This window comes from Barbus barbus, assembly GCF_936440315.1.
Source record: "Barbus barbus genome assembly, chromosome: 15".
In the NCBI taxonomy this organism is placed as follows: domain Eukaryota; kingdom Metazoa; phylum Chordata; class Actinopteri; order Cypriniformes; family Cyprinidae; genus Barbus; species Barbus barbus.
This window is the reverse complement of record NC_136743.1, coordinates 27088127-27149074: the sequence shown is the minus strand read 5'-3', so window position 1 is coordinate 27149074 and position 60948 is coordinate 27088127. Positions and strand designations below refer to the sequence as shown.

General features: G+C 38.1%; 3 protein-coding genes across 4 annotated transcripts in view; 2 read left to right on the top strand and 1 right to left on the bottom strand.

Annotated features, from left to right (window-relative positions):
- Positions 1-6098: 6098 nt before the first annotated feature.
- Positions 6099-31534, bottom strand: LOC306881423 (F-box-like/WD repeat-containing protein TBL1XR1). 2 transcript variants are annotated; one of them, XM_079435522.1, is made up of 17 exons: positions 31288-31518; positions 22138-22202; positions 19329-19429; positions 16865-17010; positions 16548-16758; positions 14306-14362; positions 13349-13481; positions 12612-12753; positions 12406-12469; positions 12228-12325; positions 12077-12137; positions 11566-11687; positions 10967-11041; positions 10728-10855; positions 10395-10560; positions 10094-10195; positions 6099-8325 (listed from the first exon to the last, which is right to left on the bottom strand). In XM_079435522.1, exons 3-17 carry the CDS (start codon positions 19384-19386, stop codon positions 8299-8301), a joined length of 1590 nt encoding a protein of 529 aa, XP_079291648.1. In that variant the 5' UTR covers positions 19387-19429; positions 22138-22202; positions 31288-31518; the 3' UTR covers positions 6099-8298. The 2 variants fall into 2 exon arrangements, with proteins under 2 accessions (XP_079291648.1, XP_079291649.1); XM_079435523.1 differs by lacking the exon at positions 14306-14362 and having other exon boundaries at positions 31288-31534.
- Positions 31535-42253: 10719 nt separating this feature from the next.
- Positions 42254-45052, top strand: LOC306881295 (calcium-activated potassium channel subunit beta-2-like; the record flags this gene model as incomplete). Its single annotated transcript, XM_079435309.1, has 4 exons — positions 42254-42300; positions 42453-42623; positions 43341-43536; positions 44768-45052. The coding sequence occupies 4 exons, from the start codon at positions 42254-42256 to the stop codon at positions 45050-45052; spliced, it is 699 nt and encodes a 232-aa protein (XP_079291435.1).
- Positions 45053-58697: 13645 nt separating this feature from the next.
- Positions 58698-60948, top strand: part of LOC306881270 (major facilitator superfamily domain-containing protein 8-like) — a gene marked incomplete at both ends in the record, with an annotated part of 15031 nt that continues 12780 nt past the window's right edge. Inside the window, 3 exons of the mRNA XM_079435281.1 lie at positions 58698-58773; positions 58968-59153; positions 59270-59332. Of these exons, the coding sequence (XP_079291407.1) occupies positions 58698-58773; positions 58968-59153; positions 59270-59332 (325 nt within the window). The remainder of the gene's footprint in view (positions 58774-58967; positions 59154-59269; positions 59333-60948) is intronic.

Below are 60948 nucleotides of genomic sequence, written 5' to 3'. Positions count from 1 at the left end.
ACACCTGGATGTCCTGTGTGTAAATCCTCCAACACTCTTTGTCTCAGATTAGATGGAACGATAACTCGCTGTCCCCACATCAGACAGTCCTGCATCAGTGAGAGTTCCTCCTTTCTTGTGAGGTATGGCCTCAGTGCATTTTCTGAATCTTTTGTAGATGGAAATGATCCCGTGGATACCATCTCTTTCACCCTACAGAGGATCGGATCTGCTCTGGTTCCTTTACTGATGTCGCTGCTACACACTGGAAGTGCATCCATTTTATTTATGAGGTAAGTGTCCACTGCATCTTTCTTGTCTCTGTGTTGTACCGGCAGTGGCAATCTCGATAACACGTCCGCATTCCCATGGTCATTAGCACTTCTATATTGAATGGTGTAGGTGTGTGCAGCTAGCAGAAGAGCCCACCTCTGAAGTCTTGCAGCAGCCATGGATGGAGTTGCTTTGTTCGGATGGAGTATGGTAGTAAGCGGACGATGGTCTGTTAATAATGTGAAGTGACGTCCATATAGGTAAGTATGAAACTTCCTTACTCCAAAGATGATTCCTAGCGCTTCACGTTCTAGCTGCGCATAGTTTTGCTCAGGTTTACTCAAAGTTCGTGACGCGAAGGCTATGGGCCTTTCCCGCCCATCCGGCATCATGTGAGAAAGTACGGCTCCCACCCCGTATGGTGAAGCATCACAGGCCAAACGAACAGGGAGTCTTGAATCATAATGTGTGAGTATACTGGGTGTTAACAGCTGAGTTTTAGCATCTTGGAACGCTTTCTCACACTCTGGCGACCGCATCCATTTTACTTCCTTGTGTAACATTGCATTCAGGCGGTGAAGAACTGTGGCCATATTTGGCACAAATCTTGCATAATAATTAACCAGTCCCAAAAAAGATCGTAGTTGGTTAACATTAACAGGAGCTGGTGCTTCGGCGATGGCGCGCAGTTTGTCTGGAGACTTGTGAAGTCCTGATGCATCGATCACATGTCCCAAATACTCTACTGAAGTTTTGAAAAACTCGCTCTTCTCTCTTTTTACACGAAGTCCGCATTTCTCCAGCCGACTTAACACCGCTTTCAAGTTAGCTAAGTGATGAGCATTATCTTTTCCTGTGATCAGGATATCATCCAAAAAACAGTGTACGCCCGGTAGCCCTTGTAGCACTTGTTCCATGACTCGTTGGAATATCGATGGAGCTGAAGTGATACCGAAGGGTAATCTGTTATACACAAACATCCCCTTGTGGGTCGTGATGGTGAGATATTTACGTGACTCTTCATGCACAGGAATCTGTAGGTAGGCATGTGAAAGGTCTAGTTTGCTAAATCTTTGTCCTCCAGCCAGTGACGCGAACAGATCTTCAATCCGGGGTAATGGATAATGTTCTGCACACAGAGCTGGATTCACGGTTATTTTGAAATCACCACAGATCCTAACACTGCCACCCTTTTTTATTACAGGTACGATCGGGGTTGCCCACTCACTGAATCGCACAGGTGAAATGATTCCTTCCTTCAGTAAGCGATCAATTTCTTCTTCCACCTTGGGTCTGATGGCGTACGGTACCACCCGAGCTTGGAAGAATCTTGGTTGGGTTCCCGGTTTCAGACTCAAGGTCGCTGTATACTCATTGAATGTCCCTAAGTCTTCTTTGAATACTTTGGCATACCCTTTTAGAAGACTTTCCAATGTTCCTTCATTAACTTGATGCACTGCTCTTACAGTTTTTATCTCACGCCAATCTAGACGAATTCTGCGAAGCCATTCTCGTCCCAACAGAGGAGCTGCATTTCCTGAAACAACATACAAAGGTAAACGTACATTTTGTCTGTTTAGCTTGACACGCACTTTGATGACGCCTTCTGATGGAATGACCTCGCCTGTATACGTCTTGAGAACAACGTTCGTCTGGCGTAATCGAACATGACTCAGTTTATCCCTGTACAGTTCACTTGAGATAATAGAGACCGCCGATCCAGTATCCACTTCCATATCGACTGGCAATCCTTCAATTTTTGGTTGCACTTTTATTACCGATGACACTAAATCAGTTTCACTTTTCATTTTGTTCACCTGTGGAGAATTGTGCGGTGTTGCTGTTACTTTGTGTAAAGTCAATTCGGTATCCGTGTCCGAATCTGTCTCTTCCTCACTCTTTTCCATATTAGCATCCACTCTGTGAACTGGTCTTTTCTTTTTCTGTTCCTTCCATTTTGCACTTTTTCCCATCACTGTAGTTTTAGGTGTTTTCTCCTCTGTCTTATTACCTTTACACATTCGTGCAATGTGGCCTTTCTTCCCACACTTGTGGCACACTTGATCTTTGTAAAAGCACTCATTTTGAATATGGTTGAGCTTTCCACATCTATAACATTTTTCTTTTGACGACTCTGACGACAGAGACATGGCATTTACCTTCAATGAGTTGCTCAAGTGCTGTGATTCTCTAGATACCGCCTCCATTGACATCGCTATATCCACAGCCTTTTTATACGTGAGCTCCGATTCAGTTAATAGCTTCCTTTGAACTGATTCGCTACTCAGCCCACACACGAATCTGTCTCGCAGTGCGTCATTTAGATTGCCACCAAACTCACAGTGCTCCGCCAGTTTCTTTAACACCGCCACATATTGTGCGACACTTTCCCCTTCTGCTTGGTTTCGTTTGTGAAATTTGAACCTCTCTGCAATCACAATGGGCCTGGGGGTAAAATGTGCTTGAAGCGTGTCCACAATCTCCTCATATTTCATCGTCCCGGGCTTAACTGGTGCAATTAGACTACGCAACAGTCCATACGTCGATGCTCCCATTACACTGAGGAACACTGACACTCTTTTATCTTCACTAATGTCATTTGCCTCCACAAAGTGTTCAAAACGTTCAACATACGTAGGCCATTGTTCTCTTGCCTCGTCGAATGTCTCGATCTGTCCGATGATCGTAGTAGCCATCCTTTTGCTCGGCCGATGACTCGAAATTTGTAGTGGGAACTTTATTCTCGTCGCCAATTTATGTTATGTATGCCTCAATATGCTATAATAACATATATTATTCTATTTGTGTTTCAGAATACACACGAGGAAGACCGGAGATCTGACTGCACTGTTTCAACTGCTTTTATTCGGCACCCCGCAACAATAACAACCAAAGCACGGGGGTGCCCCCAAGTGGCCCTCAGGTATTGTACAACTCAAATACATTACAGAAAGTGTGATGTGTAATGATCTTGATGAATTCTTTAATTCTATGTTTCAGTTTTTAGGTGCTTTATTGGCACAAGTAATATTTGTACATTCGTATTGCCAGAGCATTTCAGTATTGTTGCAAACAGCGATGTCTTAGCTAATGACATTTAGCCCATAGATCAACCAGAACTGAACGTTTAGGGGTTTGACACGTGTCTGGATGTCTTTCATCCCCCCAAAAACAAAGCACCATCCCCGTTAACAAACGTATTAAAACATTATATCGGACATGGACTACATCACGGTAGGAAACAGATTGAAGAGAAGCTTTGGGCTCTGGTGTCTAGACACCAATCCACCAAAGGTGTTGACCTAAAACACAAACATGGAAGCCAGATGCCCCAGACAACCTCCTTATTCAGAGGTGGTTGTAGACGGGACGGTAGGTACAAATTGGTGACTACGCATTAACATATACAGTATAGATCAAACAAACATTGATCTTCTTAAGGTGTCAATACACACCCTTTGCTTAGCCATTTTTCCACAATCAGGAAGAACCCAACAACTCCAAAAAAAATGCAAACAAAGTCGGCCATTAGTCATTTTTTCTCTTCTCATATATGACTATAACTCCAAAACAAAATGAGATATTTTCACCAAATTTGACACATATGTATGGGCACACACTGGACATGTAAAAAATTTGGTGGCATTGTGCCACTTGGTAGCGCTATAATTGAACAAAACATGAATTGCCATTGAATACAATAGAGTATTATTTTAGAAAATGCTATATTCTACGAATTGGTGTACCAATTACGAAACTTCGTATGTACCATCGAGACCATGACCTGAAAGTACTCAAAAAGTTTTGAGGCAGTGCCACCTTGTGGTCAAACGTTTTGATGAAATTTCATATGCTAATAGCTTTCTGTGAATTTTGCCTATTATAATGAGACTGGTATTAATAGATTCCTTGGGTCATGCTGAGAACAGTGATATGTTGCCGCGGCTGTGTCCAAATTCAGGGTCTGCATCCTTCGGAGTACTCATTTGAAGGATGTTACGTCACAGTGCCGCGACGAAGGCTGTCCAAATTCGTAGGATCCTTCAAATGCGGCCCACAAATACGTCCTCCTTTTCCCCGAATTGGAAGGATGGGTGTGGTGGATCCTTTCCCGTCCTACCTATCCCATAATTCTTTTCGGCAGAGCGTAATGGCGGACGAAGCGAGCGGTAGCGGAGTGGGAGAGGAGTTTCTCTGACAAAACAAGCTAAAGTTTATGCTTCGGGTCAATGAATTTGTAGGAGAAATTAGTAGAATACTTAAAAACAAATAAAAATAGGCTATAATGGCTTACCTGGATGTGACTGTCTTGTAGTCTGATATAAAAAACTCTCCGACAACGAGCAAAGAAAGTATTTAATTTATTTAATTGCTTTATTTCTTCCAAAATAATTAAAATGAGGAGAATAACTCTTTGTTTGTCCATTTTCCCGCTTCTTGCTTGGCGCTGTCACGGTTGCTAGGCGACAGGATATGAGCAACGGGTAAGGGAGGGAACTGAAAGAAGGGTAGGCTGTCCAAATTCACAAACACCGACTTCCGGGTTTTGCGGACGTCGGAGGATCACTCCTCCTTCAACCGGGTAGGAAGGATCCTAAGGAGGATGCAGACCCTGAATTTGGACACAGCCGTAGTCAGCCAAATTTCCTGTCCGCCATTTTGATTTTCTTTAAAATTTTTCAAACTCACCAAAATCGAATCATATCTTCAGACCATGCTGACAAAAAGTTATGGATTTTGTGTTGTCTGAACTTTGCATGTGCCATTGTCAACTCACACAGAACACACCACATCGATTTGATAACAGCGCCACCTATTGGTCAAACATGATAAGCCAATAAATCATATTCCTAAAGGTTGTTTTTATGATTTTTCAGCCGTTTTGACTAAAATCATCCTAAAATGGCTTCAGTTACTAATTTCTGCAGTTGGTCTGATGCTTGCTTCTGTAGTGCTTCGCCCCGTAATTGCTGCTTGCAGCTATATTTATTATTATTATTATTTATGCAGTGCCTGGTTTTTGTGGAGTGTTATGAGCGGGCTGTAAAACAAAGAATGCTGGTAACCACTGAAAAACTTTTATAGTATGAAAAACTAAAAATACTATGGATGTCAGTGAAGACCAGACTGATGAAAATATGACCGAATTAAAATTTTTGGCCGATCTAGCTCTTTATTACCCAACAAACATTTTTGTTTGTTTGTTTTTGCAATAACAAAAAAAAACCCCTACCAAATACAAAAAAAATATTTCCATTCCTGGCCCAGCTACTCCAAGACTGCAGTAAATTTACAAAGTATAAATAGTTCACTAAATAATACATTGAAAACTTTTTTTTTTTGGAGGCTGCCATTGCTTGTGTTGTTTTGTGTGGTCGAGCACAGTCTACCATAAGAAAGATAATTGTATCAGTTTAGGTTTATTTTAGTATATATTACTCTGTATAACATTTATAACATACAAGCACATTATGCTTTTTGGTGATTTTTTTTTTTAGGATTTTGAAGGTGAAAAAAATGATATGACACAAAATGAGGATTGAGCACTATTTCTGCAAGACTAATCAAATTAGCAGATGCGTGACTGATCATGCGACTTTATACAGACAGTCAGATGTTCTTGTTTTCGAGGGAATCATTCTGGAAAACATGATCGTCAGATATAAACACAAACTTGATTTCAGTTGGCTCCAGTGCTGCTGTAATTAAAACCAGAGAGACAAATCAAATGCTACATTCTGGCATTCACACACTATACAACATACATGGTAGAATCTAAATGCCATACTCTTGATGCCACAGGAGGCAGCGTTTCTGCATTCATAGAAATTCATAAGCACAGAGAACACTATCAAAATATATTTTATTCTGGACTTTTCATTTGATCTGACTCAAATCACAACAGTCAAATCAACATCGCAGTGAGTGATTTCTGCAAGAGAGTGAGCAAAACAGGAAAAAGAACTAAAAACAAAGAAAGAGAGGAAACAACTAGATTAAAGATTACCTAAAGTGAGACAAAAATCACTGAACAAGTATTTACATGGTCCAGGATGTTTTGATATGCCCATGTACGTGCTTTTGCTTAGAGCTAAAAACAACATCAGAATTACAAAAGTACAAAATTTCAAAGGGCCGTGGACACAGCAAGCAGAGTGCTAGGCTTCGACGACCAAGAGAAGCAAACGCTTGCACGCACACTGTAAAAAGTATATCTCTTTAAAATTAAAACATTATAAAATACCATTCCACTGTCATAGACAATATAATAAATAGCGTATTTTCGTACAATCTACTTGTTGATTATTTTAGAGCAAGCTTCAAAATACTCATCTTTAAAAATAAAAATTAAAAAGGAAAGAAAAACCAGGACATTTTGATACTTTTAGGAGGGGATACAGATTATACTTGATCCGTGGGAAGAAAAAGGCATTTGTTAGCATTTTGGACTACACACATATATATATATAAAAACTGTTACATAGGTTTAAACCAGCTGCCTCACCCTCTAATAATCATCATCAGAAGATCTGGTTCATTCAAGTAAATGTTTAATATCACTCAAGTAATTTCAGTCCAAAGGATAAAAAAATGTTTTAAGTGCTCATTGGATTTCATGGGAGTACGTGCTGTAAAGTGCTGAGAGGCGACATGAGTGTGCTGGCTAAAAGTTGCTTCTCTGAACTATGACTGTCTAATGGTATTTTATAAAGACACGTGACAGCATCTAGTGAACTCTAAATCAATGTGCCGTCACCTGAAGAAACCAGGCTGCGAGAAATCCCAAACATCAATGTTTACGTTAAAATCTGTCCATTATAACAGTAGCATGTAATGGTAGAAATACCTGTGGTCACATTTACATTTTTCCACGTCAGTTTCTGTTCACACCATACCATCACTGCGCAATGACGTCGTTTTACAAACGAAAATAGTAAGCAAGATGGGCGAAAACGACACCACCTCAGCCTCCACTTCCCAACTGCCTGACTGGAACTGAATAAAAATCGCACCTACCCATAATTCTGTCACTCATGTGAAGCCATACAGACTACAGCCGTTACAGTGACACACACACACACACCAATTCACTGCAGCACTGAAAGAGTAATGACCAGACTGGATCAGTCAGAGCTCGGACCTCTATAGAAAAGCAGGAAATGACAGCACGACGCAACACTAAAGAAAGAACATCAAGAGGAACTAATCTCTGTAATAAACATTTTTAAGTGAGCTGTCATGTTAAATACTAATGTAAGAGGGCAATCATGAACTCCCCCAAAAACAGGAATGAATAACCTGATAGCTATGTTTTCTCTAACAGCGAGAGTGAATATGCCGTTGTGTTTTTAGGGTGGGCCTATTGAATTTTTTAAACGTACAGGCTTCACCTATGAGTTTCACTCATTCATGCAAGTTTGGTATAGTCTTGCCACAAAGTTGCATAGGTTGTATAAAAGAACACAGGGCATTCATTTTCGAAAATATAGTTGAGTAATTTAATAGGATTTCTGTACTCTTATAGCTCTGTATTAAAAAAAAGATAAAAAAAAAATCCTTGAGCATTTTTGGAGAACAGTTCCAAAAGTCACAGAGCCACTAAACATACAGTGCCAATACTCTGAATTGTCAATATCACACGGCCACGAGTTGGCCATATTCAACAGCTCTGCTCTTTAGCTCATGCAGTTACACCTAAACCGTCACTGAAGCGCTGACGTGTGCAATATGCGCACGACAGCGGCGTGGACCTCGGCCCTCTGGGTTTGGAATGATGAACACAGGAACTAATGAGGTGTGTGTGCATATGCGGTGTATTTCTCTTGTGTCCAGTGTGTCTGTGTATAACAGTTCTCTGTCACGCTGATCTTGTGTGTGTCGTAAGCATCACGGGTCCGTGTTGCGATGGATCTGAGGGACCGCTGGTCTGGGCTGCGGTCTGGCGCCTCACACGTGAACTACAGCAGTGGATGATGGGCCAGGGACAGTCGGTAAATTTGGCTATGCACACATTCATAGTCGGTCCATGGCTTCCCAACGGCATTGTCATTTCCTTAGGTCTAATACACAAACCTGAGAAAGGGAAGAAAAGTTATTATGACTTGGGGGCACTTTGTGTGATTATTATGGAAACTTGTTTCCACCATGGGATTAAAAAAAAGGTAATAAAACTCAGACTTTATTCAATTATTTTTTTGTTTTGTTTATGGCACAGAATAAAAAAAAAATTTAACTGACTTTTTCTCTCACAATAATTACCCCCCCCCCCCCCCACGCAATTGCGAGTATGATTTGTGAGAAAATTTGCAGCAATTGTTTTTTAATAGACATTTTTCCTGAAGTCACGCCTGACTCTTAACCGCAAGGATGCTTTCCATTTCCGGTCTCCGGTGTTTCTAGTCAAATTAGTGTATATTCTGAACTGAAAATCTAATGTTAAACCCATTAAAATGTAAAAAAAAAAAGAAAGAAAAAAAGCACATGGCTCCATCAGTTTACAGTGTCGTTACAGTGAGGAGTTTGCCTCACTCCTCAAAGTTTAATGAGTGAGTAGATGATATTTTGATGGAAACCCGCGGGGAGTTCTTTTGTAGGGTCCCATGATTTCCGTGATGTGGAAAACGCAGACAGAATCGAGGAATCCAGTCATAAAAACGGAATTTACAGTTTAACGTGGAATGTCACAGAATTTGACAAGCATTTGTAAACATTAAACCGCAAAATACCATTTAAATATGAATTCTAAGTGTCTCTGTGTTGATAAATGGCGCAGATGTCCGGTTTTGTTTACTACTCGTACTGATGCGAGCATGACACTCGTGGAGATATTAGCGTCTGGCGTCTCACTAATGAGGACATAAATACATGAACAACATCTCCAGAACTGCTCTGAGAGTCACTTCGTGAGCATTTTACGGTTTCATTTGAATCTCTCATCATATATACACACAGAAACGTAAAGGTATTCACAGCAACTCGTCAAAATAAAAGTTCGGTTTAACATTGTGGCAGAAATACATTTGTTATACATAATAAATACATATTGTTCAATGTACGTAATATTAGTACTACTATTAAAATTATTAAAACTTTATTTTTAAGGTATAGCCATACAATATTTCTTCAGTGTTTTAATTGTAATAGTAAATCCCCTTTGCCAAAAATAAAATGTTTAATTTTCATCTTCGTAGATTATAATGGAACTTTGTGAGATCGCGATTAACTAAGGAGAGTGACAGATTTAATGATTATTAATGGAGTTTGTAAATGTGATATTGAAAACAGTTCAACAAACAAGAAGTTAATATTTAGTGACTTACATTGTCTGACTATAACAGTGTTGCCTGATTTCATTGACAAAAATAGTTTGAAACAGTCACAGCTGAGCTGCGCATCTCCATTCAAACATAGCGGTGTCTCATTTATGAATACAATTTTATTTAACCATTAAAAAGGAGTCCAGAAAAATTAAAATGGAAAATAATGGAATTTGGGAAAAAATAAAAAGGGCCCTACTTTTGTGCTTCCCATTACAAGTATGGAAAGATGGCTGGTACATGTTGCGTTCTCAAATGCAAGTGAAAGTGACCCAAACACAGAAAAAAAATGCAGAGATGTAGTTTGGGTGGAGCAGCATTTACTGCGAACTAAGACGTACTGACAACACCGGTGAATAATGAACCGCTCACATGTAAGAAGGCTCTGAATCACGATTTTGGTTTTATTTTAAATAATCATGCAGCCCCACTTAAAACTATAATGGCTTACAGACAGATTCAGTTCATGCTGTATCTACATCATAGCCAAAGGACATTTAAGTGACTTTGCAACACAAACTCACCGATCCATCTGATGCACTTGCGCCCACTTTGTCTCCAGTGGAGTTCCAGCATACTTCAAAAATCCCCCCCGTCCCTCTATAGCTGTTGACTAAAGCACCACTCTGTAGGGAGGAAAATGAAACTCAAGTTAAAAACACCAATCATAATGACAGATCAGTACGTTAGCCAGGCCAGTTAATGATCAGCAGATGAAAACTGTATCGATGATTAATGCAAGTCTGTTCCTCCTAAGCATATTTATCAAAACACTTGATAGACTTGTCTTATGTCTAAACATCTAAATTAGGGTATGACTGGTACCTGTGTGTTCCAGATATGCACACACTTGTCGAAGGAACCACTGGCTAGGTGCCGCCCATCTGGGCTGAATGCCACGCTGTAGACGGGCTCCTGGTGTTTGGTCAGTGTGTGGATGCAGGCGCCATGCTCCGCGTCCCACAGACGCACCGTTGAATCGAACGACGCACTTTAGGCAGAAAATAAGAAATAAAAACCCCAGCTACTCAATGTGTATAATATATAAAAGTTCTAAACTGAAAACAGACACAGATTTGAAATTTAGCCAATCAATCAAAATTATATTTAAAAAGGACAGGCTTTCCAAATGAAGAGTGATGGTGGCTGGTTGTGTACCTGGCCAGCATGAGGTTGGCATTGGGGTTGTTGGTTCCAGGGCCAGTTGGGCTCCATTTGATTGTGTAGATCTCCTTACTGTGGGCTTGCAGGTCATGAACACAAGTGTCCTGTTTCATGCTCCAAAGCTAACGTTCAATACAAATCACAATACCATTATAACACTCACTCCCACTTAATGCAAACACATTAGTAAAAAGCTAAAATCATCAAAAGAGAGATGGCTGGTTGTATCTCACCTTTAGGGTCATGTCATCAGAGCAGGAAGCCAAGAGATTTCCTGTTGGATCCCATTTGATTGCATTGACTTCATTCTGAGAATAAAGGAAATCTTCAGTGATGTAATCAGTTAGGATGCTTAACCCTAAAATGTTGCATCTATCATATTTGGTGCATATTTGCTTATCCATGCTCCTCGAGAAAAAGGACTTCTAATTTCCAAAATATCTAAAAAAAAAAAAAAAAACCTTTAAAAATGTCGTCTGCATGCAGCACCTGCCAAATGCAGAAATTTGGATTTGTTTACTAAATATTTCATACATGAGATAAACTAAAAACAATATTGAAAATGTCTATTAAAAATGATACAGCAGGTATTTGAGGTACACGCATTTCAATCATCACTGTAACGTATTGTCAACAATAATAAAGATGTAAAAAAATATTTGATTAAAAAAGTAATATTTCTGACTTCATATGGAAGGCTTTACAGGGTCAAAATATAAATTTTTAGGGTTTCAGGGACACCAAACAGTCAATGTGAAAAAAAAGGAAATATTGATGAAGATTTAACAAAAGAATATATGCAATAGAAGAATATCTAATGTAAGTGGCTTACTGTGTGGCCCTGGAATGTTTTGACTGGTCTGTCCTGGCCCAGTTTACACACATGAATGCACATGTCCGTGCTGCAGGAGGCAAACGTGTTGTTGCTCTGCCAGTCCACGTCCAGAGCCGGAGCTGCAGGCGGAAAATGCAAATTATGTCATTCATGACCATTCTTTTGAAACTAGCTAATGTACAACTGGTACATCTGGGTGACTGACAAGGAAAATTTTCTAAATTGAAACCAAAAGTAGATTTCTATCTATAATAAAGAACCCTTCTCAGTGCGGGGTTAAAAAAGAATGGCACAGCTAATCGCTTTACTGAAATACTCTCTTTGAAGATCCTGCAGTTCACATCACAAAAAATACAGCTGACAATACCTGTCATGCATATGCTTATTAATGTCCATTAATTAGTGCATTTAACAGAGTTTTCCCTCAGTTTTCAACTGGATTAGCATGAATGTCAAGGTCAGTTTTAGATAAATGAATGTCCTCCTTGTGGTGATTTTTGTTACTCACCTGAATGGAATGGAAACTGCTGTTTGGCCTCGCCTGTGTGTGCGTCCCAAATAATGGTGGTCTGAAAGGTGCAGATTCACATTAGCATCTCAACCTCTCCACATCATCTTATTTTGACAGTAAATGATAATCACATAAGATTGTACTGTACCTTATCAACACCAGCGCTGAGGATAAAATTTCCTTTCTTGTTCCACTTTAAAGCAAATATGGGACCTTTGTGCTGCCCCAGTGTACTGGCAAGATTACCTGCCCGTTATGGGACACTTATTAGATAAACAGGATTTTGTAATTGATGAAGTAATGATCTGTGAGTATATAAAGCTCACCATCTTTAGTCCATATCCTGGCAAAGCCATCATAGGATCCTGTGGCGAGAAGTGTACCTTCACTCTGTCCAAAACAAGAAATAGAAAAATATGAATTTGAGTCATTTGTTCTTTGTATGAAGTGTGTGGAAAAAAAAAAAGAGGCTCAGATGCAAAAGTTGCAAGCAGGGTTCCTGTGGTTTATAAGCGCTAGTCCCATCACTCACATTCCAGTCCAGTGAGGTGACGTCTTTGTTACTGGGTACATCCTGCCCCCCCTCCCGAATGCAGTGCCGCAGCACCAGCTGAGTGGGTCCTCCTGCACTGCTCTCACTCAGGTTCCATATCCGTGCGGTTGAGTCTCCAGAGCTGATGGCAACAACAAAACATAGAGATGAACTCCCATTCAAAAAGTACAGGACATTAAGCTAAGATGTGCAAAACAATAACTGGACTTCTGTCATGTCAACTCTCAGGAAGATTAGTACGTTAATATGCAAGGCAATGTTGATGTGTTTGGTCTTAGTGGAATAGATCTGCTACACTGCTGCTGCTGCTGAGCAAATACAGAGACTTGCAACTGCCAATACTTGCACAGACATGCTGTACAGGGCATGTAAGAAATGCTGCTTCACATATAACATATGAAATAACCCTTAAATATAACATACACGAATTACCCTGTAGCAGATCTATACAGGTGGAGCTGGGGATGGAGGAGGGTTTCTGAAGCACATTGCAACTTCTACAGTAAGCTCTAGCCAAGTATTTGAATGTTGTACAGCAAGCTCATTGGCTACTGATGCGAAAGAAATCAGTCAGCTGCGCCATGTGAATAATATTGTCATTATATCAGATTGAGATAGAAACTATCATCCTGCGACCATCTAGAGTTTCATGACAGAGCTTTTTATTAAAATTCACAGTTTGAGAAAATAAACTGTGGCTTTGGCTTAATACCGACCCAGACGCCAGCAGATCACTGACAGGGTTCCAAGCACAGATGAAGACCTCAGACTCGTGACCCCGCAGCACCATGGCTTTACTGGCTGGGATCTCCACAGCCCTGTCCACCTCCATCATGTCTGAGTGGTGGTCTGTCAAAAGAAGAGGCATTATTAGGGGAGGGAGGGAACAAAACAACAACAACAGTAGATTCTACAATGGATCACAATTCTCTCTTCTATGATTTTTAATGTATATGTGAGATGGCACTTGTGTACACTAGAGACTGTTGTACTCTGCTTGCTGCCAATTATGCCCAAAAACACAGAAAACCATCAAGTAAATAAACTTATTTTCATGGTTGAAACCAAATACAAGAAAATCATGGGCTTTATTGCACAGTATATACACTCACCTAAAGGATTATTAGGAACACCTGTTCAATTTCTCATTAATGCAATTATCTAATCAACCAATCACATGGCAGTTGCTTCAATGCATTTAGGGGTGTGGTCCTTGTCAAGACAATCTCCTGAACTCCAAACTGAATGTCAGAATGGGAAAGAAAGGTGATTTAAGCAATTTTGAGCGTGGCATGGTTGTTGGTGCCAGACGGGCCGGTCTGAGTATTTCACAATCTGCTCAGTTACTGGGATTTTCACGCACAACTATTTCTAGGGTTTACAAAGAATGGTGTGAAAAGGGAAAAACATTCAGTATGCGGCAGTCCTGTGGGCGAAAATGCCTTGTTGATGCTAGAGGTCAGAGGAGAATGGGCCGACTGATTCAAGCTGATAGAAGAGCAACTTTGACTGAAATAACCACTCGTTACAACCGAGGTATGCAGCAAAGCATTTGTGAAGCCACAACACGCACAACCTTGAGGAGGATGGGCTACAACAGCAGAAGACCCCACCGGGTACCACTCATGTCCACTACAAATAGGAAAAAGAGGCTACAATTTGCACGAGCTCACCAAAATTTGATGGTTGAAGACTGGAAAAATGTTGCCTGGTCTGATGAGTCTCGATTTCTGTTGAGACATTCAGATGGTAGAGTCAGAATTTGGCGTAAACAGAATGAGAACATGGATCCATCATGCCTTGTTACCACTGTGCAGGCTGGTGATGGTGGTGTAATGGTGTGGGGGATGTTTTCTTGGCACACTTTAGGCCCCTTAGTGCCAATTGTGCATCGTTTAAATGCCACGGCCTACCTGAGCATTGTTTCTGACCACGTCCATCCCTTTATGACCACCATGTACCCATCCTCTGATGGCTACTTCCAGCAGGATAATGCACCATGTCACAAAGCTCGAATCATTTCAAATTGGTTTCTTGAACATGACAATGAGTTCACTGTACTAAAATGGCCCCCACAGTCACCAGATCTCAACCCAACAGAGCATCTTTGGGATGTGGTGGAACGGGAGCTTCGTGCCCTGGATGTGCATCCCACAAATCTCCATCAACTGCAAGATGCTATCCTATCAATATGGGCCAACATTTCTAAAGAATGCTTTCAGCACCTTGTTGAATCAATGCCACGTAGAATTAAGGCAGTTCTGAAGGCGAAAGGGGGTCAAACACAGTATTAGTATGGTGTTCCTAATAATCCTTTAGGTGAGTGTACATTGTGAGAAACTTTGCTTTAGTGTGCGAGGTTTCAGTGTTTTTCTTTCCAAATGCTATACGAAGGAATCTTTTATTCTGCTTGGAATGCAGTTATAATTTGATACACTAAGCTTATTCACTGACAGACATCTGCTTTCAAATACTCAAGGGCACTTTATATCTTCGTTCTGAAGTGAGTTTGCAGCATTAGGTTGTGCATGACTTCATATAAGCAGTTATGTGATTGTGATTTTAATGTAAACAGTCAGTTATGTCTTATGTCAGTTAGGACAGGATAAAACATTGATATGTTAAAACAGATTTGTGCATTAGTGTGAATACAGCCTATTAGCATTGCAGCTGTCTATGACGTTAGCAGTAATAGTCAGACAGCAATAATGCTGAGAAATAAAAATTGTGCTTGTCTGGAAAAATAAATAAATATATATATATATGTATGTATATGTATATGTATGTATATATATATATATATATATATATATATATATATATATATATATATATATAAAAAATATATTCTTAAAACACTCTCAGACACTGAAAACACATTTTGTTTATTGCTTGCAATGCGTTTCTTTGTTCCCTTTTATTTATACTTGCTTTGACGTTTTGAATCTTTATTTAGTTTAGTTAATAATTCTCAACATGTTTTGATTTAATATTCATTTGCAATTATATTAAAAAGCAATTTGAATTAAAAACAATTTAATAAAACAGCACAAATAAATGTGATATTTCAAGTCTGTGACCTTATTAATAAATAATAATAAAAAAAGTTAATTAAGAATTATTTTAGAAATGGATCATGAGAATTGGAATGTGATTGTGAGGTGCTTTAAGATTCCCACCCCCATATATTCTTCATCCTAAAGACAACCAATGTGCTTCATTTATATATGTAACTGAACAGCCATGATGTTCTTTAAAGCCATGATGTGTTTAAATTAAAAGAATTTAAACAAATCTAAAATAAGTTTGAGTTAGGCTACTAAAAAAAAAAAAAAAAAAAAAAAAAAAAAGCTAAACAGAATTGAAAAATTTTGAAAATAGCAATAGCAATAACTAAAACAAAAATAAAAACTCAAAATCTAGCAAATACAAGCTAATCCAAAATATTAATAAATCCTGTAATAGTATAGTCCTAATCTCTAAAAAAAAACACTGGTTATGGTTAGAAAGGTCTACTCAGAACAAACTGAAGGTATATCAGCAAAAACCAGAGAGATGTTATTTAAGCGGGTCACATGCTGTATGTGTCCAATAAATTTTATTAATGCCACAAATATGCAAACAACATTAAACTGGGGTTTACAAATGTACCGTATGGAAACTTGCAACCTGACAATCCAGGATTAATTCCTAACCCAGGGTAAAGACTGAAAAAAATAACTCAGGATTCACTTAAACCCAGGGTTGAGAATGACCAGGGGTTAATGGCTAATGATTAATAGCTGATAGGTAAATGCTGACAATTTTGTTGTGATTTTTGGTAAAGTCACAGGTTCAACCGTGTTATGGAATAAATAGTATTCCTTATTGACAATTCCAACAGTTTTGACAAAATAATGTAGGGTGTGAGCTTACTAGACAGCGTATGAGATCCGTTCTCCTCTCCATTAGCAGTGTTCTCTCCGTTCTTGGCAGCGGCGGTTGCTGTGGTGCTGGAGGCGGCGACAGCTTGCTGCTGAGCCAGCTTATCCTTATACACCTGCTGCCTCGTTTGCACCACGTCTGGCATCACTGCATCAATCAACGACAGCGACTCGATCGGTCGTCCATCAAACAGAGTACCGTCCTGTGACACATTAAGGTTGAGCACATTTTTTCAGATTGAGCGCTTCTTCCATACGTAATGGGCAAATTGAGAAATATCCATATCTGATAGCGGTACCAGCGCTGACCTCATTGATGCTGACTTCAGCCTCCACATACTGCAGGCCTTTCTGGATGATGGAGATGAGGGCAGCAGGGGGCACCAGAGCTCCGTTGATGTTGGACTGGCTGATGTGGCTCTCTATGCCAAAGGTGAAGGCTGAGTGGGAGAAGCCTGAAGGGGAAAGGAAGACAGCTCCTGTTACCATTTAGGAAGAAGTATTTGTGAATAGTGAGGTCAAAAGTATTGGCACTCTGGTTCCAAGTCAATAAAGAAACTGTAAAAACTTTACATAATCGGTAACGGTCTTCCTGACCCAATTTTGTCAACTAAATGACTAAATGTCTATTGTTAGCCACTGGCTAATAAATTGTTAAGATTTCACTTGCCAGTGTTTGGTTTAAAGTTTAAGACTAGGTTTAGCACATTTAATTTTCACTTGCCTACACCTGAACACTGACTGGCTGAAAGTTTCACTCTCTGTCATTACAGTGCACTCACTATTCCTATTGATTAGGGCTGTGACAGTCGCCATCACAACCACGTCACTAGGGTGGTCAGTTGCCACCGAAGGTAGTCCACGTGACGTCACACACTTTATACAAGTGTATACAAGTGTAATAATAGTAACAGTTGCAAATTGTTTTAAGACTATAAATCTATGCTAATTCACAAATTACCTCAAACGCTATACACAGCGTTTCCTTTAGATTGGCAGGTTTGAGCGCAGGAAAATAGTTTATTCTGTATTCAGCAAATTTATTTCGTGTTGAGCGATGGCCCATGTTGGGAAACCAAATACTACATCGCCGATCTGGAATCATTTCCATTCATGTCACCCATCCGCGTTTGTACAAGTTCTTCAAGTTCACGTGATCGCAAACGCCCGGCTGGTCAGGTTTGTATTGGTGAGGCTTTCTCCGAATTGGCCAAACACGAACGAGACAGCGGTAAATGGAAGATGCTAACAAGAAATGTGGCAACATACACCGCGATTCCTATTCCACAGAGAGGGCGTGCAGACAAGTTAACGCACCTGCTTGCTTGGTGAACGGTGAACCGTGTCTAAACCGAACTTGAACTTCGTGTCAGTCAGTACGTCATAAATAGAACGAGGCAGTTTACTGTGAGGGATTTGTCATGTCGTATCGTGCCGCATCCTGTGTAGACAGCATCACTGATTATAATGGGTTCTATAGCATTTTGTCGTGTCTCAACGCGCCGCTCGCGTGTATTTAACTTTCTTATTTAAGGCTACTTTCCTATTTAACTGTATTATTTCTTTGATATTTATTTTAGTGTTTTGCAGGCTGCGTGTTCACTGATGGAAGTGCTAAAATAAACACACACATTTGTTAATAGATGATCGAGCCTCATTTATTTATTTATATAATCACAACACCACGCCACTGGCGGTAGTTGGTCCATTACCACCTGCCACTGTCACAACCCTACCATTGATATCAATAGATGTGCAGCGTTTGTTTTTTTGACAATCTGTAAACTCTAGTTTGAAGGCATTAAAAGGGTTCAGTTACTGAAATAGTTCACTAACTAAAGTGAACTATATAGTGAAATATCACTGGTATTAGTTCTGACAACTTTAAAAGAACAGCATATTATAAAAAATAAAATAAAAATCTAATTTTTACATTCCATGAACAAAAAGTGCGTGATGTTTGCCCAAAACACACTGTCAAGATATGGATAATTGCCAAGGAGTTTCTATGCAGTTGCTATTGTCCTGAGTGATTTGTAGTGTGTAATGTGGGTTCTAGGGTGTTCTGGGTGGTTCATTAGTTGGTCGAACCACTAATTATGCTGCGTTCAAGTCCTCCTGGGACGTTCGTACTTACGAGTTGACAAGTCGTTATTACGATGTCAGGTGCGTTCAAGTCACTTTGGTTGGAACAAGATGGCGATTTAACTTTTCTACATAAAATTCTAAGATTTTTTTTAAAACTCTACATTTGCAAAATGATGAATGAAGGATGTGCATCATTGTGTTTTTTATTTTTTCTGCTTTTATTTAATTTATGAAGGCGATATAAACTGAATAATTATATATGCTATTATAATTATACAATAATATAATATTTTGTATATGTAACTTATATAGTTTTATTGTAAATTACAAAAAAATATATTTTTTTATTCATTTAAACAATTTTACCGACACTGCATATTTTTCGTCTTTGGCTGCGTCCATTGCATCCGACACGTTTTTTCACTGACACGCCCCCAACTTGGAGCTTAAAGAAAATTTTGAGTTTCCCACTCATAATAACGACTTTGTGGTGGCGTTCATGTGCGTTCAACTCGTAAATACGATGTATCCGACATGACTTGAACGCACCATTAGTTCCTAGGAAATAAACACGACAGAGGGCAAAAACCTGCCACTGCATGCAATATGAAACAGGGTACACACAGAGTATGTGCCGTTAGCTGAAATGAAGAAGCTAGTGTGCAGATAATGATCAGATACACACCTGACTCCTGCAGGTATCTGTAGACCAGGAAATTGACCTCATCACTGCTTATGCTCATTTTGGATCCTGGGTGAACCAAGAGGTCAAGGCGAGAGTGGAGCCTGGAAAACAAAGGCACGTTGTGTTACTGTGCTTCACCATCAGCATAGAGCAGGGCTGTCCAAAATCGGTCCAGGAGAGTTTAGCTCCAACTTGCCTCAACACACCTGCATGGAAGCTTCTAGTATGCCTAGTAAGAGCTTGATTAGCTGCTTCAGGTGTGTTGAATTAGGGTTGGAGCTAAACTCTGCAGGACACCGGCCCTCCAGGACCGAGTTTGGACAGCCCTGGCATAGAGCATCGACACTACTGGACAGACTTTATATAGTACACACCAACTTGCAAAATTTAGGGTCAGCTAGATTTTCGTAAAGAGATGTATACTTTCATAAAACAAGGACATGAATGTATAATGTTTCAAGATTATTTCAAATAAATGTTTTTTTCTTTACTTTCTACTCAAAGAATCCTAACACACAATACTCAGCCCACCCCCCCCCCCCCATTTCATTTAAATTGTATAATATTATTTCATATTATTACCAAACTTTACACCAGCTGATAGCTCATACAATTCTAAAACTAAAACCAACTGTTTTATTTATTACCTGTCATTTATTAACAAGTCATGCACATTACTTATGTTATGCTTTCTTTATGATTTTGGGATTTTAACTTTGCCTGCTGCTTTAACTTTTTTTCTGTGTGTTAAGGTGAAAAAAATATAAAAAAGTTGAAGGTTTTATATTTTGTAACTTCCTGACATAAATAGGTTTTAAGTATTTGACAGACAGACAGACAGACAGACAGACAGACAGACAGATAGATAGATAGATAGATAGATAGATAGAAATAAGTAGTAAATCTGACTGGCTTGTACAATTTTTTTTTTTAATAATTCCAGACAAGGTGGCGAGATGTAGTAAACTTGCTCTCAGTACACAAACAACGCAAACCTTTTAACCAGAACTGAACCTGACCTCCTCGACTGAACTTTCTCATGGAAGCCCATTAGAGCCCTGGGGACATTTTCCAGCCATTTGCTCACCACCGGAAAGAACTGTTAGGAAGCTACACAGTAGGGACGGATATTGCGATGGGAAGAACTGTATGTGTTAAACAAGAGGAAATACTCCAGATGCACTCGTACAGACTCTTGTTTGGTCTTTAAGCCTCTTTCACAGTATAATAAGCCTTCACGTAAAAAAGCAACCCATCATATTACATGACTCCCTGTTGTTTATGATGTGTCAACAGCCCGAAAGTGCAACGGTTTCCATATTGACAATCAAATAAAATGTGCGTGCACAACATAACATTCTTAAGCAGTGCAAGGTCAGTCTGGCTAAATGTCTTAACATTAAAATCTTTTATCAGACAGTCATAGTAAATCACAGACCAGAACATTTGTTTTCTGAAGAAAAAAAAACACTGATTATTCAGATTGCAAAACGGTCTTTTTTTCTAAATACCCATTCATCTCAACAGCAGTTACTCAGCTGGCACAAGTCCCACACAAATACAAAATTTTATTTTGTCAAAGACCTTTTCAAACTACTTTTTATGCAAAGAAGGATATTTAAGACTTCCTATGACTTTGCAAGGTGTGAAATTTGAGACATTTACATGATTTTTAAGGATCCCTGTTAGGGGTGTCGTGATATACCGGTATTGACGGTAACCCTGATATTCAAAGCAACAATTATCGATATCGTGTTAATTTACCACATGTAAATACTCCAGTGCCAGTACATGGTTGACCTCTAGGTGGCAGTATTGCACCGTAACGCTGACACCTGTCAAACAAGAAGATGCGGCGCTCACAGCTACTCCAAGTATGTGTTCATATATTTAAGTAAAGGGTGATTATTTTAATAAGTACCACGTTTTATTTTTGTATTTGCAATCAATACGGCCTGTGCGTAGTAACACTTTATTTCTTTGTGCAAATCTATTAACAGTTACACGATTAAAACTGATCTTGAAAAACTGAGCGACCACGTTGCTACATTAAACTCTGTAAAATGTGAAGCTGGTCGCAGTGCCATGCACTTAATGCCTCATCTGCGGTCGTTCTAGACGCACATTAATACTCAATTAGCAGCGCTCTTACTGCAAGACTTCAGTGGCGCTGATGCAACTATAGGTTAAAGAGCTTAAAATACAGGCACGCAAGTTAAAAGGTTAAAGTATCAGTTGTTAATATGGCAACACTTTGGTTAACAGTTAACATTGGTTAATTACATTAGTTAACATGAAATAAGAATGAACAATACTTCCACAGCATTTATTAATCTTAGTTCATGTTAATTTCAGCATTAACTAATGCATTATTAAAATCACAAGTTGTGTTTGTAAACATTAATGCATTAACATGAACAATGAACGACTGTATTTTTATTAACATTAACAAAGATTAATAAATTGTGTAATAAATGTATTGGTAGTTAATACATTAATGTTAACAAATGCCATCATATTGTAAAGTGTTGCCATTAATATTTATTCATCATACTGTTGAACTTGACAGTATTTTCTCTCTTGTTATTTCATAGGAGCTCCAAAGAAGACAGAGAAAGCCAGTCTTGTGCCTTGCGTTTATCAGGATCCTTATGTTCGTTGGGTGAAAAAGAACCCCCCCCCCCAAGGTTTCTATAGAGATCGCGTTATATCGATATTGTGAATTGTTATGGCCACAATAACCGTGATATGAAAAATCTAATATCATGACAGCCCTAATCCCTGTTAATAAAGTATGACACTTGCTTACCATGATACCAAGTGTGGATTAGATGCTCATACTCATGCTATCCATGGAAGCAAAGTCAAATCAGCCTGTCAATAAAAGAATATGTATTAGATACAATCAGATTTACAGTCAGTCTTTTATTTTTTTCTCTTTCATTAAGAAGAGGCAACAGTTTAACAGAATGCAAGTGAAAATGTTTGTTAACATCATCCATTAACTCAGCAAGTACATTAATTCAGCTAACAATTGTCATTTAACATCAGAATCATTTAGCTTTAAACAAATGGCAAATCATCTACACACATCACAGTTTAGAGGAAATCCTCCAGCTTTTTCATATTTCTGGAAACTGATTTTTATTTTTAATTAATAAAATGGTGTTTGCATAAAATCGTAGACAACTACAACATTCGTGGCCATTCACTGTGCGTCTTTTCAAAAGAAACTAATTTAGGCTAACTCCTCTATTCCCACATTTCAAGCACAAGCAGAAAGTACTCATCACAAAATGTAATAATCATAAAATTACATAAAGATTACATAAGTGTTACGTTCACAGGTGTGGTCTGTGTAAAGTATCTGATACACTGGCAGGTTGTGACCTATTCCGCTTTAGCTGTACTGCGGCTCTGGATCTGGATCCGATCACACAGCAGTCAAACCGCTAATGCTGAGATAGTGAGATCAACCTAAAACAAGCCTCTGAAACTATTAGAATGATATTTGCACTGCACTAGTGGTTGAATGATATGGGCTTTAAATGGCTGACCAATGCATGACACAAAACTAATAAGATGTGCATAAAATTTCCTCAAAACCCATCAAAAGTATTTGAAGGGAAGGCCACAGGCCAGGCTGCTGGAAGATTCTGGAACTGACTCTTGATGAAATGATAGGGCACAGTATTTACGCCAATCACAATAATGATCCTGTTTTTCCCCTGCCATTCAGTAGAATGTATGTAATAGGCTACTACTACTAAAAATTTTTAAATCTTATTTTTTTAGGAATAATAATACAATATTTCGTCAATGTTTTAATTGTAATATTAAATCCCCTTTATTTTCCAAAAAATAAAATTGGTTTAATTTTCATTCATTTAAATAAATTAACTGACTGTTTTATGCCTTAAAAATGTAAATACACAACACACAAAAACCATAAGTCTATTGTAAGAATAAATTAAACTTGTTTTATGCTTTCAAATAATTAGATATGCTAAAACACAGAATTTGGTAACAATAAAACATAAGGTTGGAAAAAATAAAACATTTCATAAGGCCCTAAACATGTAATTTGTGTTCAACTTTTAATAAATTGATGTTAAATTGTTTAAGTTTTATGATTTTAATTTAGACATGCTTTTTGATTAATATAATTTAATTTAACCATTAAAAAGGAGTCCCGAAAAATGTAAACGGAAGCCGTAAACCTAGGGGAAACACTTTGGTCTCAAAATAGCCAAAAAACTTCTGCTATACTACACTCAAGTAAAATTCGCTTGTAATTAGAGGTCGACCGATTAATCGTCTGGCCGATTTTTGGCAGTTTTTAATTAATCAGCATCGGCCGATTGTGCTGCAAATTAGGCTGATTAATATACAGGCGCGTCTGCAAGCAACCGTGACGCTGCCTCGTGCGGCAAGCAGATTGCCGTTCCACTGGCACAACGGATAACCCTGTGATGTCCCCCTCTGCCTGCTAACTTTTTGAAGAGAGAACTACCTGGTAACTCCCCAAGAAAATGGTAAGACTTAAGTTCTTATCCTTCGTTCTTAATCTAGCCTTGTATTTCATTGGTTAAATATGATGCTACTTTTGGAGTGAGAATGAGAATAACCAGCCCGATCTCACGGCAATTCGTACATATTTTACGAGTTGGCTAATTCGTACGACCTCACGCGTACAAATTCATACGATTTTTGCTTAATCGTACGTATTTTATGAGTTGCCAATTCGTATGAATTTGTACGAATTACCTACACCTAACCCCGCCCCTAAACCTACCCGTCACTGGGGTTTAGACAAATCGTACGAGTGAGGTCGTATGAATTCGTACGAATTAGCCAACTCGTAAAATATGTACGAATTGACGTGAGATAGCGTTGGAATAACATTTGAAAAAAGAATGTGAGTAACTTTTTGGAACTGTATAGTTAACAAGCCTTCAATGAGCGGCTAAATTATTATTGTAGCCTGCATTGTATAGATAAGCTCCGACGTTATCAATTCGGTTTCTGTACTGGAGAATTTCTCTCCCTCTGAGTGTGAGACGGAGCCACTCATAGTCTACAGCCATGCGGTGTTCACACACAACTTCAGCTAAAATGCGACTTATACACGACTTTTCTCTCTCTCTCTCTAAAAAACGCAATTAAATAAAAAACCTTTTTAAATATTTTGATAAATTACTGGAAAAAAAATTTTTTTTAAACCGTTTAACTGATTGTATTAGGTCGGTTAACGGGTAAGACAAAAATAAACAATGCAATATTATACATCACAGAGCAAAATCCTAATTATGCAGCAGCTATAATAATATACATCATCATTATTAAACTATGTGACAAACGCGCGTCAACAGGTCGATTATATATTCTCTAATCAAGTCTTCAGTATAACACACCTGTACAATTAAAGGGTAGAGTTATAACAGGTCATTATGCTAAATTACCTAATAAAACACAATAATACATTTAGTTAAAAAAACAATTAAAAAACCTGAATACTAATATTTTTTTTTATCTGATCGTAGCAACTGTCACACTAAGACCCTGCCGGAAGCGCCATTGCATATCATTCCATTATTAGCTTACGGCTAATGCGTAGGGATGGGCGGATCGATCCTAAATTATCGATACTGATGTTGTATCGAAAGGATCGATCATCATATAAAAATATCGATTCTAAAGTGCATTTTGTTAAACAAAATGCACTTTAGAACCGATATTTTTATATGATGATCGATTTTTTTTATCAAAAACATTTATCAAAAAACCTGGCGCATAAAATAAGCTTCTAAGTGGAAAAATAGACTATTTTAGCGAATAACTGTGTTGAACTATTTCTCCTGCTCATCGGAACGCATGCAAATACTGAAAGACAGAACCAATAAATCACAGACAGCGTTCGCTGCTGATGCATGGCTCAATCACAGTGTTTGTTCAAATAGAGCTGCGTTTCCCAAAAGCATCAGAAGCATAAGCAGATCTTAAGAAACCATTGCCACATTATTACATTACTACATATTATCAATTTATATATAAAATTGATTCTGAAAAATGCATCACGGTTTCCACACAAATATGAAGCAGCAATAATCAGAAATGTTTCAGAAATAATTTCTGAAGGATGTGACACTGAAGACTGGAGTAATGGTGCTGAAAATTCAGCTTTGATCACAGCTGCATTCTAAACTATATTTTAAAATATATTAAAATTAGAGATCGACCGATATATCGATTTACCGATATTTTCCCGATATTTAAGCATTTTTCCATAACGGATATCGGTTTTGTATTATCGGATTCACCGATAAACACCGCCATCTTGTGGGTGTTTTGACAATTGCTCGCAGGATCGCAATTGCAGAGCATCTGAGGGGAGACGAGACAACAACGGCGTGCAGATACTTGATTTGCTGTAGTTAGTAAACTATTTAATATTACAGTCATTAATGCACAAATTAGATGTATTACAGAAATGCCTGATATATAGTTTATGCAACTTGGCTCTAAGAAATATGATAAATAAGATACTCTGTCAAGCCCTGTCACTATAAAGACATAACTTTGCCTGAAATAACACAGCCATGTATCAGCGCATGTTGGAAATAAAAGCGCTGAATTGAATTCTCTCTCTGTGGTAGGGGTGTGCGATATGACGATTTTTGATCGTGGACGATAAAAATGTCTCCACGATCTGCTTTTGAAGAAATATCGTAGTATCGCGCTACAGCACACATTCTGTCAAATACAGTTCTGGCGCCGCGGTCTCTATTTACTGTACAACATGACATACAGCAGTAGAGTTACTCTGACAGGACACTGCACTTATTCGCGATCGCAAAAGTACATTATTTGCATACAAGCCTTGCTGGTTAAATGTTTAATTCGCGCGCTGGTCTGACGTGCGCTTGTTCTGAGCACATACACCTGAAGCACGCGCACTAAAACGCCTGTCTAACAGCGCCTGATTACTCAACTAAGTTATATTTTGCGCTAATACTGTCAAAACACACAAGGTTTACATACAGACTGAGTTGGTTATCTCTAAAATGAAAGTAAATAGTTAAGAGAGAAACGGATGCGTGCCTGTATATTAGATGCGTGCAGCTCTTAAAGGGACAGGACACTAAACATGCTGTCGACTGTCATTAAAGGGATAGTTCACCCTAAAATTGAATTTCTGTCATTATTTACTCAGTGGAAAACCAAACAGTTGCTGGTCTACATTGACTTTGATAGTAGGAAAGAAAAATCCTATGGAAGTCACTGAGGACCAGCAACTGTTTGGTTTTCCACCTTCTTCAAAATGGCATTTATAAATGTTCAGCAGAAGAAAGAAACTCATTCCGGTTTAAAACAACTTTTGAGTAAATGATGATATAAAAATAAAACATTATGACAGAATTGACAGACAGATGACAGAATATTAATTTGTGGGGGAACTATTCATTTAACGTTAACAAAACAACAAAACACAAAGAGAAAAATCACTCACTATTCTTGACTGAAAAACTTTAATACAGTTGCTTTAGGAATCAGTCTATCTAGTGTTTTATTTTTATATTTGTTCATTCAATTTCATTGAATACTCCTGCTAAATACACCTATTGTACCTGGAAATAAAGCACTGTTTGTTTTATTTGTATATTATGTGTATTTGTAATGTGTATCTTTGTTCTTATTTTTTAATAAGAAAAATAAAATAATGACAAAGATTTTTTATCTTCACCCACTTTGGCCTAAATATCTGCCATGCATCTTTGTCTTTCTAGTTTGGCTGTAATGCTCAGACAACTTGTAAAACCAAAATAGTAAAACTAACAAAGAATCGGGATAAAAATCGTGAATCGTGATATTTCTATAAAAAATCGTGATATGATATTTTTCCCATATCGCCCACCCCTACTCTGTGGTCTATTAGTCTCGTGAAGTCAGAGTCACGTAGATAATCCGTCAAGTAAATAAAGACGTAACTTTGCATGAATTAAATAATACAGCCATGAATGACTGCATGTTGGAAATAAAAGCATTGAATTTAATTCTCTCTCTGTTGTCTATATGCTCATCATTAGTCTCGTGAAGCCGCTTTCATATTGCAGTTCACTCAGCGGGTTGATGCTCAAGAAATGCTCAGCACTAGGGCTGTATACCTTGGAGAACCTGGCGATACGATACATACCTCGATACACAGGTCACGATTCGATACGTACCTCGATACAGAGCTGTCTCGATACGATTTGATATAATGTGACACGATTCGATACGATTCAATAAAAATACATGGGCCAGAGCCAATTAGTTAATGCTGAACACATTTACTCAACAAACAGAACTCTGCATTTTTCTTCAATTTATTGAAGACAAAAGTGCAGGGCTTGACGCTTACCTATTCCCCAAGGAGCACATGTGCTCCTAAGTCAAAAAATTTAGGAGCGCATTAAAAACATTTAGGGGTGCAATGCAAATTTTTCTAATTAGGTGTTTTAGCTTAATAAGGGGATACAAAGAGACATTTACAAGCACAATTATTTAATTTATCAGAATACAGAAAGTACACAAGGTTTTTAAATAATTTTACTTCAGACACTATTTAATAGGCTAATTATGTAATTAGTTATAATCCTATTAAACTGTGTCGGTATAATATTTTCACAATAATCATTGAAGCTTTTGTGACTGTATATGTTTTTGTTTTTAAATCACAATATATAATTTCTAAGTGAAAAAAAGTGTTGTCCTCCTAACAGGTTAAATAACTTTATTAAAGATAATTTACTAAAAGACTTTTATAAAAAAAACATAAAAATATAAAGTAAACAAGTGTTTCAAGATTAGAGAGCAAAAGATTGTTGAAATGAACGAAAGAACAATATAAGTAAGGTCCCATTTGTTAACATTAGTTAAAGCAGGTTAACATTAACTAAAAATGTGCAATAGCTAATTGTTGCAGTAGTTAATATTCTTTGTTAATGTTGATTTAATAAAAAATACAACTATGTTAGTTAATGTTAGCTCCATTGAATTATATTAAGACAACTTTTGATTTTATAATGTATTATTAAAAGTTGAAATTAAGATAGCATTATTAATAAATGCAGTCATTGTTTTTTTCATGTTAACTAATGTAACTTGTGTTACTGAACAATAATAACGAATCAGTCGTTGATATATAGATAGGCCCACTGTTCTCTATTATAGATCAGTGGATGGGCCATGTTTAGGTTAGAAAAAATGTTTGAAAATAAATAGCTCATTAAGTCTTTAAGTGAGAATTATTTGAGGCTATTGTGAAGACTAAAGCGAATATAAATATCTAAATGACTGAGTGTGAAACATTATTTACACAGTTTTAGGAAAGTAGCGCAGCTGATTTGTTTACTGGGTTACCGGGGTAACGGCAGCGGCAGCGCCCTCTAGTGGCGAATGTGCGTCATTCAGCGCGTCTTCACTTTAACTCGCTCCGCTTTTCTTCTCATCTGTGCTCATTTAAATTAAACCGTTGCATTTTTAAAGTTCTAAAGTAATCATATGAGGCTGCATCGCAATTTTTCCATAAATAAACAGAATAAATTAATACGTTTGTTATAGGCTACTGTGTAAGTTAGGCTGTTTTGTATTTTGTTTTGTATTCGCACTTGTGCTCCTAAATACATTTTCCAGTTCGCACACATCTATTTTTAGTCGCAAATGCGAGTGAAATGCTCGCACTGTCGAGCCCTGAAGTGCATTATAACAGTGCATTTTGCTTAAATATTTGCAACTTTAAGTGCTCTGATTAATTGTACACAAATTGTATTAATCTGGAAATTACCACAAGTCAACATTTAACTTTCCAAGGGTACAGTCTGAGCTCACACAAGCACAAAATCTTCTTCTTATTATTCTTAACTTCTTATTAAATCTTCTTATAATTCTTTTTTGTGACACCATGTACTGCCATAACATATTTCACTATGAATCACTTAAATGCTACATCTTGCTTTAACATTTTCCATGAGTTTTTTGAAACTCGCGGGCGCCGCTGCGCCCCCTAATGGCTGGGCGGAGTATCGATACTAAGGGCTAGAATATCGATACTGTATCTTTTTTTATTATATCGGTATGTATCTAAGAATCGATATTTTGAGCACACCCCTACTCAGCACGGCCACTGCATGTAACTTTTAACAAGATTCACTTTTTTGAAGCACCATAAATTGTATTAACACTTACTATATAACCATTATTTAGTTTATAAACATCAAATTAATACAACTCTATGGAAATTCTCTGCAATCGATGGCAGTTTGAGTAGCCTATAGTTCTGTGTAAATGCATAGATAATCCGTGCTGTCAGCAGCATAATTTAGAGCATGCCAGTTGAGAAATGCAATAAAATACAATGCTTGTTATATTCCAGATAATATTATTCCGTGAATTAACATTATCCAGTGAATTATTCTTCACTCTTTAGCCTATTAAACAGCTTATAAACCTACTAAAACTGTAGTTAAAAATGAAGTTGATATGACTCCTGTCCTTTATTTATTTTCTCTATTTGAAAACATTAGACATTCTACATTTATTGTGCTTACTGCTAATATTAGTGTTGCTGCTAAAGCTTTTTATAAATAAAATGTTTTTTTATTGTTGTAATACGAAGATTAAATTTAACATGACAGGGCTCTAGACCGCGACCAAAATGGTAAATTTACTTTATAACAGTAAATAAATATCGGTTCTGCATATCGGTTACCGGGCACATAAACATGCAAATAATTGGTATCGGTTATAAAAAAAAACAATATCGGTCGATCACTAATTAAAATATAAATTCTTTTTAATTATATTTCACAAAGTTGCTGTTTTTACTGTATTTTTGTTCAAATAAGTGCAGCCTTGGTGAGCATGAGACTTATTTAAAAAATATTACAAAATCTTAACCCCAAACTTTTGTGTGCATGTAATATTTATTTTAAATAGGCTAGTTTGTGCAAGTAAATTTATTTAAACTGGTTGTTAAAAGTTCAAATAGATTGTGTTATGTTCGGTAATTGCTGTTAATAAATCTGACAGAAAAAAGTTTCACCGTTAGGGGTACAACAGCCTGGCAACCTTTTACAAAAATTAACCATGGTTTTATTACAGTAACCACAGTATTTGTAGTAAAACTGCAGTAACCACAAATTTACCATGGTAATAATAATAATACATTTTAGTACTTATGTAACACCATGTTTATTTTTCTTGAGGTTCCCTCAAAAATACACCTCATCTACCTTTAAAACATGTATACTTGTATGGTACTAATATACTCCCTTTTAGGGGTATAGGTGCACCTTTAAGATTAGCGCCCCAGTAAACGGCTAAAATACAATTTTAGTATATTTCATTTCTGACAGTGTAAACAAAAAAAGGCCTATAAAATGTAAAAAAAACATGGCTTTAAAATCTAATATTAAGTGAATATAATTACTGATTATACTCTTTCAATAATTTAAAAGATCAGTTTAGTTTAGAGGTATTGGTATCGACGATACTGGGCTTGAAAATATCGGTAACGTTATCGGATCGAAATTAAAATAAGAGGTAACGTTACCGCCCATCCCTACTAATGCGCACCGTGGATAAACGTCACCGGAAACAACACAAATGCAAAAAAAAAAAAAAGAAAAAAGAAAGAGCGATTCTAGTTCCAGCACGTGGCTGCTTCCATAGCAACGATGCTAACTAGTGGGTTGAATAAAAGCTAGTTGTTGTCAACGTCCATCTCGCGTGCACGGCGCGAGGAACCAGGGCGCCCATCCCCCACCGCGCGCCGCACTTTCACTCTGCAAAAGCAACACTTCTAATGGCTTATAAACACACTTTAGCCATCTAAAAACGCAAACGGAGCACGGAACGGTCAGCTCGCTCACGGCTGGGTTACGGGATGTGTTTGGGGCGAAGGAGAGGCTCGTCTTACTCGTGCCGATGCTTCCAGTCTCGTCAACCGCTAGCTTCTGGAGCTAAAGTACCGAACAAATGTGCCTCAGCGCCGACTGAAGGGTATCCCTCGACCTTTCCACTCCACAGCGATACTTCTGTCCTCGAATAATATCTATTTTCCTGCTTGTTTGTAGGAAATACAAAGGAATAAAAGAAACATTTAGCAGCTTATGGACAGCCAAGCGCTTCAGATGAAGCCGACGGCCTCAGAATAGCAGTAGGGCGGAGACTTTCCAGGCAAAAATTAGATATTAGGCCAACGGGGCTTCCTGCCAATCACAAATAAATAAATATAGTAATAATAAACACAAACAGTTAAATTAAACAAAAACTTACTAAACATTATTAAACACATTTTAAATGCGGGAGAATGCTTATTAAAGCGAAATGTCGATGTGCGGTATTGAATTGTAATAGAAGTCTTCTGATTTGTGCCGTATTGAATTTCAAAGTCAACTATTTTCAAAAATACATAAAACATTGTTAAAGTTCATAAAATAGGATTGATGTTCAAAAACACGGTTGAACGCCCAACCCCCACCATTGAAGCAGAAATATTTTTTGCCTGGCTGGTCACTGCCTGTAATTCCGCCACACCCACAATCTCCTCTGCTCCGTCATTCAATAACAGACTGACATCATTGGTCTGCGTATTACACTGCTATTTTCAATATACCATAAGGTTTCTAAAAGCATCGCAGCAGTCCCGAGACTTACAACAAGTCCCTTGAGTATTAGAACTGTTTTCCCCCTCCATAGCTGCAAAAAAATAATATATATAGTCTGGCCTAATGTAATTTAGGAGCCCCTGTACAAAGCTTTTCCCCTCTTTATTTGGGAGATGATGACACAACTATGAAACATCTTTGCTGGTTGGAAAGGTGTTATAGGATAGGACTGAGCTTTGAACTCATCAGATAAAACACCAGCATGCATGCTGCTTGACACATCATAATCCATACTGTATATCATTTTGTGGTTGCTCTATAATTTCTCTATGATGAGATCAGTATTTATGAGCATCATATAAGGACCACATTTTGGACACTACTAAAATGTATCTGGGATATATTTATATAGGAAGCAGTACTTGTATCAGTGTATCATAACGTGAGGTTTATATTCGTGGCACTGAAGAAAAGCATCTTAAATCCTGAATGTCACGTGCCAAGTAATGATTGGTTTATTGGATTTTATACCGCTAATAATTTGTACTGTGCAGTGTGATTGATTTTCTGAATTCTGAACATGCAATCTGTTCTCCCTCTCTCTGTAATATGACAGCCCTAAAAGTAAAGGTCAATCCAATCACTCATTAATTTGTTTAAAAGAAATAATTTGTCCAGAAATGTGCTGAAATTGTACTCACCCTCAGGCAATCCAAGATGTAGATGAATTTGTTTCTTCATCAAAAGATATTTGGAGAAATTAAGCATTACTTCACTAGCTCACAAATGGATCCTCTACAGTGAATGGGTGCCGTCAGAATGAGAGTCTAAACAGCTGATAAAAACATCACAATGATAAAAGCTGTGTTTGTAATAAACAAATCCATTATTAAGGCATTTTTAACTAAGCTAAAATACCTTCCGTAATTCCTCTTTTCATAATATTGTATATCTTGTCTGAATCAGGAAAGAAATATGCACAGGTCAAACATGAAAACAGTCCGAAACAGTTCTAAACAAATATGCCAGTGGGTTTTGATGTGAGAGGACAACCGGAGATTAACTTTTTCACTGGATGAAGCATTATTATGGATTATGGACTTGTATTTTGGCAAGTTTAAACATCTTAATTATGGATTTGTTTCTTAGAAACACACAGCTTTTCACCTGACAAGATGTCACTTGCTGGACTGGAGTGGTGTGGATTGCTGTGATGTTTTTATCAGCTGTTTTGACTCTCATTCTGACGGCACCCATTCACTGCAGAGGATCCACTGGTGAGCATATGATGTAATGCTAAATTTCTCCAAACCTATTCCGATGAAGAAACAAACTCATCATTAATGGCCTGAAGGTGAGTAAAATTTCAACGTCTCATTTTTGTGTGAACTATTCCTTTAATAAGTTTTGCTGCTGTTATTAGAACAACCGTGCTTTAAAAAGGACAAAAAAATAAATAAATCAGGTTTGCCCCTTTATCGCACTCTGTGGAAATAATGTGGCTTATGTGCAAATAATTCTGTCCTTGATGATTGCCTCTTACATGAATATATGCCCTTGGCAATTGTGTCAGATGTTTGTAGAGTTTTTCACGCTTCAGTACCAGCTTTATACAAAGATTGGATACAAACAGACCAATAAAAGTGTTTCCTGTATCCTTGGCAACAGCACTGGCGCTGGCTGTAAATGAGGCAATCAAATTAATGCTGGAACATAAAGCGGGGAAAGAGAGAGTAAAAACTGGAACACTCGGAGCCAGGCACGATTATCCATTTTACACCAAATTTAGCGTGGAGTGAAACATCACACATTTGGATGAGATTCTCAGCCACTGGTCTCCTATCAAAACACATATTGTCCGTTTAATTAGAATTGTAAGCGATGCATTTTGGTTGTCTTGCACAGTTGTCCCTAATTACCAACACCTTTTCAGTTGTGGGACTGTTTTGGCAAACAGAGAGAACAGGAGCAATGCTTCTGGCAAGCAGGGGAAAATGTGGCCTTTAAAATGACTTTAAAATCAATGTAATTTCAAACAAAATGATAATAGATGAATTCATATAAGAAACACAATCATCCAATGTGTTAAAATCCAAGCACGTCTGTGTCAGGCCCCATTATGGCATTATGCTGCATCGCATAAACCCCAGATTTAATGCACCACCAAGCTGTGAAACTGCCCAATCCATCTAAATGTGACTTCGGTTTTGATCATGGAAAGGTCATCGGTCTTAGCAGCGAAGTCTGAGTCTGGCATCACAATAACTACTACTAGATGGATGGTTTCCAGAGCTGTGTGTTCCTAAGATTACAGTGTTGTGAAACTTGGCGTACGCACCATTAACCTGAAATATTATGTCTGAGTAATGAATGGTACGAGGAGATGGCACACTTAAATAGCAGTACATTCATAACTCGCAGCACTCCAGAAATACACTGTAGATACAGATTGCATACCCAGCATGTCTCTCTCTATATATATATAAATACAAATATGTAATTGCTGTAACTGGGAGGCCTTTAGTGCAACAACAACAAATTATGCTTGGATTTTCTTTCCTCCAGCAGGTCAGATTGGACTTAATACAACATTTCAGCACATTGTAACATTTGCAGCACATTGTGTTTTGTCAGTTCTTTGATTAATGTCTTGACCTAAGAATTAGGTTTAGATTTAAAATAGTAATGGTGATTTTAGGTATGATGAGTTGAGGGAGAAGGGAACAACTCCACCCAAATATAGAACCAGCACACACACACTTCTTAGTGTTTAGGCAGTATTGAAGTAACAGGCATGAACTCCAACAGAGACATCCAGTGGTACAAACTGGCATTAAGCCTATTTACCCCCTCAGTTCAACTCTGTTTATTTCGTTTCTCTCTCCCTGACTCATAATGCTAGTTGAAACTATTATTTCCAAGAATATATCAAATATAACTGACAATAATCTAATTCATTCAGCAAGGACCGATTTTAATGGGTCAAACATGATAAAAAACAATTGCTAAAAAAGATTTTCCATTTCAAATGTTCTTTTCTGCTAATAAATGTATCACGGTTTCCACAAAAAATATTAAAGGGATAGTTTACCCCCAAAATAGAAATTATGTCATCATTCACTGACCCTCAAATTGTTCGAAATAGTTTTTTTCTTGCCAGAAAAGAATACATCATATACCCATTTTCCAAATCGTGTTTTTGACTTGTCCTCAATCACGCTAGAAACATCCCGGGCTGATGCTCACAAGTCTGGGGTAAGTATACAGCACGCTGCTAACACTCCCACCACCTCTACTTTGTGTGTTTCTCAGCACAGACCCTGTGCACCCAGGACGCGATCTTCCCAGATGTCCTTCACTCCGGCACCGGGACGCCACGGACCCTGGGTGCACCAGCAGCGGAAGACGTGAGCCAGGCCCCGGGCGACGACCTCTCCCCCTCCGCCGCCTCCTTTCTTTGAGATCACCACCCAGAACCGCTTCGCTCCCCTCCGCGAGACGGAACGCGACGCTGTGATCGTCGGAGATTCCATCATCTGGCACGTCCGTGCTTTACAACTATAGGACAGGAAGAGCTAAATAAACTTATCAGTGCATCTAAACCAACAACATGTTTATTAGATCCTGTACCCACTAAACTACTGAAAGAGTTGTTACCTGTAGCAGAAGAACCGCTTCTCAATATTATTAACTCATCGTTATCTTTAGGTCACGTCCCAAAACCATTCAAGCTGGCAGTTATTAAGCCTCTTATTAAGAAACCACAACTAGATTATAATTAACTGGCAAATTACAGACCCATTTCATCTCAAGTCCACTTCATCTTTAGTCATCTCAATTATCACTAGTAACGTATGGAGTACCACAAGGATCTGTTCTAGGTCCTCTGCTATTTTCAATATACATGTTGCCTCTTGGTAATATTATTAGAAAATACAGGATTAGTTTTCATTGTTATGCTGATGATACTCAACTATATATCTCAACAAGACCAGATGAAACTTCTAAACTATCTAAGCTAATATATTGTGTAAAAAATATAAAAGATTGGATGACCAATAATTTCCTCCTATTAAACTCAGATAAGACAGAGATATTACTTATTGGACCAAAAAACAATGCACAGAATCTCTTGGATTACAATTTATAACTAGATGGATGCACTGTTACGTCCTCTAAAGTCAAAAATCTGGGTGTTATATTAGACAGCAACTTGTCCTTTGAAAATCATATTTCCCATGTTACAAAAACAGCATTCTTCCATCTTAGAAACATTGCCAAGCTTCGAAACATGCTGTTTCTGATGCAGAAAAGCTAGTTCATGCATTCATGACCTCTAGACTGGACTATTGTAATGCACTGCTAGCTGGTTGTCCTGCATCTTCAATAAACAAGCTGCAGATAGTCCAAAATGCAGCGGCTAGAGTTCTTACCAGGTCAAGAAAATATGATTCACATAATGCATCTTATAATCTTGTACTGCAGTTATATCTGATCAAATGTATATTATTATTATTCTTTAGCTTGGGCTGAACAAATCATTTTTGCTTAGATGGAACAGCAGCTACGCTAATTATGTCTCTATTTGTTTCTCTGTTTCTGCCACGGGAATTACAGAAGCTTCAGTCTGGATCCAACCCTTACATGATCTGAGATGACCGAACACCTGAGAAAAGATTATGCCAACCCCTCAGAGGACCTCAGAGGATGCCAACGCTCAGACAACATACAGAATTAGCAAACAGTAATGCAAGTTTTGCAATTGTGTTTGGATTATACCTTTAACTAGCCTAAGCAGTGCACATCTACCTAGGTGTCTTTATATACTTGATTTCAATTTTAGGACATCTTTAAATTATTTTGCATTCTCTGTCTTTTTACATTTTAATTTTCAATGTCATTTCACATGTGTCATTTAGAACTAATTTTCTTATTTATTGCAACTGTATTTCTGTGATATTTGCATTTGCTGGAAAAAAAGAAAACTGCATGTTGTTTGTAATTGGTACAAAATGTAATACATTTGTGAATGTCAGTTGGCATTAAAAATCATTTTTAACAGTGTAAGTAACCTGTATTCTTCATTATTTATTAATTCATGATTGTCTTGTTAAGCATAGGCGAAATTGCAAGAATAACCCAGAAACACAAAAACGCTAACACATAAATGGTAAAAATTACTATATCTTGGGTTTTCTCCACAACCCAGCCTGCTGGGTTAAAATGTGTAAACCCAGCGCTGGATTGTCAATTGGGTTATTTTTAACCCAGCCATTTTTAGAGTGTAGAGATTGCGGTTGATAAAGTTTTAAATATGGACATTATTCTTACATAAACGCAACGATTCTACTCAGAAGGCCTTTATTAACCCCCGACTTGGAAGAGACATTTTTTTTAAAATATAACTCCAATTGTATTCATCTGAAAAAAGAAAGTCATATACAATTGCTTGAGTGTGTGTAAATCATGGGGTAATTTTCATTTTTGGGTGAACTATCCCTTTAAAGCAACTCTATGTAGTTTTGTGCATTTTTGCAACTTTGGAGCCCCGTAAAATGAGTGGAATTCACTGTTCTAAATATATCATGAATAGCTGTGAATAGCTGTGCACGTGCATTTGTTGAATCCAAACCGAATCCAACAAACATGTTGTGGGGCCACATGATATTTACAAAACCAATTGACATGTCTGTGTTTTGAAATGTGCAATATTTTGTGATGATGAGACAGGACTTTTTAAAGACCTTTCAACTCATCTGAACACTTGTCCATGATGCTATAATAATCCAACGCTAGGCAGAAAATACTACCTGGAACATTCTCGGAAAAGGACAGGCACATTTCTCAGAGGGTTGAATGGGCACATAAAGAGAAGAAGCTGAAAAACGATTGCCAGCAACAGGTGTAAATGTCCACCGTTAAACATCTGCTCAACACACTGGAAAGTACACAAGGGTGTGTGACTGGTCTGATTGTTGAATAAAAGATTTGGGGTTTCTAAGTTTGATGTAATCTAGAAAATAATGTGGATGTAGTACTTTTTCCCAAAAAGAACTAGTCATCCTCAGCAGAGTATACAGAGATGAAGTTGAAGTCAAAGATAGCATCATTTTGAGACATGGGCTCTTTGCAGAAAAAAAGGAAAATGAAAAGATTTGACTCCATTCCATTTGCGATGAAGTGTGAAAAGTGTTAAATGGATTTCAGAATTTAAAAGAGACCATCAAAAAGTCCAATTATCATCTCTATGTGCATTCACATGGACAGACTGCACTGAGATAAAAGAGTCTGCCTTCTTGCACAGCAGTTCTGGCTTCTTCTCATCAGTTTGCCCTTGGGACAAAATGATATATCTGTCATCTTTCAGATATGTAGAGAATTTTTGTCAGCAAAGAAACCCTGCTGTCTCACGGAGGTTAAAATAAAGCCATGTTTGACATGTGTGATCCTTCACTGAAGTGCTTGCTGTCATTGCCACCGAATATTTCTTAGTTTCATCTTTATCCTCGACATAATGCATTTTTGAAAATGTGTACATAAGAGTAGCCACAAACAAGAGTGGTGCTTGCTTGTTCAATCATTATCAATGGTTGGTTATTCAGTGGTTGCTTAGGAATTCTGGAAAGTTGCATTGTTTTTAATATTTGCCAGTATGCTTTTATGATACGCCGTATGCTTGACCAAATAATAGAAAAATAATGTTATTCATGTCTGTTGCACAAATGGTGCATGATGAGTTAAGGCTGTAATCACCAACACAAATATGCTTATTTTGAACTGAACTTTTTCCCCTGGCAGTGTTGTAATATAAAAAAGCATAAACATATGACAGTTAATTCCATACATTCCTCATGTTAGTTTAAATACTGCATAACTTAACACATCCAGAGCCTCTTCAATGTCTATATTTTCAACAAAGTCCAAAAACACTGCCCAGATATCGTACATTTTAGATGCTTTCTCTCTTAGTACATCTTAGTCTTTCGGATGAGACGTTAAACCGAGGTCCTGACTCTCTGTGGTCATTAAAAATCCCATGACACTTCTCGTAAAGAGTAGGGGTGTAACCCCGGTGTCCTGGCCAAATTCCCTCCACTGGCCTCTATCATGGCCTCCTAATAATCCCCATACACTTGATTGGCTCTATGACTCTCTCTCCTCTCCACCTGTAGCTGGTGTGTGGTGAGCGCACTGGCGCCGTTGTCCTGTGGCTGCCGTCGCATCATCCAAGTGGATGCTGCACACTGGTGGTGGTTGAGGAGAGACCCCTAGAGACCCCCCACATGATTGTAAAGCGCTTTGGGTGTACAGCAATACACAATAAAGGGCTATATAAATGCATCATTCATTCATTCATAAGTTTTTAAGAGCCAAGGTTGATATGAAGTTTTTCAGCCATAGTCCAAGGAAAGGCCAGCTAACATTTTTCCAGCATGAGGCAATAGAACGTCTGGCTTTTTATGGGCATAAGTCCACCATCTTTCTTTTTTAATAGAAAGAGAACAACTGAACTACACGACTTTTAGATTCTAAGCAGATTTTAAAACACTGGACATCAAACATTTGCAGACTTTGAAAATGGCTACAGAGGAAAAACTGGGCATTATTCACTGAACGACTGAAGATCAGACACTAACAGACTTTTAATTGTTTTCCAACACAAACTCATTCAGAAACATGCATCTCCTAACAACAAAGTTGAACAAACTGAATTTTGGCTGAATTTTTGCCGCTACATATCAGGTCTGCTAAACCTCTGTCGATGTTTAAGAAACTTCTGAAAGCTCACTTTGGGATGGCAGCTTATGTGAGTTAAATTACATAGTAGGTTATATGTGATTGTTAGATTGGTCTATATGTGTGTGATGGTGTTTTGGTTGTTTGCTTTTATGTAAAGCACTGTGGGTAACCCCTGGGGTTCTTTTAGTAGTGCTATATAAATCAATATACCAAACCAAACTGTAGTTCTAAAATCAACTCAAAATTTCAATCATGTTTCAGAACTGGATGGATTCTTTGTCTGAATCTTAAAAACAAATATAAGTTTGCACCCATCATACTTCGCAAGTGATTGTGAAATCAGTGAGCAAAGTGGGGCAAAAATCTGGGCAAAAATAGTGTAATGTATTCCAGGCTTTGAACAGCAAAGTTTAGTAATAAAATAGCTCAATGACAGGGCTTTGATGAAAAGTGGCACGTGGTTATTTCTGTTCAGTTCTTCACCTCCATGCTTCAAAGGGGAAAGGTCAGGGTGTCGGGCCGTCTAGGAAGGACTCATTCCACACATCATTTGGCAGGAAATTGCTGCCCTACACAGTTTCACACACTGGCACACGGCCCACAAAGCCACAAATCTGCCAACAGCATTATCGGGTATTTTAAAAACCCTCACAGGTCTCAAGAGGTGCAAGAGAAGGCTGACGGTTATTGACTCAACATACTTTCTTGAAATTTCATTGCTCTACTTTGGCTCAAATCTATCAATACAGGTATGTATAGAGACCTTGGCCTTGCAAGAGATATAAACAGAAAGCTTTGGATTAAATATATTGATTAGTAAGACAGAGCAGGCATGTTGGGTTTAAATGCTACTATGCCTTCTGATAGGCACTCAGAAGATACCAGAGCACATTTCGTGAAGGGAAAATGTTTCAGAAATACATTGTCACTCATGTGCTTTCATTGATTCAAGTTGTCCTGGAGTTAAATGCAACTGCTCTACAAAGCCTCGTCAAGTAAGACAGAAAAATATAAAAGAAAGCCACTAAGCTGCTGTCTGTTGACGTGAATAAAAAGCAGATTTTATTTGTGAATTCCAAAGAAAACAGGACTTTGTGTGCATTGATTTTTGAATCCATTTATCAAATGGATACGTTTTTAGACGGTTTCAATCAACCAAAAACCTTTATCGATTAGATGTGATAGAAAAAGCCTATTTATTCTCAGCAGTAACTTGTAAAAATATTAGTACGCCCCTCATTGCTAAGTGCTTTCAATCATCTCACTTAAAAATCATATGACATTGGACAAAAGGAAAGAGCTTTAGCATTTTTTGTCCAAGTAGACTCCTCCTTGTTTCAGGGATAAGGATTTGGGCTATTTTCCAAACCAGGGTCAGTGAATCAATAACGCATTTACTCTAGAATGCTTTATGTTTGGCATGGCTCTGCATTTAGTAAAAGCATGTTCCGCTTAAGAAACAGTTGACATTGCTGATACAGCATGTATACGTGAGTGTTTACTTGTAATAGTAATGTAATTCCCTTCATGCCCTGATGCTCTGAGTAATGACAAGGCAATCTTGAAAGTGGGGCTCTATCAACCGTCAACTCTATTGCTGCCCCCTAATGACCTGCTCTTCATAGCTGCAAATAAGAGTGCTCAAGCTCTATTTGAATATGCATAGACTTGATTTGAATATGCATGGGCCACCCCTAAAAAATGTTTTGGGAGCTCTTTCAAGCATGCTAATCATGTTTGAGCACTGTATGTTGTGATAGTGCTAATAGTTTTAGTTGAGTTCCTTAGAAAATTACGAAGATTGGACAAAATTCATATTCAAGTTGAGCGGAATTGGCCACATCTCACAGGATATACAGTATATATATATATGTAGAATCAAATATAAATCTGCATCCTGTTCCAAATAATTTCCAGAATGAATAAGGCATACTGGACATACTGGATACTCAGTCTCTGGGTCAGTTTCAGTTTGTCTAAAGTCAATGTTAAAAGGGATTTGAGAGATATTTATTTTAAATGGATTTTGTTTCCAAACTAAATTTAGATTTTAATTGAAGTAGACATAGTCAAACAAACCACTTGATATTGCAAAGGCATTGCTCAGTCCGCCCCTCAAGCTTTCTTAAGGCCATCTCTGCTCAAATTTATTCAGAAACTGCACTTATGGAGTTATGGATCATCTTTCCTTGTTGATTTATGCGCCACTGAAGTGCACTGTCAGTGAATAGTTAATATATATTTTACATACTAAAACCAGTCTATTGTAAAATCAATACAACTGGCTTCTGTTCAAACATTGTGTTAAACTATGAGAGAGTCAGAGAGTTGTGTAATGGAACTATATGGCATAAATGGAAAATGTATAATCTCAAATCACTTTCAATATGTACATTTTTAGATATGTAATATTCAAAGGCGTTTTACCATAAGTGCAGTGTTCGGTGTGACAGAATGTAAAATGTTTGTGTGTCTTAACCCAGCGATTTCTCTGTTTTTAGGTCTTCCAGATCTCACTGACAGGCAATAGACAAGATGTTCTTTGTGAAAGGGGTCAAAGCAACACGAGTCACACAACAAAGGTGTGCAATTGTTTAGCACCTTCTCTATATGTGCCTTAACTGTCATTTGGTTGACTGTTGTTCATATCATCTGTGGCCAATCAGCACCCAGGACTGGAACTATACATTTTATAAATTATAAACTATTTCACAGTTTGGACTTCTTTTCCCAGGGTGATTTATAAGACATTGTGGGGAAATGAGCTAAAGGACAAAAAAAGGACAGAAACGTCGGCGAAGGCCGGGGAGGACAGAGCCATTCTGCTGGGGTTGGGAATGGTGTTCAGCTCGATCATGATGTACTTTGTGATCTGTATCACCATGGTGCGTGCTTCTGCAGACAGGTAGTGTTATATCATGACTGCTTGAATAATATTTAGCTGTGAACTAAAACAATAACTGCATCATCAGTGTATCTACAGTTGCGATCAAAAATATTCACCCCCCTTGACCTGCAAGGCATTCTGTTGCCGTGAACAATATTTTATGAAAATAATTCACCCCAGGTATAAACAATTATAGAAAGTTTATTAATACACATTTCATTGATTCTGAGAATGTAAAGTTAATGAAAAAAATGAACTGGCACTAAACATTCATTTAGAAAATTATTCAACCCCCAAAAGTCAAATTTGGTATATAAATTAATAAATCTTAAATAAAACCAATAAATCTTAGCCTCAAAAGCTTCCCGATCACTGAAAATTATTGGTTTTCATTTTGCATATTTTTAATCAGATTTAAAACTGAAGACTGAACAGGCCACTCAAGAATATTCTATGACCAATACTTGAACAAAGCTTTGGTAGATGTGGACATACAGTATGTGGAATTGCATGTTTGACCATGGGAATGGTGTTCTTCTGCTCATAAGCATTTTTTTGCACCACACTCTTAATTTCTCTTTTAAAAGTTTTCTTTTTGGTGTAAAATGCAATGTATTGACAGACGAAACCAGCTGCACCGTGCTAAACTCCACTCTAACAGACAAATGTTCAACCCATTATGGAATCCTTATTTTTGAGTGTAATTTTAAAAGTTTTCTTTCTTTTGTATTCTAGTGTATTGACAGATGAAACCACCTGCACTGTGCTAAACTCCACTCTAACAAAGGATATCAATTGTTCATATAACTGTGGCTCAGACTGCTGGCGGAGCTCTAAGTACCCATGTCTACAGGTCTACGTCAGCCTGAACGCCACCGGCCGCATTGGGCTGCTCTCTCACAGTGAGGAGATGCTAGACGTCAGTTCTGAGGTCAATCATTCAGTGAACTGAGGAAGACCATGGAAATTAATTAATTCAGTGGTTTCTCCCAGACAGCAATGAGATTAAATTGAGACCAAATAGAACATTTTCAACAGTTAGAGTCAATAAACTCAAATATTTCACAGCAATTCTTTGAAGACAGTTTATGCAGTCCAGTTCCTAAGGAGTTTTAGCCAATCCAAAAACTGGACATTCAGAAATGCTCACTCTCAATCATTTTGCATTTAAGGTTCGCAGACGTTGGATTGGCTGACAGGCCTTTGGAGGGTAGGGTTGTAGTGTGATCAAAGGGTTGGGGTGGTGATGGCGCAGTGGATAAGACACATGCCTTTGGTGTGAGAGACCTGGGTTCGAATCCACTGTGAGACACCAATGTTTCCCTGAGCAAGACACTTAACCCCTAGTTGCTCCAGAGGCGTGCGACCTCTGACATATATAGCAATTGTAAGTCGCTTTGGATAAAAGCGTCAGCTAAATGAATAAATGTAAATGTATTATGATGAAGTGAAAAAAAAGGATATTAAAAAGTGTTCCACTTGTTATGCTTGTGAATGAATTATGGAACTCCAATTTAAAATATACACTATATTGTTCAAAAGTTTGGGTTTAGATTTTTTAATGTTTATAAAAGAGCTCTCTAATGCTCACTTAGGTTGCCTTTATTTAATCAAAAATACTGTAAAATGATAATATTGTAAGACATTGTTACAGTTTTAAACAACTATTTTCTAATTTAATATATTATAAAATTTATGTAAGGACAAAGCTGAAATTTTCAGCATCCATCCTTCAGAAATCATTCTAATATGCTCATTTGAATGACTCGAGAAACATTTATTATTGCTATCAAATATTGAAAACACCTGTTCTGCTTAATATTTTTGTGAAAACCATGGTGCCTTTTTCCAGTTTTCTTTGAGATGTTCAAAAGACAGAATTTATTTGAAATTGAAATCTTTTATAACACTATAATTCTCATTACTTTTGATCAATTTAATGTGTCCTTGCTGAATAAATGTATTACTGCCCACCCCCACAAAAAACCTTATTCAGAAAAATAAAAATAAAGAAATAATATATATATAATAATAATAAATATATATTTTTAAATCTACACTACCATTCAAACACCTTTTGAGATTTCTGTAAGCTATAAATGATTCTCTTTAAATACAAAAATCAATAAATATTATTAAACAAATAATGTGTTTTTCCACAGTGTTTTTATGTGCCCAAATGCCAGAAGGACCACACCGCCCTGCGTGCTATGATCCAGAATATTTGGGAGCATCTGAAGATGCACCAGCAGGTAACATGTTACCATGACTCCAGCGAGCATCAGGGCAGCATCCTCCTGAACCGTCTGTATGGCAGCAGCACAGTCTTCCACTCTCTCTTCTGGCCCTCCTGCATGTTATCTGGAGGAACCCTCATCATACTCATGGTCAAGCTCACTCAGTACCTTTCCATACTGTGTGAACAAATTGGCAAAGCCCCAAAGTGAAAGGGGCACAGTGATGGACAGACTTAATGAAGTGAATGAAGGAGCTTTCATTTCTTCTTCAAATGGTTTTTGGCCTCCTGCTGTTCAAGGATTGACTGGTAATTGACATGTTAGTCTTCCATGACTAAGCTATATTGTAACCACAACTCATATCTCTGAACTGCTGCTCTATTCCAGATGGAGTTAGTGCTGTTTGGAGAAGAGCGTTATTAATAATACAATATACAGAATAATTATGCAATATAATCCAAACATTAAAACATCTAATCTGTTATAAACCTTGGGAATATTACCATAAAGTATTAAATAATAAATAATTGAAAAATAATTAATTTGAATATTCAAGAATTTAAATGGGATAAATTAGTGAATAAAAAAAAAAGAAATATTTTTTTTTTTTCAAATATATACAATCTTTGAAATGTGTTAATGTTTAGTTCACTGATGAAAATGACAAATGTTCTTTTTATATCTAATTGAATGGAAAATATTATTCTGTTATATAACATATTAAGCAGTTTTTATTAAACATTGCATTTCATACAAGTTTTTTTTTTTAATACTTTGACTTTAATTCATTCACAACCCATTTACTTGCAATGTGATGCATTTCTGAGTGATACAAAATATTCAACAGGAAAAATACAGGACGGGGCTTGGTTTTATACAACAGGATATGATTGATTGGATCAGCAAAAGTGGCCATTTCAAAAGGAACAAGAACTGAATTTTCTATTTTGATTTTTCACCCATATATATTGAATTACGCATTACATTGTGTTGTCTTCAAAGGTTGAAGGAAATGTCAGTAATCTTAGGCTACGTCCACACGAAGACGGGTTTCTCCGTATCCGATCTTTTTTTTTGCCTCAAATTCCGTAAACACGGAGTCGTCTCAGGAAATATCTGCGTCCACAAACGATGTAGTACACATGCCAGACCAATATGTGGCGCTGTAATTCTGCTACAGAGATACACAAAAAACAGAGAAGAAGACTATGTGCGTAAACCTTGCGCGCTGAATATAAACTAACACACAAAGCAGAAGATTTTGCTTTAATAAAGCTAATGAGCTCAGTAGGTTCTGCAGCACGAACACAGGCACGTAGTCTGACATTGTTGTTGTTGTTGTCGCTGTTATGTGACGTAGCGGTGTCTGATTAGGGGCGAGACGTGGGCTGATGACGTCATCGTTTCAGAAAATATACTGATTCGCCGTCCACACGAAAACGTGAAAACGGCGTTTTCAAATTTATCCACCCTGGGACCAGGTTTCAAAAATGATCGGTTTCACTCTTCGAAAACGCCGTTTTCGTGTGGACGAAACGCCTATACGGTAAAAAATTTATGCGTATACAGAGAAACCCGTCTTCGTGTGGACGGGGCCTAAGGCAAACTCTTCTGCTTTGTGTGTTAGTTTATATTCAGCGCGCAAGGTTTACGCACATGGTCAAAGTCTCTGTTTTTTTGTGTATCTCTGTGGCAGAATTACAGCGCCACATATTGGTCTGGCATGTGTACTACATCGTTTTCAGTCGGTTTCAGTGATTCCGTGTGGACGCAGATATTTCCTGAGACGACTCCGTGTTTACGGAATTTGAGGCAAAAAAAAAGATCGGATACGGAGAAACCCGTCTTCGTGTGGACGTAGCCTAATAGTGTTTTGTCAGCAAATTACCCCCCCCCCCCCCAATTTTTTTCTTCTCACCATTATTAAAATAAAGAAATAGTTGACTCACAATTTGAAATTTGCAGCTTTTTACTTCACAAGATGTTACTTGCTGGACTGGAGTGGTGTGGGTTACTTGTGGATTAATGTGATGTTTTTATCAGCTGGCTTTCATTCTGATGGCATCCATTCACTGTAATGCTAAAATTGTTAAAACCAGTTCCAATGAAGAAACAAACTCCTCTACATTCAGCTCATTGAAATTACCCTCTTAACTGCATCTATAACTTCTTGAAATGGTTCATTGCCTATTTGATTATAATGAACAATCACAATGTATGTGGCCATAGAGTGTAAGGCACTAATGTTAACTTCATAAGACACTAAATAAAGTCATTATAACTACTAACCTGCCTACTGCTATTACACTATTTTCTAACTGGGTCGTTCTGCTCCGTGGGGCCTCCGGACCTCCATCTAAAGAACCTGTAGATCCTTCCCTCCGTCAGTTTCCTCTGCTTGCCTAGTAACTCCTCTCTACTGATGCCAGTGCAGAGGAAAGCAAGATGCTGGTTGAGCTTCACCAGCCCCACCAGCAGGATTCCACCGAACAACATGAGGCTGGGCCACAGCAGATAGTACAAGGCCATTTGAATGGTGTATTTCCTCCTAAAGATGGCGTCATTTGGGTGTGTAGCACTGAGATAGCATGTCAGATTCTCCCCTTGCACATTTAACACATCTGTGATGTTATTGGCCTCAGCCTCTTGTTCTGTCTTGTTTCGTTGGCATTTCGGAGTGTAGAAACACTGACGGAGAGATTATGGCAAGCATTAATGAAATCTAAAATTGAAATAGATATTTCTGACATTTACATGGTCAATGACTGAATAAATTAACTATATAAATACACACACACACACACATATTCACACACATTTTAAGTCTGCAACTTGGAACAATATGTAATCTTTAAGTATTGGGCAGTCTTTTTCTTTTTTAAAGCATCACCGCTCCTTATTTTTTTGTGATGAAAAAAATAAAAATAAAAATACAATAAATAAAAGAGTAGATAAAAGAGGCAAAAAAGATTTGTCATAAAAAAATACAGTATTTTTGACTCACTGAAATAAGTCAATATTAGTATTATATATAATTGTTTTTTTTATTTAAATTACAAATTTAATGCCAGTAGTGTCAATGCAACATAAAACTACTGCTAAAGATAATGTGTGGTTTTTCTGATACTCCAGTAACAATGTTTCAGAACTTTTTTAAAAAGCCATTTGAAATGTTGAGCTAATTTGTCATTTATGATACATAGCTGCCTGTAACATAGACGCTGAGGCGGCGTTAGAATCCATGTGCGGAAGTTTATTACAAACAGCAACAAACATACACGTGTAATCAGGCAGTGGGTCAAAACCAAAAGAGCAGTCCAATCGTTCAACAGTCCAGGGGATAATCCGTAAATAGAAAGTGAGAAGCCAGGCAATAATGTCAAACCTTGAATTCAGTCCACACAAGCAAACAATCCAAATAGGGTAATCCGAGAAATCGATGGTCAGAAAACGAGGCAGAAACATACACGTGAAAGCAATCAGAAAAATCAGAATAACGCTCAGTAAGACAGGTAACTGGCAATACTTCGCGAAGAGGAAGCACATGGTTTCAGCTTAAATAATCCCAAACAGGAAGTGACTGTAGAAGCAGCAGAGGGAGCGTGCAGTCAGTACTCGGGTGAGGGCTCCCTCTGCTGGCTTGGCATTACAGAACCCCTCCCTCTAGGAGCGACTCCTGGAGCTCGGCGAGGACGTCCCCGTGGTCGTGGTGCTGGACGGTCGGGTCTGGCTCGATGGAACTCCTCGGTGAGAGATAGATCCAGAATGTCGTTGGCGGCCACCCATGACCTCTCCTCAGGTCCATAGCCCTCCCAGTCCACCAAATATTGGAGCTGACCCCCTCTACGCCGAGAGTCCAGTAACTCCTTTACCTGATAGGCGGGCATGCCGTCTACATCCAGGGGTGGCGGTGGTTCTGGGGCAAGCTGGCCGGGGTCAGCCTCCGGGTGGACCGGTTTGAGGAGGGACACATGGAAAGAGGGAGAGATACGGTAGTTAGCAGGAAGCTCAAGCTGGTAGGTTACTTCATTAATTCTTTTAAGAATCTTGAAAGGACCTACATACCTTGGGCTGAGCTTCCTGCTGGGCAGCCGCAGCTTGATGTCCCTCGTAGAAAGCCAGACCCGCTGTCCAGGTTGGTAGGGAGGGTGTGGACGGCGGCGTCTGTTGGCTTGGATCTCCTGATCCCGTACAGCCCGCTGGAGACGCACATGAGCACTGTCCCACACCCTCTCACTACGCTTAATCCAGTCGTCGACAGCCGGAACCGAGGAAGGTTCACCTGACCACGGGAACATGGGGGGCTGAAATCCCAGGACGCACTGGAAGGGGGTGAGGCCTGTAGATGCATGAGTGAGTGAGTTTTGGGCATATTCGGCCCAGGGGAGAAACTCTGACCACCTATGTTGTTCGCGACTACAATAAGTACGTAGGTATCGGCCGATCTCCTGATTTAGTCTCTCCACCTGACCATTGCTCTGAGGATGATATCCTGAGGTGAGGCTGACGTTAATGTCCAGCTGTTTGCAGAAGGCTTTCCAGACTTGAGAGGTGAATTGAGTTCCTCTGTCACTGACAATGTCTTCAGGTAAACCATAGATACGGAAGACGTGATTAAAGAGAGTTAAGGCCGTTTCCATGGCTGTGGGTAATCCTTTTAAAGGGATTAAACGACATGACTTGGAGAAACGGTCAATGATTACTAGAATGGTTGTGAATTCATTGGAAGGTGGCAGGTCAGTGACAAAGTCAATGGAAAGATGAGACCAGGGTCGTTGTGGAATAGGTAATGGTTGGAGTAGGCCTGAGGGTAATTCCTTGGGGGTCTTGGATTGGGCGCAGACCTGGCATGATTTAACGAAATCGGTCGTGTCCTTGGTCATAGATGGCCACCAGAATGAATTTTTTAACAGGTGTAGGGTGCGTGATATACCTGGATGACCAGCACTGAGGGAGGTATGAACCCATTGTAATACTTGGCGACGCATCTCTTGGGGTACATAATGTTTGTTTGGGGGACATTGTGGTGGTGGTGGATCTTGTTCGTGCCGGCGATGAATTTCGTCCATGATGTCCCATGAGACTGGAGCCAGAATGACAGTGGGTGGTAGGATGGGTTCAGGTTTGAGATTGTCCATAGGAGGATCATGCTTGCGGGAGAGAGCGTCTGCCTTGCTGTTTTTGCTTCCTGGTCTATAAGTGACTGTGAAATTGAAACGAGTGAAAAAGAGGGCCCATCGAGCTTGACGAGGGTTAAGTCTTTTGGCTCCTTTGATGTATTCAAGGTTCTTGTGATCAGTGATAACTTGGAAAGGATGGCGAGCACCCTCCAGCCAGTGTCGCCACTCCTCGATGGCGGCTTTCATGGATAACAATTCCTTATTTCCCACGTCGTAATTCCTCTCTGCACTAGTGAGTTTCCTGGAGTAGAAGGCACATGGATGAAGCTTGCCTGGTTGACCATGCCGTTGGGAGAGAATAGCTCCTATCCCGCAATCTGAGGCATCCACTTCCACAATAAATGGTAAATCGGGGTCAGGGTGTTTAAGGATGGGGGCTGAGGTGAAGCTTGACTTGAGAGTGACGAAAGCATGACTTGCCTCTTCTGTCCAACAGAGTTTCTTAGGTTTATTTTTGAGGAGTGAGGTAAGTGGAGAAGCTATGGTACTGTAATTTCTGATGAAGCGGCGGTAGAAGTTGGCAAACCCCAGGAATCTTTGAAGCTCCTTGATGGTAGTGGGTTGAGGCCATTCCGTGACTGCTTGAACCTTGGTTGAGTCCATTTTAACTCCATGATGGCTAACTTGATAGCCGAGAAATGAGGTTTGGTGAACGTGGAACTCACATTTTTCAGCCTTGACATAAAGTTGGTTCTCCAACAGGCGGGACAGTACTGCACGGACATGGGTAATATGTTCTGCTTCAGTCTTGGAATAAATCAGAATATCGTCGATGTAGGCAATAACAAATTTGTTCATGAAGTCTTTGAGAATTTCATTGATGAAGGACTGGAAGACAGCTGGAGCGTTGGCTAACCCATACGGCATTACCTGGTACTCATAGTGCCCCCTGGTGGTGAGAAATGCAGTTTTCCACTCATCACCCTCCTTGATCCTGATGAGGTTGTATGCACTTCGCAGGTCTAGCTTGGTGTAAATGTTGGCTTCCCGTAGTTGCTCTAGAGCCGGGGGTACTAACGGCAAGGGGTATCGGAACTTTACTGTGACGTTGTTGAGTCCACGGTAATCTATGCAGGGTCTCAAACCACCATCCTTCTTGCTCACGAAGAAGAATCCGGCTGCGGCAGGGGATGTGGACGAACGGATGAAACCAGAGTCTAGAGCTTCATCAATGTATTCCTCCATAGCCTGATCCTCCGTTCTGGACAAAGGATAAACTCTACTTTTAGGAGGCATGGCGTTGGGAAGCAGATCAATCGCACAGTCCCAAGGACGATGTGGAGGGAGTTGCGTGGCTTTGGTTTTGCTAAAAACTTCAGATAAATCTTGATAATGACTGGGGATGGTTATTTTTACCTGTGTCTCAGGGCTCTCAATGCTTGTGGTGAGACAGGGTTGTAACAGGCTGGAAAAACAGTTCTTCTCACAGAATGGTGACCAGTGAATTAGTTCCCCTTGAAACCAGGAAATGGACGGATCGTGGATGGAGAGCCAGGGAAATCCTAGGATGACTTCGTATTTGGGTGAGTCTACCACATACAAGGTGATATTTTCTTGGTGAAACAGACCAACTTGAAGTTTTAATGTTTTTGTCTGGCAGTGGATACCATGATCGATGAGAGAGTCGTTGATAGCTTTGATCTGGATGGGTGGAATGCATGGTTGGGTTGGGATGTTATATTTCTTGATGATGTCCTTATTGATGAGATTCAATGTGGCTCCAGAATCAATCATCGCTGTCAGATCAAGAGACAGAGTATCAGTTCTTATGGTAACAGGTAAGGTAAGTGATGTATTTCTTAGAACAGAGAAGTTGTGGATATTTACCCCTGATGAAGGTTTGACCTTGAGTGGACATCCCACACTACGATGGCCTGGTTCACCGCAGTAAAAACACAGATGATTTTGTCGACGTCTTGTTCGTTCTTCCTCAGACAGTCGTGAAGCATTAAGTTGCATGGGTTCAACAGATGATTGTTCCATTGTTGGAATGCAGATTGGGGAATTGCGATGACCACTTGATTTAATACGTTGCCTTGGTGTCTGCCTCATGAGATTGTCTATCTTAATGGTGAGATTAACGAGTTCTGAAAACGATGAGTTCTCTCGACGACAGGCGAGCTCTGTTTGCAGATCAACATTGAGACTGTTGTAAAAGATGGCTTTGAGCGCCACATCATTCCACCCGCTCTGGGCTGCCAGAGTACGAAACTCAATAGCATAATCAGCTGCAGTTCGGTTACCTTGCTTAGCATGAATAATTTGAGTCGAAATATCCCTGCCCCCTGCGGGATATTCGAAGACCTCATGAATTTGTTGTAAAAAACAATCGACAGATGTCTTGAATAGAGGATCGGTATCCCATACAGCTGAAGCCCAGTCGAGGGCTCTTCCCGTGAGCAAAGTCATTAGAAAAGCACATCTCTTTTCCTCAGACTCGAATCGATCCCTTTGATGATCAAAATACAGTCTCACTTGACGAACAAAACCCTTGCATTGCTCAGCAGTTCCATCAAACTTATTAGGAAGAGCGAAGCTTACCACTGATGGCATGGGAGGTGGAAGGGATCGTACGTAGTGCGTCAGGTGTTCGTTGACTGATTGTAGTTTAGTGAGCTGCTCTTGATAACTCTTCAATAGTTCACTTTGGTAAGCGAATGCTGCTTGCAAGTTGGAAACCTCCGCTGGATCCATGGTAGGCGAAGTATTCTGTAACATAGACGCTGAGGCGGCGTTAGAATCCATGTGCGGAAGTTTATTACAAACAGCAACAAACATACACGTGTAATCAGGCAGTGGGTCAAAACCAAAAGAGCAGTCCAATCGTTCAACAGTCCAGGGGATAATCCGTAAATAGAAAGTGAGAAGCCAGGCAATAATGTCAAACCTTGAATTCAGTCCACACAAGCAAACAATCCAAATAGGGTAATCCGAGAAATCGATGGTCAGAAAACGAGGCAGAAACATACACGTGAAAGCAATCAGAAAAATCAGAATAACGCTCAGTAAAACAGGTAACTGGCAATACTTCGCGAAGAGGAAGCACATGGTTTCAGCTTAAATAATCCCAAACAGGAAGTGACTGTAGAAGCAGCAGAGGGAGCGTGCAGTCAGTACTCGGGTGAGGGCTCCCTCTGCTGGCTTGGCATTACACTGCCATGTGTGATTACAATTTAGATCATGTTCAAAATTTCAGTTAATCAACATTTTATTATAAAATATTTATGCATTTTTTAAGTTAATTAATTGGTAATTAATCATCATTTTCATCATCATCATCATATAATTATTTAGTGTGACCTTGCATAAAATAAGAAATTAAAATACATAGATAAAGAAGAGATAAATAGATAACTATAAAATAAATAGCAGGATTGTTTGAATTTTAAGATGCAAATGGAACTAAATATTTCACAAAATTTAAATTTTGTCTGTTTATATTTGTGTAAGGAGCAGACTGAAATAAAACTCATAAATGAAAGTTTATTGATAAATAAAAGCACAAATGTCAAATCTAATTTGAAGTTGCATTTATGCAAATATATGAGCATACTAAATGTTAATTGGTTGGCAGAATTGTAAATGAGATTGTAAATGAGATCTACAAAGATTTAAGATTTTGTCTCTGTGTATCTTTATGATGCTTTTTTCTTTTCTTTTTGGAGCTTGGCACTACAATCATATTCCACAAAACCAGAAGAACGAAAAAAATCCTAGGATTTGGAATGAGAGGGTGCTTAAATGGCCAACTCAGTACCTTTGGCCTGTTTTTGACAGTGTCTTCATCATAGTAAAGTCGAAGTGTTTTTTCAGGGGTGCTGCTCGCCAAAACACGCAGGCATTTAAAGCTATCAATGCCACGGCAATCCATCACTTCATCCACCAAATCTATATGCACCAGCGTGCAGTTATTAGGTTTCCAGTCACTGTTACAAACACAAACATTAAATAAATGATGTGAAGGTTTACAATGTAAAAATGTATTAAGGTATGGCTATGCCATATAGCATTTTTCAAAAATATTTTTAGAGCACTACAGTGTCAGTTAGGAACATAGGCTACTTAAGATTAAATATAAGACGTTTTTAGCAGAAAACAAAGAACAATCAAGGTAAATATCATATTCCAAAAATATTCTGTCACAGAACGGCATAAAACACATTACATAGTTTTAGATATGGAGGAAATAATAATAATAATAACAATACAAATAACTGTGGTGAATGTTCATTACTTTAAAAAAAAAACTCTTTAGGACTTGCTTTTTGGCACAGAGTTGATTTCATATTTATTTATGGTATTTATAATATTTCATTGTGTTGATTGCAACTGATGTTTTAATTGCAAGATCAGCAACAAGCAAATGACAACATGAAAGGATACTATTCTTTTAAGGCCTATAAGCAGACCTGAAACTAACCTGTAGAGACTTGGTTTCACCATCACGATTCCCACCAGAAAGTACATGAGGATGGAGAAGGTCATCATGCTGAAGCCCAAGAGAACGGCTCTGTCTTCTCCTACGCTGGACTCTGGGATTTGAGCTCTGGCTTTCTCATTGCACTTCATCTCCCTCGCTTTCCTCCACTTGCCATTTTCCTGCATTTGGGCTTGCTGGTAGAAGGCATCCCTAATATCAAACAAACATAGCTTTACATAACTTTACATTACTTAACTTTATCTATATGCTGTTATTTTTCCATGAAATACAGGCGAAATTCAGAAAAATGGTCAGAAATTCATGGCAACCTAAAGCTAAAAAACAAAACAAAACAAAGACATAATCCTAAAACCAATAACACTATAAAAGCAGTTCACACTTTCAAAAGCAACTCAAAGGAGTTTATATACATATAAACATCTATATACATTTTGCATGTAGTTATTTATATTGACTATGTATGACTTATGACTTGAAGTGGTGGTGGTGGTGGGGGGGGGGGGGGTTACTTTAAGGATACTTCTTATGGAAAGAATATAATTAAGTGCAGAGAGAATTTAACGGTTTTGGACGTGCTATTTACAATTAAATGAAAATATATTATAAATTTAAATTTATATTGAATGCAATTTAAATGTACTGACATGCTGACTTTAATGACATTTCTATTGATACTTGTATATCATGTATTTAAATATTTCAATTTAGTATATCTATTACATTTAAAATATATAAACTTTTAATGTAACATCAAATAACACACTACAGTTCAAATTATAATCAAGTACAGTACTTTACTTATGCTTTAACACAATAAAATAAGTGCACTTCTTTCAAGAATGCCAAAAGTTATTTAAAAATAATGATTTGAAACATTATAACAAAGAGTTTTTTAACATGCTAAGAAAGTGTGCTCTCTTTAAGTACATTTAAGTGCATTGGCTTTTTATTTATTTATTATTGGCCTATTATCTGTAAGCACATTTTTTAAAATACACTTTTAAGATTTGAAGTACATTACAAGTGCATATTTAATACAGTTAAGCACACTTTTTTTCACAGGTTGGAACAACATGAGAGTGAGTAAATTATGACAATTTTATTTTTGGAACTATCCCTTCGTGATTTTAGTCTCTACTTAAGTTAATATAAGGTTAAATATACAACAGTAGTGGATGTAATTCATTGGTATCTCAGTTTCAGAACTGGACAAGTAGCTTTAGTAAAAGAGAAGACTGAGGCAGTGGATGTGATCTCCATACATACCGTGTGTGTCGTCGCCGCGCGCCCTGCAGGGTGATATTAACAGGAACACTCAAAGACCCCCGCGGGGGCTGATTCAGCAGCATTTTTATCTTACTAAGTAACCATTAACTGGGTTAAAGCACTAAATTAACACAACACTGACCCCACTTTGACAAGGTCAATGTACTATACATCCAGACACAGAAGCAGCGTGCTGCATAGCCGTCAGACCTTGTAGTGCACAACAGAGTGCACTTAAGGGATTGTTTTCTTCTCATCCAGATGAGATCAGCGGAATATCTTTCCTTGGCCTGAACAGGGATGCCACAGAGGGTTTCTATAGGAACCCCTGCAGCCAGACCATAATTATGTCCTATGGGACTCTAAGCACTCCTGACCGTTTTTGTTTTAGTATTTTCATAAGTAAACCACAAAACAATGACATTTTTTTTCATTGTTCAAAATTTTTTTTTTTATATGTATATACATATATATATACAGTATATTATGTAAAAGTGTCCAAATCCCAACCCAGTCTGCAGAAACTCATGGAATTGTCTTTATTTTCCGGTAACACAGATTATAAAACAATGTAAGTTCCAAATCTTACCTCAAAACATGTGTTCTTCTGTGCATGATAGCTTTAGCTATTACTGACTAAACGATTCACTACACCGAATGACAAAACTGAGGACTTTCAGCTTTATGAGCACAACAGTGTATCAATAATTAATGAGTTTTTATTCAAAATAATGTTAATTATTAATGAACGATTTACTGTATATGAAAAAGTAAACAATTTGTTGGAACAACATTGTGCACCTGATCAGCAACTGCTGAGGCTGTAAGCATTGCAGCTTGAATAAAATAACCCCAGAAGCTTTTTTTGTTTTTTTTGGCATCAAACAGTAATTTAGGTGGTGCTAATATGTGTTTGATTTAGCTGTCCTGATTTGTCTTCCTCAAAAAAAGGTGAAATTACTGTCATTTGCTTAAAGTGAATTTTTATATTGGTCTAATTAAATATCATAGTTTCTTACCCATTTCGTTCAGTTTGTCCAAAAGCAAATAGCATCATAGAAGAAAATAAAAAGAAACAATTTAGTTTAAACAGTAGCCTTTCTTTGCTTGACAGTAGAATGTTGATGTGAGGAACACATACTGGTTTATGATGTCTAATTAAAACACCACAATAAACATTAAGGTTTTTCAGAGTTGTCTTTAAGTAAACTAAATTTAACACTGACTAACAAAATGTTATTAGTTATATCCCAAGTGAAAATTCTAACTTTTGCTAAATTAAGCTATAGTTTATAGTGAAATTAAGTATATTAATGTATATTGACCTACATTTTGTTAACATTTTGGCTTATGTCTAATGAAAGCATATTAAGTATAAGCTGTTCTGGCATTAGTTAGGCAGTAACTAGTGTATTGGCTGTTCGTTGGTTATAGAACTCCTCTGGCTGGTATATATATATATATAAAGGTACTTTCTGAGGCCTTTGTGAAACAGAGCATGGTGTCCATATACAGTAAAAGCATATCTGATACAGTACATTATATTTGATTAGAATGTTAAGCAAATGCTGTTAACTCTACGAGAGACAAACATATGGGCCACAAAAAAAGTGATATTGGTTTAAAGGGGTCCTATTATGCTCTTTTACAGTCTTGATTTTGTTTTGGGGGTGTACTAGAGCATGCTCTCATGCTTGGTGGTTCAGAAATCGCATTATTTTTCACAACATATAAAAATACCAGTCCCGAGTTTCGATTTTGAAACGTACAGTGCTCAACCAAGCATTCTCCCCACCCTGTAGGGTGGGATTTATTTTTATGATATTCTAATGGGCCACTTTGTGATGTCACAAACACCGGAAAACAACGCTGTAGTCCAAACGAGCCGTTCGCTGTATCTTCAAAAGGGATTTTTAAAAAACAAAATACCTCCCTTTGGAGTGGACTTTGAGATTTGGAACTTTGTAGATCTTTTTATGCCCAAACATACACACTGACTAAAATTTAAAAAGTGAAAAAGCATAGGACCCCTTTAAATATCGTATTGAATTTTAAATACAAAACATGGAAGGGTAACATTTTATAATAAATGTTCTAAGAAGTCTTCAACAAGCATTGCATAATTCTTAGCAGACACTTTTAGCTATTATGCAAATAAAATACGTACTTTACACTTTAGTATATTTTAAAAGAATTTACTTGAGTGCATATTAATTTGCAACTTAATTAAAATGTATTATTAAATGTATTATAGCATGTATTAAATGCAAATATCTGAATTTTCAAAAATTCACTGTAATACCATAGTGTGTTTTTATTGGTATAATAATAAAATGATAAGGACTATTTATCTTATTTATATTAATTTAATTTAAGTTATCATGAAGTGTCACCCAACATATACGTAAATTGTCAGTATAATTAGCTGAATTTCTCTAATAGCGATCCAAAGAAGTGAAGATACAGCTTTAAGGGAGTAGAATTACAGTCCACTTCACTTGAACACGATAAATAATGGATACAAGCCCACAGGTAATACTAGATCTCTGGTGCTTGTTCTCTGTACAGACACTCCTAGAAGTGTCTGAGCCCTGTTTATCTTCAATGCTGCATCAATGAGGAATACATTATACAGCATTTATCTTCGACTCATGAGGGACACCTGAATGATCATATTCAAGGAAAAGGGATTGACTGAAACAACAACAGCGTGTTTGTGTAAAATCATCAAAACCAAATTTTCCCAAGTCTTTCCTAAATTTGCCGGCAAAACACGGTTGATAGTTTTTCTTTTTCTGAATACAAAATTAATTTGCCATGACCCACAAAAAAGAGATATAGCCTACAGTGAGACGAGGTTACAGACCAGAGCCAGTAATGGAGAGCATCATCCCTCTCATTACAATAATTGGACCATGAGGAAGAGGAATGATCAAGTGCCGAGAAAATAACCTACAGAAACACTACGATGGATTACAGGCAAAAAAGAAAACGGTCTTTTCTGACTATTGGATTGATTTTTCTTTTGAGTGGCGTGGAATATGGTAAGTATATTTGACGAGTTTTCTTTTCTTTTCTTTTCTTCCTAATACAAACAGTTCATGCAGCAAGATTGCTTTTTGAATCGATAGTGCTTAATATCCTCAAGAAAGCCTTAAACTGTATTAAAGTGTAAATTGTGAATGTATTGATTGTATTTTGCACATCTACTGTTTAAATTGTCTTCTCTCTCTCCCAGCTGTCATTCTGCCCACTATATGGAGATATCTGCAGTTATTAGAGGCACCACCATATTTTCTTGGCTTGGGTCTATCTGCGTTCAGCTTCAGTGGGCTGCTGTCTGGTCCAATGTTTGGTCACTGGTCAGACAAGACCAGAACTACAAAGAACATCATCATCTTCTCCAATGTGTTTGAAGTTGTGGGTCAGTACTGTAGAATGGAGATGTATAATGTGATGTGGGTTTTGAAATAGATCAGATATCCCTTATTCTTGTGCAGCTGTGATCTGTTTGTTCATTGCAACACACTTGTCTTATAGGAAACATCATGTATTTCTTGGGATATTCAAAATGGCTTCTTCTGTCCAGCCGTCTTGTTGCAGGTGAGGACATTTTGAAGTTGCACTGTTCCATTAGTCTCAACGAGTTTTGTTTGTTTGTGAACTTCTCTGCAAACCATCAACATTAATGTAATTTGAGACATCAAACAGATACTAACAGAGAGATTGATGATTCTCATTAGATTGTAATTACTGCAGTGTTGAATCATCCTGACCAGACACAAGAACTTGTTTAGATGTATGAAGGGTGAAGTTAGGGGGTGTGCCCGAAGCGTAAATCTGTATTCAAAACGGCAAGGAAAACAAAGAACGATTGCCAACCGTTGCCTGTTACAGTACATAAAATTTCACTTACCACATAAACAGACAGAGTAAGGAGAGATGACTGAATCTGGTCAAACACTGGACGAGAAGAGCAGCGTTGCGCCACATCTTTAAAAATCGTCCGCACTCCGGCGGCACCATTCGGCGTCTGTTCGCGACGTCTAGCAACGATTCCAAACAATGTAAAGACAGCGTGACGCATCCAGTGTGCGACCAGCTTGAGACCATGGCGAATGATTTGCAGATCCAGAGCACAACTGACAAACATCTGATCTTGTAAAATGTGTGCTAAGTACTGCCGCTCCATAGTATAAACAGAGTACGTGCAATCTTGAATCTCAAAAGTGAAAGTGAAACTAAAAAGCTTTCAGTGCCAGGCATAATAGCGGCTCCCTGATGCCCACAATTTAGGCTATATAGAGTATAATTACCCAATGCTATAACTGCGAGAGAAATTAGGCTACTGAAGTATATATTTTCCTCCCATCATGTATTTATGCCCTTTTGGGGTCTCGTAGTAGGCTACATGGTATTTTATTTCCGAATACGGTACTGGGATGCGGCGGATTGTGGGGGGTATGGGGGAGCGTGGAATCACGATGGCGGCTCAACATCGTGATGTCTATCAGCCATCGGCGATGGACAATGGCATCGTCTATCGGCCCAACCCTAGTGGAGGGTACATGTCCTAATAAAACTGTACGCTTTTCTTTATGCAACATATAATTTCAATTTTATTTTATATAGTTTAACATTTTTTAACTATCTACAGTGCCCTCCATAAGTATTGGGACAGTAAAGACAAAATTGCTCTGTTGGCTGTGGAGTCAAGACATTTGCAAATATGATTAAAAGATGAATATGAGACAAAACTACAGAATTTCACATTTTATTATTAGCCGTTTCAACACATATGTTTTACCAAATAAGAAGAACAGCACTTTTAGAGTTCATCCCACTCATTGATGTGAGCATAAGTATTGGGACAGTTGAACATAAGGCAGATATAAAAGATTAAAAGCTATTATTTAGTTGCAGATCCCTTGCGCACAATCACAGCAGTGAGTCCAGACTCTTGGTCTCATCCTTTGAAATGCTTTCCTCTGCCTTTAATTCAGCCAATTCCAATTGTTGCTTGTTTTGGGGAGTTTCTGCCTTTACTCTCCTCTCCAGCTGGTGAAATTCATGTTCAATTGGATTTAAATCTGGAGATTGACTTTGGCAATCTAATCGGGCTGGGCTGATCAGGTTGTTGTTGGTTGCTGGTGGTTTCCAAACTCTTGATTTCTCCATGCCCTTTGTTTTTGCTAGAGCTCTAACTGACTTTCTTTTAG

Bases quoted from the DNA above. Each gene is read 5' to 3' on its own strand.
- LOC306881423 (XM_079435522.1), bottom strand. From the start codon at position 19,386: ATGAGCATAAGCAGTGATGAGGTCAATTTCCTGGTCTACAGATACCTG. The intron at 16,759-16,864 runs GTCAGCGCTGGT...AATGTGTCACAG, and splicing joins CTGAAGTCAGCATCAATGAG to GACGGTACTCTGTTTGATGG. The intron at 11,042-11,565 runs GTAAGCCACTTA...CTTTATTCTCAG, and splicing joins AAACATTCCAGGGCCACACA to AATGAAGTCAATGCAATCAA.